The sequence below is a fragment of the Hyperoodon ampullatus genome, assembly GCF_949752795.1.
Source record: "Hyperoodon ampullatus genome assembly, chromosome: 1".
NCBI lineage: Eukaryota > Metazoa > Chordata > Mammalia > Artiodactyla > Ziphiidae > Hyperoodon > Hyperoodon ampullatus.
In genome coordinates this window covers 81,517,329-81,589,417 of record NC_136914.1, presented here as the reverse complement: position 1 = coordinate 81,589,417, position 72,089 = coordinate 81,517,329, and the positions used below count along the sequence as shown (strand labels likewise).

At 40.8% G+C, this 72,089-nt stretch overlaps 1 protein-coding gene across 1 annotated transcript; it reads right to left on the bottom strand.

The window, feature by feature from the left end:
• Nucleotides 1-12,860: 12,860 nt before the first annotated feature.
• Nucleotides 12,861-41,271, bottom strand: PGM2 (phosphoglucomutase 2). The gene is made up of 13 exons (XM_079699933.1): nucleotides 41,170-41,271; nucleotides 36,794-36,900; nucleotides 33,156-33,240; nucleotides 31,404-31,487; nucleotides 31,090-31,283; nucleotides 28,248-28,437; nucleotides 26,700-26,797; nucleotides 25,065-25,245; nucleotides 24,881-24,974; nucleotides 23,264-23,393; nucleotides 22,338-22,527; nucleotides 18,556-18,689; nucleotides 12,861-13,274 (listed from the first exon to the last, which is right to left on the bottom strand). Exons 1-13 carry the CDS (start codon nucleotides 41,254-41,256, stop codon nucleotides 13,172-13,174), a joined length of 1,677 nt encoding a protein of 558 aa, XP_079556059.1. The 5' UTR covers nucleotides 41,257-41,271; the 3' UTR covers nucleotides 12,861-13,171.
• Nucleotides 41,272-72,089: the final 30,818 nt, after the last annotated feature.

The following is a 72,089-nucleotide window of genomic DNA, read 5'->3' as shown; positions in this document are numbered from 1 at the left end:
TTACTTACCTGACTTCTGTTGGTTCTCAGTGTCTCCAACCATGAGATGGGGATAAAAGTAACCGTAATTACCTTACAATGTTGTCAGTAGAATTAATGAGTTAGTAAAGGTAAAATACTTAAAATCTGGCATGTAGTAGAGCTGTCATTATTGCTATATTTCAGTGTTGCAATTTGCCTCCTTTTCCTTCTTCTCTGGATCTTAACAACTTTCTCCCCTATTCCATCTCTTTGCAGGGAGAACAGGATACTAACCTAAAGGCTATTTCAAATAACTCCAATCTTTTTGGAAACTAAGACTCCAGGAATTCAGCATTTATTCTGCTTCAGAAGCAGTGTAATGATTGCTGTAAAGAAAAAGTCAGACATTTTTCTTTTTTCTTTTTTTTTTTTTTTTTTTCTGTGGTACATGGGCCTCTCACTGTTTTGGCCTCTCCCGTTGCAGAGCACAGGCTCAGTGGCCATGGCTCACGGGCCCAGCCGCTCCGCAGCATGTGGGATCTTCCTGGACTGGGGCACGAACCCATGTCCCCTGAATCGGCAGGTGGACTCTCAACCACTGCACCACCAGGGAAGCCCCATTTTTCTCTTTTAAATGGTCAAGGTTTTTCCAGCAAGGACAGGAAAGCTTCTTCAAAGCCAGTAACATTTTTCAAGTTAAAATTTAACAACTTGGAAGTCTTTCAAAATTCCTTCAAGCCCTGTTCTTCCAAAATGAGATTTTTCTGGGAACTAGGGGGGTGTGCAGGAAAGCAGTCAGCACTGGGCCAATTCTGGAAGCATGTAGACTGTGCAGGTGCGGAGGAGGCTTACAATTCACATGGACATTAGTGCTAGGTAAAACAGAACAAAATGTTTTTAAATTGACAGTTGAACTCCAAAGAAAAGAAAATTTCCTAAGTGTTAAAAAAGTTTTTTCCTCGGTAAATTGAGAAGAACAGAAAGCAGCTGCTGGAACCCCCATGGCCTCAGGAAGGTATGAGACCAAGTGTGGGTCTCAAGGACTGGGGTTTAACATCTCTCTCTCTCTCTCTCTCCCTCTCTCTCTCTCTCTCTCACACACACACACACCATGCGTGGGCACCTGGAAATATGGCCCCAGGCTGACAGGAGGCAGGGAGTTGGAACTGACTCACTTGTCTTGGTTTTTTATTTTTTCTCTCCTAAAATTTCTATTGGATTCTTTTTTCAAGTCTCTTGTTCTTATTTATGGTGTCCTATCTTAATTCCTTAGTGTCCAAGACACCTGAAAAGGACTGTGCCTCTGTGAGAAGGGAACTAGAAAAAAATGTACTTGCTGGTCCAGGATCTGGGAAGCTTGTAGTTTGTTTGAGACAATGGATGGGGATAGGGGGTGGGCTGGGGGTCAGAGGTGGGCAGAGTGAGTTCATGATCAGATATCAGAACTCCAAACCTGTGTCACATGAGTGTATGAAGTGTGGATTTATGCTTACAAGTTGGTGTAGGATTCAAAGCTAATAAAAGTAACATAAAAATTCATCACCAGAACTTCCCTAGTGGCCCAGTGGCTAAGACTCCACACTCCCAATGCAGGAGACCCAGGTTAGATCCCTGGTCAGGGAGCTTGATCCCACATGCTGCAACTAAGAGTTCACATGCAGCAGCTAAGAATTCGTATGCTGCAACTAAAGATCCCACATGCTGCAGTGAAGATTGAAGATCCCGCCTGCATGTCACAACTAAGACCCGACACAGGCAAAACAAAAAACAATAAACAAAAAACAAAACAAAAAAACTCATCACCAACTTTGTTAGAAGAGTTACAAATATCTTCTCCCAGATTGTAGATGGTCTTTTAATTCTATTTATAATGGCTTTTATTATACAAATGTGGTCAACTCTTTTGCTTTATGGTTTGGGCTTTTGGTGTCTCTTTTAAGAAATCCTTCTCTACCATGATACCATAGAGACAATCTCCTACAATTGATTTCTTCTAAAATTCTTTTTTAAGTCTGCAACAGAAAGTTTTAAAAGTATTATTATTTTTTTTTGTGGTACGCGGGCCTCTCACTGTTGTGGCCTCTCCCGTTGCGGAGCACAGGCTCCGGACGCACAGGCTCAGCGGCCATGGCTCATGCGCCTAGCCGTTCGGCGGCATGTGGGATCATCCCGGACCAGGGCATGAACCTGTGTCCCCTGCATCGGCAGGCGGACTCTCAACCACTTGTGCCACCAGGGAAACCCAGTATTTTTTAAATTGAAGTATAGTTGATTTACAATCCTGTGAATTTCTTCTAAAAATTTCAAAGTGTTGTTCACATTTAGATCTTGAATCCAACTTCAGTTTACTTTTCCATATGGTTTTGGATATGGTTTGAGGTAGGGATCTAATTTTAGTTTTTCCATCTAGACAGCTAAATGTTCCAGAATTTTTTACTCAGTAGTTCTTTCCTTACAGACGTATGATGCCATGTTGGCCATATGCCAACCAATTTCTTCTATATACATTTGCTTATTTGTTATTTCCTTCCACTGGTTTATTTGTTCATCTCTCTGCCAAATTTATTTACTGTATCTTTATAATGAATCCTAATAAATCCTAATGAGAGCATAATTTCCCTCTTCTTACTGTTATAAACTGTGAAGAGTCTGAGAATTTATCTATTTGCAAGCTAAGAAGTTAGCCTGTCACTGATTCATGGATACAAGTAGAAGACATGAGAGGCTGGTGAGTCAGAGGCAAAGGACTTTATTGCTCACAGCACAGCTGGCAGCATAAGCTTTACGTTCACCTCAGTTGCCCTTGTCGCCAAGTTCCACGTGTGACATGGAAGAGCTGAGATGAATGCTGCTCATGTCACCATGAGGAACCTGAGGTTAGGAAATCCCAAACTTTAAAGACGGATGCTAGCAAACCTGCCTGTCCTTTTCCCCAGAGGGAGACACTTCCTAAATATCCTGGACATCAAACAAATCTTCCCCCTGCCCTGGAGAGAGACGCCATCTCTGTCTTCCAAAGATGTTTGCTGTATAAACATCTTTGAAAAGATAGTCCAGAAAAAAATGTCAGTGTGTCTGCTCAGGAGACGTGCAGAAATTCAAGAGACCAATAGAGCGTTGTCTCCCAACATTACTTCTTCGGTATTATTTTGTTTACTGTGGCTCTTTGTAATAGGGAAGAAAAAAATCTGACCTCATATAAGGTCTGTTTCTTTTACTTTAACCTTTGTACTCTACTGCTTTTGCAACAGGTTAAGAATGTTGTCTATAGCCTGAAGTATACAGAATAGCCCATTCTCAAGGCTCTGACCTTTAAAAGTATAACACTTTTCCATTCATATAGAGGTAACAAGTTGCAGAACAGAGAATAACATTTGTCTTGTTGGAGGTTTACAGGAACATCCTGACCTGACCTATCCATGTGGACAGCTGCAAGAACAAAGGACCCCAACACTGAAAAGCTGTGCAACAACCAACCACAGCCTTTTAGTAAAAGAAGCCTGAATTCTAACTTGGGTAAGATGGTTCTTTGGGACACTTAGTCCACCATTTCCTTGGTCTGCTGTCTTTCCGAATAAAGTAGCCATTCCTTGCCCCAACAACTCATCTCTTGTTGCCTGTTGTGCGGTGAGCAGTACCAGCTTGTACTCGGTAATACCTTTACTCTTCCATATGAGTTTTAAAATTAATTTGTATAGTTGTTTTGGGTAGCACTATGTTACTAGATATAAATTTATACAAATCTTTTTGAAATGCATTCTTTACAACCATGTATAAATAGTATACTATAATTAATAACTGTAATTATAGGCATGCAAAGCAATGAACAGTTTAAAGAAAGATCACAGAACAAACAAAACAATAGTTTAAAAAACCCAATGACAGGAACAGAACAGTGAAACCCCTGGGACCTTGCAGAAGTAAATATAAAATTGCCTTGTAATAACATTTTTACAACATAGGGCACAAGGAACTCTCCCAAATTAAAAGAAACAAAAACAGAGGGGAAAAAAAAAAAAAAAAACCTCTGCTGAAAATAAAACAAGCAAATTCACGAACACTAGGAAACAATCCATTGTGTGGGACAGTCAGTACATACAACAAACTGAAGAAAGAGCATCTTAAGAACTTTATAGAGCAAGGTGAAAGAGAGACTAAAGCAAGCATATTAAAAATTATTCATAAACAAAAACCAAAAATGGGAACCAAGATGGAATGGGACATTAATAATAAACAGAAGGAAGATTTGAAAAAGGATCAAATAGAACTTTTAGAAATTTTTTAAAAAGCAACAACATTGAAATTTGAAATTCCAAAGAAGAACTGAACAGCAGATTAGGAAAAGCTAATGAGACATTAGTGAACTGGAAGGCAGTTCCAGATGAGAAGGCAATGCAGAGATAAAGAAGTAGAAAACAATGAATATAGTAACCTAATATAATAATGAAATGGAAAAATATCAAAGAGCAAGAAAAAAATGTCTTAAAAGCATTCAAGTATTGAGCAAAAGATACAACTGTACTTACATGAAGCTCAGGAATGGGAAAAATGAATCCATGGTATTAGCTGTTAAATAGTGGTCATCTCTGGGGGGTTGAGGGAAGGGTTCCAACTGAAAAGGGCATGAGGGTACCCTTTGATACCCTTTGAGATAACGGACATGTTTTATATCTTTACATCCATAGTTTCATGGATATTTAAAATCTAAAAAGTCACTGAGCTGTACATTTAAGCTTTTGTGCACTTTATTGTATGTACTTTACACCTTAATAAAAACATGACTTAAAAAAGCAATCAGAAAGAAGAAGAAGAAAAAAAAACTATCTACAAAGGGATGACAGCTAGAGTAATAGCACACTTTCGGTCAGAAACAAAAAAGACTAGAATATAATTCAACAGTGACTTCAAAGTGCCAGGGGAAATAAACATCAAATTAGAGCCCTTTACCTGGTAGAACCATTACCAATGAATGAGGGTGACTAATGAGATCTTCATGCCAAGACTAAAACAACCTCTAAAATATGCACTTCATCAAGAAGGGTTAGGATGGTTGAATCAAAACAGCAAAGCGCTGGGTGAATCTACATAAGCATTAACTTTCACAAATAATGATTTTGATGAGATGATGGATGTTCACCAAACTTGTGGTAATCATTTCATGATGTATGTAAATCAAACCACCATGCTGTACACCTTAAACATATACAGTACTGTATGTCAATTATATTTCAATAAAATGGGAAAAATTATTTAAAATAATTCTTAAGGGTTTTATTTTAATTTTTTGGCCGTGCTGTGTGGTATGCAGGATCTTAGTTCCCCGACCAGGGATTGAACCCGTGCTACCTGCAGTGGAGCACAGAGTCTTAACCACTGGACTGCCAGGGAATGAAAGGTTTTAAAAATTAGGTGGATTATCTTGCAGACACACGCTCATGTGAAATGATCTGTGACAAGGTTATTCACTGCTGCATTGTTTGAAACAGAATTAGAAACAACCTCAATATCCATTAATAGGGGAAATAATTAAATAGATTGCATTACATCCGTACATTGGACTGTACATTCAGCCATTGAATTATATTTCTGAGTGTGACATAGAGTAAATGTATTTCTATATGAGTCAGATTTCTCTTCATTAACAACTACAACACGTCAGTGGGTTATAACAATGAACATGAATTTCTCATATGCTCCATCTAAGGAGAAGAAGACAGTGAATAATTGCAAACATTAAAACACTCTTTCACAATTGGTAAGTGAAAAAAGCAGAGTGCGGAACAGGGTTCACAGTGTCCTACCATTTGGATAAAATAAATCAAAACAAAAGAATCCATTACATAATTGTTTTATATACAAGCTCTCTGGAAGAATGCACTTGAAATTGGCAAAGATGATGCATACGAACTGAGTGGCAGTGAATAGTGGTAGGCTAGAGACATTTCACTCTATATATACCTTTGGTACATTTTGAAATTTCTACCATTTGAATGTACTGTCTAAGCAAAAATTAAGTTTTCTGTATTGTTTGGGTGGAGGCTAGAGATATTAACTTTAGACCTGATTAAAAAATACACATGCAGGACTTCCCTGGTGGTGCAGTGGTTGAGAATCCACCTGCCAATGCAGGAGACACGGGTTCGATCCCTGGTTTGGGAAGATCCCACATACTGCGGAGGAACTAAGCCCGTGTGCCACAACTACTGAGGCTGCATGCCACAACTACTGAAGCCCGTGCACCTAGAGCTGGTCCACAACAAGAGAAGCCACCGCAATAATGAGAAGCCCGTGCACTGCAACGAAGAGTATCCCCCGCTTGCCGCAACTAGAGAAAGCCCACCTGCAGCAACGAAGACCTTGGGCTTCCCTGGTGGCACAGTGGTTGAGAGTCCACCTGCCGATGCAGGGGATGCGGGTTCGTGCCCCGGTCCGGGAAGATCCCACATGCAGCGGAGTGGCTGGGCCCGTGAGCCATGGACGCTGAGCCTGCGCGTCCGGAGCCTGTGCTCCACAACGGGAGAGGCCACAGCAGTGAGAGGCCCGCGTACCGCAAAAAAGCAAAAAACAAACAAACAAAACATATACCTTGGCCACAAACTCGGGGTCTGTTTCATCCATAAGGTCAGTCCATTCAACTGTGACTACATGTTCTCTATTAGTTTAGGTTTCCACTCATCAGCCAGCTTCTGGCTTGTGCTGCTAACCGGTGATTCTCAAAGCAGCAGAACCCTCAAATCTTCTTTTTGTTATTGATGATCGAGAATAAATGACAGAGAACAACATTGACTGAACTCTGGGTGACTTCCCAGGCTTCTTTCAGAATCTTTTTTTTTGTCTCACTTTGTGAAATTAGTTTTTGTTCCTTGCCACAGAAATGCATACTCCAGGGCAAATGTCATGGCATCACACAATTTAACAGTTTCTTGTCCAGCCGAATGTATACTCTCTGAACAAACAGAGGATGTAGATCTCAAATGAGCCCATCTTTCTCAAGCAGCAGCACAAACTCAACCTTATTTAAATCTCTTGAGATCTTATCAGCAAAGATCTTGGTGGGGGAATTCCCTGGCGGTCCAGAGATTAGGACTCCGCACTTTCCTGCCGAAGCCCCAGGTTTGATCCCTGGTCGGGGAACTAAGATCTCACAAGTCACTTGGCATGGCCAAAAAAATTAAAAAATAATTATATTCTTTAACACAAAACAAACAAAGATCTTGGTTACCATTCTGGGGTTGCACACCAGAGCACATGCCTTCTAAAGGAAGATGGTCTTATTTCCTCTGCTTTGTGGTTACACCCACCATGCAGCTGGTTCACTCAAGCAAATCCTTCAACAGCTCTCTCCGTGGATTCTTGTACTTGGCTCATATTTCTCACTTTGTTTGTTGGTCTTCATAACTCAACACAAAAATGTAATTTTGTTCCAGAACAGGCACATTAATTAAAAGAAATCACTGACTTTGTCCCTTCGACATATATACACTACCAAATGTAAAATAGCTAGCTAGTGGGAAGCAGCTGCATAGCACAGGGAGATCAGCTAGGTGCTTTGCGACCACCTAGAGGGGTGGGATAAGGAGGGTGGGAGGGAGATGCAAGAGGGCGGGGATATGGGGATATACGTATGCATATAGCTGATTCACTGTTATACAGCAGAAACTAACACAACGTTGTAAAGCAATTATACTCCAATAAAGATGTTAAAAAAAAAAAAAAGGAATCACTGAGAACCTAAAGGTGTGACAAACCCCTTTCTTTGAACTACTGGAGCCCAAGAGAGCTCTCTGAGAGCAAGTACGCTTTCATCAAGGTTGACACCTGAGCTATGCGTTCTGTCTGAAATAGCTCATCAGGTCCTCTTGCCTCCCTTCTGTGGGAGGCCTGCGCGACAATGGATACATCCATTCATGTCTCTTTTTAATGGAACCCCATTGCCTTTACCTGATTCCCCTTTTATTGTACAGGGCAAAGCAGGAGTGGGCAAACTGACTGGTGATGACCAGCACATGGCACTTGGAAAACAACTAGACGCTCTGGGAGTGCCACCCCTCCCCCACTCCTATCAAGTATCGCCAAAAAATCAAACCCGAATGAGATCATTCTTCTCCATCTTCCATGTCACTTTACAGGAAACGTAAGGCACAGAAAAACATGTTAAACACATAATGAAGAGGCAATCAGCAAGATTCAAAATGTGGGAAACCCTACAGGGCAAATGATTTGGTCGTTTGGAATAAATTAAAAAAGGAAGAAGAAAAGAAAAAAGAGATGAAGACTTTATAGATTAAAAGAGATTTTAAGAGACCTATCAACCAAATGCAGTAAGTGGATACTATTTGAATCCTGATTCGAGCAAAGAGTGAACAACATGTATGAGACAAATGGGGAGATGTGCACACTGACTAGATAATTGATGATGTTAAGGAATTGTAAACATTTTAAAATGTGTGACAATAGTAGTATGGTTGTGTGTGTGTGTGTGTGTGTGTAAGAGAGAGAGAGAATATGTCCTTATCTTTTACAGATACATACTGAAATATTTACAGATACAATGACAGGTCTGGGATTTGCTTCAGAATTGTCCTGTAGAAGGATGGGGATTGTGGAAGATTTAGATGTAACGGGATTGGACATGAATGGGGGATTTGCTATAGCTGGGTGATGGGTACTTTGAGGCCCATTGTACAATTCTTTGTGTAAGTTTGAAATTTTCCATACGTTTAAAAAGGAAAAGGTGCAAGTCAGATATCGAAATCACCGAAGGTTCTGAGCAGATGTTTTTAAGCGGTGGTGTAGAATAAATTGGAGGAAGGGCAGCTGGGGAACTAACTGAATAAAAAAACTGATTTGGGGCTGGGTTACACTGAACGCAAGTTGAGGACATCTGAGTAGGAAAGTCCAAGGAGTCAGGTGGTAATATAGGGTCGGAACTTGGGAGAGAAGTCTGTAGTCCTACACTTAGGACAATTACAGCCTTGAGCATAAAGACACTTTCAGAGGGTAGAGAATCGATGATTCCACCTCGGGGAATGAAACGACTTAGGGTTCAGAAGGAAAATATAAGGAAGCCTGCTGAACCAGCAAAGGAGGTAGTTAGCTCAAGCCTCCACCTAAAATTTACTTTTGATTTAGGAACCTTTATCAGATATGGAGCTACATTTCACTGTTGCCACCTAGAGATCTGTAAAAAAATAGTTAAGGTGAAATAGTTCACAACAATGTATTTTAAGAACACAATTAGGCCTCATCATCTCTGTAAACTGCAACCCTAACTTCCCTTTGGAAGTTGCACAGTGCTATTTTGAAATGGTTTCAAATGCTTATTTGACCTGGAGCTGGCTCTTTGGTCTGTGTGCCCAGCTCCATTCTGGACTAGGTTTGCACCAAACACCAAAGTGGCTTTCACTGGATGCGAACGGGAAGTGGCCACTAGCTGTTCCGAAAATTTTAATTTCAGGGCCTTACACAAGGAAGCCAGGGCAACAGAAACCAGATTCCCCAAAAGTGCTCTCCACCCTGCTCACCCTGCGCTTATGTCCGAGGATCTCATCTCTCCAGGCAGCTGTCTCTCCTCCAGTGAGTCTAAATTACTGCACTGTGCTTACATGGAGAAGTCTATCAAAGTGGCGTTATTTTAAACTTTGCTTCCCGTCTGCCTAAGAGTGTGACATCTTGCTTTCATAGTTGGGTTACTCTACACAAAGTATGCTGGTAGCAAGAACAGGACAGAGGGATGATGCAGGAAAATGGCATTCAAACAGCCTCCCAGAGTCAAATTGTTTTGAACAAAAATGTTAGGAGTTTGAACTTGATGTTCTTGAAAAAGACAAGTCCAAAAGGGGACATTACAGAGTGGTTTGCCCATAGTTCATATACTTTACTATTGCAATGTAGCAATCTTCTGTGTACATGTGATTTCCTCTGCTAGGAGAAGTCTGAGATCACAAATCCTGTTTATTATCAGTATCCAGAAAAGTGCCTGACTCATAGCAAAATTCAAGCATGACTCAGTCACTGGACATATGAACGAATGCACAAATAAGTCTCAGGATGTAGTCTTTTAGGAAGTAGAAATTATAAATATGATTCAGATGCCATTCTTTCAAAATCCCTTAAAAGGAGGGCATGTTCACTTTTTCCGTCACTTAAAGCATTTATTTTTTTATTTTTTTATTTTTTCCTATACGCGGGCCTCTCACTGCTGTGGCCTCTCCCGTTGTGGAGCACAGGCTCCGGACGCGCAGGCTCAGTGGCCATGGCTCACGGGCCCAGCCGCTCCACGGCATGTGGGATCTTCCCGGACCGCGGCACGAACCCGTGTCCCCAGCATCGGCAGGCGGACTCTCAACCACTGCGCCACCAGGGAAGCCCAAAAGCATTTATTTTTAAAATCATATTTCCAGGGACTTCCCTGGTGGCGCAGTGGTTAAGAATCCGCCTGCCAATGCAGGGGACATGGGTTTGATCCCTGGTCTGAGAAGATCCCGCATGCCAAGGAGCAAATGCGCCCGTATGCCACAACTACTGAGCCAGCGCTCTAGAGCCCGTGCACCGCAACGAAGAGTAGCCCCCGCTCGCCACAACTAAGAGAAAGCCTGCGTGCAGCAATGAAGACCCAACACGGCCAAAAATAAACAAATTAATTAAAAAAAATTAAAACCATGTTTCTAATGTCAAGAAATAACAATACCGTCCCTTAATAGCATGATGATTGAGTCAAACCGATGAGCTAAATTAATGACAGCTACTGCCAATATTTCTTAGAGGAAAGAATAAAGGTGTTTATTTCAGAGACACCATGAGGAAAAAGAAATAAAACAGTTGGCCTGCATTTCCTCCTGCAAATCAGTCTCTCAGACTTAATTTGGAATTTGTTCTTTCTAGGCACCAAGAGAAAATGGGCTGCCACCTCTACACTCAAACTGGACGGTCTTCCCCAAGCAGTTTAGCTACGAGAAGGCAGAGGGGGCTTCTACACAGCGCTCCGTCCCCATCACTGACTTCCTCCCCTGGAGAACATTTCCTGGCGTCTGCATGCCACGTGGTTCTGCCTTACTCGTCCCTAATTTCAGCACCCCTCCCTTCCGGCTGCAAGGTAAGGCAGGATAGGAATACACGGCTGCCTGTCTCTTTGGTAAAAAGTGTTTTTCCCCCATCTCAGATGTTAGGTCTTGTAAGAAGGCTAGTTAAGCATTCCGCCAAAGAGAACTGCCAATGATTTATGATTGCTGATGGTGCCCTTAATGGATTTTATATAATTTAAAGACCTGCAGCATGATATGACCTCAGAGACCATTTAGTAAAATCTCTTTATTTTAAAAATGACAAAATTATCACCCAAAGTCCACAGTTTACATTAGTATTCACTCTTGGTGTTGTATATTCTATGGATTAGGACAAATGTATAATGACATGTATTCACTATTACAGTATCATAGAGAACATTTTTTTTACTGCCATAAAGATCCTCTGTGCTCTGCCTATTCATCTCTCCTTCCCCCTTGACCCCCGGCAATTCACTGACCTTTTTCTTGTTTCCACAGTTTGGATGATAATGATGTGTTAACATAGGTCCATCAATAGTAACAAATGCACCACTCTGGTGGGGTGTCGATAATGGGGGAGGCTGTGCATGGGGTGGGGGCAGGGCGGGTACGGGATATCTTTGTACCTTCCTTCAATTTTGCTGTGAACCTAGCACTGCCCTAAAAAAAAACCAAAGTCTTAAAAAATAACAAAATGGAGACTTTGACAGGCTAAGTGACCTAAGGTCACAGAGCTGGCTCCCCGTGGATCAAGACTAGAATGCAGGGTCCTTATGGTGCAAGCTTTATGCACCACACGTTGCTACCCTGCATCCCGCAATAACAAGAAAAAGTCAAGAAATACTTACTGGAGGATCTCCTCTAGGTCCAACTGAATCACCCGCTCACATGAGGGAAGTGGGGCAGGTCCTGAAGTTTACATCTGGGTTCTGTTTTCACCATCTCCCCACCTCCGTCCAGGACCGCACACACACACACCCCAGTGCCTCCAGGCTTTTGCTAATGCTGTGCTCTGTGCCTGGAAGACTTCCTCCTCCATCTCCAGCTGCTATTTGCCCCTGAAGGTGAAGCTTCCTCTGGGCAGAATGAATCCCACTCTCACAATCCTCAACTCTGGGTACTTTACAGATAACTCAATTATAGAACGTGTTAAGTACTGTAGTTACTTATTAGCCCTCCAATTAGACCCTGAGCTCCATCAAGCAGGACTGGATCTTAATTACATTCGCATTTCCAGAAACAAACTCTGTGATGGGGTACAATTTATGTGCTCACAAAAATGTAGAGAGGACACAAATCTAAAGTTTCTCTTTTCCAGAGTACACTTTAAGGCTAGAAAACAAACAAAATAAATATAGCTTCTACAATGAAGCAGCTGATAGAATATATTGAATATTGTACATTTAAGAGATCTGGTAAGGGACAAACTATGTATCACTAGGATATACAAATATTCTTTCCTTTACGTTAAAAACATGATTGTCAATGGCACTGTAATTTTTCATTGTTCTGAAACTGTTAATAACCATTTAAGTTAATAATAATATAGGCAATCATTTGCTTTAAAAATAAAAAATCACACAAAATATATAAAGTATATAAAGAACAGTTTGGTCCTCAGTCATGGGTACTCAATGGGAGTCATTTGGGAAGGTTATAAGGCCATCAATTATGAGGAGGCATAGATTAAATAATGAACCTGGAAAAGTCTAGATTTAGATTGTGATCACATAAGAACAAGGCAAAAAAAAATCAAGGTCAGGTAGTCACTGTTTAGAGTCCTTGCTGCTTTAGGACCGTATAGGCTTTCTGGCTGTTTTACTTACACATAAAATGAATTTTAGAGAATAAACATATTTGGTATTTATTCTAATGAAAGCATATTAATTACAATATATTTTTGAAGGTTAGTTATTTTTAAAATCTTCATTTTTTACATTCAGATGATGCTCAACCTTTTAACAGGAATGTTGGTTTGTTAGATTTGGCCATCTTTCTTTATTACCCTTAAAGTTCAAACATAAAACAAGGAGGAATGTAGGTCTATTAAAAAATATGAATACTTGTAGCAATAGTTTAAATTATTTGGCCCACAAAAATATTGCTTAAGAAATCAAGTTCAGCTTAATTGTAGGGAAATGTAATTATGCCCAAGGCTGGGATAGTTTACTCTCCTTTTGGTTGCAGGTTATACTTTTGTGGCTGGAAAAAATGTTCTTCAATAGCACTGACTAGTTCATTTAGTTCTTTCTTCAGCTGGTCGGGATCACTGCAAAATAAAGGGGAAAAAATTCCAGGTCAGTGGATTATTCCAAAGCATATTTTAAAGACTCCTCACATAGATCAGTTAACATCGATATTTACCCTTAAGCAGAGGGCTAAATCAGACAAAACAGAACTCCAGTTACTTAAGCATGGGAACACATCTGTGATGTAGACAAAAAACTCATGTGACAATATTCATATTTTCCGCAAAGGCCTTCCTGAGGTCTCTACTATGAACAAAAGCACCCATTTGCACTTCTCATAAGAATTTTTAAGAAACACAATTTGTAGCCTAGCATCCCTAAAAGCTCTGTCTGTACCTAACAGTGCAGAGAAAACTTTCATGACTTCAGCTGTCATTAAATCCTGCTGAACTTTTACAAATGACATGGCTGGCAAGTCTTTGGTCTCCCAGGATATGAATGTTCTTGATCCTGTTTGTCTTCAAACTATTGGGAGCTCGGCTACAGCCTCCTGTGTAAGGTCTTCCCAGGATGGAAGAGATGGGGAGCCTCCTAGTGGACCTGCTGGTCACTCACCCGGAACTCAGACCCCAAGACCCCCTGTTTATTATTATTTTTTTAACATCTTTACTGGAGTGTAATTGCTTTACAACAGTGTGTTAGTTTCTGCTGTATAACAAAGTGAATCAGCTATATGTATACATATGTCCCCATATCTCCTCCCTCTTGTGTCTCCCTTCCCCCCTCCCTACCCCACCCCTCTAGGTGCTCACAAAGCACCCAGCTGATCTCCCTGTGCTATGCGGCTGCTTTTTATTCTACTTTGGGAACAAAAGGGTCACAACTAAAGTATAAACAAAAATCCTGGGAACTAGATCCCTTTAAGGAAACCAAGTTTTCAAGCATGTGGAAAACACTCATTTATGTGCAAACAATTGGAAGGTTGATAACAGATAAAACAGACTTGTAATTAGACAGGTGTCTAATTTATGTGGCAGCCTTACATATCAGGTTACTAGTATGAGGTGAGTTACTATAGGTACTTAAAACCAAAAAGCTCAATAGAAAAACAAAAGTCCTTCAATTCAAACTTTTAATACTTCATACCTGACCACCTTTAATGTATGCAAACTTAATTTTAATGGAAAGGGCAATCTTTGTAATTAGTTAATATCATTTTTGCATTGTAAGAGTTAACCAGTACAACTAAAGCAATCCATTTTATTACAGACATTAATTCTGGCTGTACTACTTACTAGCTGTGTGCCCTTGGGCAAGTGACTTAACCTTTCAAAGGCCCAGATTCCTCATCTGTAAAACTGAGATAAAGACTATTTTCTCAAGAGAGTTGTATAGATTGAGATAAATTATAGAAAGCAATTAGCACAGAACCTGGCCCCAAAACCTCAATAAATGTAGCTATCATTATAATTATTTTTACCCCCCCCATTGGTAACAAATATAGTAATTATGCTTCATAAATATATATGAATTACACAAGTCTTTTTCCTTCTCCATAAATGTGCTTTGAAGAAAATAACAGTTCTCAGGAAGGCACACTGACTAATAATTACTGTTTTTTTTTAAATATAAATGTCTTTCTTTCTTTCTTTCTTTTTGGCTGAGTTGGGTCTTTGATGCTGCACGCGGGTTTTCTCTAGTTGTGGCGAGAGGGGGCTACTCTTCATTGTGGTGCACGGGCCTTTCATTGTGGTGGCTTCTCTTTTTGCGGAGCACGGGCTCTAGGTGTGCGGGCTTCAGTAGTTGTGGCTCGTGGGCTCTAGAGCGCAGGCTCAGTAGTTGTGGTGCACGGGCTTAGTTGCTCTGCAGCATGTGGGATCTTTCCGGACCAGGGCTCGAACCCATGTCCCCTGCATTGGCAGGCGGATTCTTAACCACTACGCCACCAGGGAAGCCCTTAATGGTTTTCTTAAAACAATATACATAAAACAAAACTCATCAATGAATTTACTATATATCTCCTGCTGGTTTTGTTTCTGTTAGAACCCTGCTTGAGATTATTACCTAAATCTTGAGATAGTAAGAGAGTGTCATTGTTCTTAGGAGTTGAGTATTGAAGTCTGCGACTTATTTTCAAATGGCTGAGAAAACAAATAAACCAACCCAAATATATAATATTGATATGTATGGTGAGAGCAAATATTGAAAAATGTTAGCAACTGCTGAAACAAGGTTAGGGTAGGCAAACTATGGCTTGCAGCCTGTTTGTGTAAATAAAGTTTTATTGGAACACAGCCACACCTATTCTTTTATGTCTGTGGCAGCTTTCCGGCTACAACAGCAGAGCTGAGTGGTTATAACAAGGGCTGTATGGTCTGCAATCCCTAAAATAGTTACTATTTGGCTATTTACAGAAAAAGTTTGTCAACCCCTAGTCTATGTGAGGAGTATGTGGGTATTCACTACATTATTTCTACATTTCTATAGGTTTGAAATTTTTCACAATAAAAAGTTGGACAAAACTAAAGACATCAAGGGGATTCCCTGGCAGTCCAGTGGTTAGGACTCTGTGCTTTCACTGCCGAGGGCGCAAGTTTGATCCCTGGTTGGGGAACTAAGATCCTACAAGCTGTGCGACACAGCCAAAAAAAAACCCCAAAACAAAAAACAACAACTAAAGACATCAACCCCAACAAAAATATTTTTTAAAAGCAGGACTTATATTTGAAAAAGATTTTCTATTCAAAAGGGTTAGTGGGTTGTGGAATTCTATGAATGAATGAAATTCATGATATAAAATATATTAATAATATTTAACATTATCAGAAAGTAAGGAAACCTTAGCCATGGCTTTATTGCTGTTGTGTGTTAGTTATGCTCATTCCTTGCTTGAGCCCTGACAGCATATCTATGGGCTGACCTAGTGCCTAATGTTTCATTTAATAAATGGGAGCAACATTTCAATGACTATAATAAAAGGACAAATTTTCAAAGTATTTTCAGCAATTTAGAAACTAATATTGAATTTAAGTCCAGTCAATAAGCCATGTGAAAAATGTAAATACCATAGATCCTTAAACAGTAAGTTGTATTGATTTTATAGAAGAAAGTTTTCTAAAATATTACACATATTTTCACAGGATAATGAAAAGGAAAAAATATATAGAGAAAACAGATCTTTAAATTGGACTTATGTCCATTTGTTTTCAAAAGAATGAGATACAGAAATATGAAAACACTAAGTGAGAATGAGAATTATTCAGAAGAAGATTCAGGGCTGATTTGGATGTGGCTTGCTATTTCCTTTATGATAAAGTCCCCAACAGGTGACTATTCTGAGTTCTTGTATCCATGTTTTATAATTTTGTTTTCTTTTAATATTTCTTGCGTTGCTATCAGCCCTCACTTCTTCATGCCTAAGGAAAGTCCAACTGTAACAAATCTTCCCTGCCCCTCTAATCTGCTACATATAATCCGCTATTAGCTCACTGATTTAAGATGCTCAGAAAATTTCCTCTGCTCTTATTTCCACATAATGTAAATTTGGTTCACAAGCCAGAAAAACGCTATGGACAAAGCTTTGGAGCGTATGTGCCATTACTACTTAGGCCTGTGTCGTCTACTACAGTAGCCACTAGCCACACATGGCTACAGTGCAATTGAAATGTGGTTAGTTCAACAGAGGAACTGAATTTTTCATTTCATTTAAGTTAATTAATTGAAATTCAAATTTGAAAACTAGCATTTGATTCAGTTATTGGAAAACTTAAGTATGTTTCCAACAACTTGGGTGTCAAAATCTACTTTTTCAACTGTAAATTTTAGGAACTCTAAATATAGATTAAGGGGACCTCTCTGGTGGTCCAGTGGCTAAGACTCTGTGCTCCCAATGCAAGGGGCCTGAGTTTGATCCCTGGTCGGGGAACTAGAGCCCACATACCGCAACAAAAGATCCTGCATGCCACAATGAAGATCTCGCAAGCCGCAACTAAGACTCAGCACAGCCAAATAAATAAATAAATAAATATTTTAAAAAAACACAAAAGACATTTTAAGTATTTCCAAAAAAATATAGCATTCGAATTTGAGATGTGTGGTAAGTGTAAAAAATTGTACGGATCTTGAAGACTTAGTGTGAAAAAATTTTTTTAAATATCTAATTAATAATTTTATAGTGATTACATGTTGCAATGTTAATATTTAAAATTCTTAAATAAATATAGTATCTGTTTCTTTTCACTATTTAAAAGTGTGTCTAGGAGAAAATTTCAAGTTGCATATGTGGCTCACATTTTATTCCTGTTGGACAGCACTGACTTAATTCACTTTTTAAAAAAATTTCCTGATTTTTTAAAAATTATTTTTGTTTTTTGGCTGTGCTGGGTCTTCGTTGCTGCACACGGGCTTTCTCTAGTTGTGGCGAGCGGGGGCTACTCTTCATTGCGGTACACGGGCTTCTCATTGCGGTGGCTTCTCTTGCTGTGGAGCATGGGCTCTAGGCACACAGGCTTCAGTAGTTGTGGCACGTGGGCTCAGTAGTTGTGGCTTGCGGGCTCTAGAGCGCAGGCTCAGTAGTTGTGGCGCACAGGATTAGTTGCTCCGCAGCATGTGGGATCCTCCCCGACCAGGGCTCGAACTCCTGTCCCCTGCATTGGCAGGAGGATTCTTAACCACTGTGCCACCAGGGAAGTCCCAAATTTCCTGATTTTGAACGGTATTCTGAGTAGAGGAATGATAGCTAAGTGACTGTTAAATAGGTGTGTAATATGACATTTACACGTGCTAGCTACATGTACCATGGCTGATAAAGTTCAAAATGTTACAGGTGTTGGAAAGTGACCAACTCAAACCCTTTACCAAGGTCACAAAACACGACCCTGAAGCTACCAGACCATCGGCTCTTTGGCGGTAAGGACTCTTTCTGCTGTGGCTCTTCATCTGCCCCAAGACCCAGCATGACTTACACACAATAGGTGCTCAAAGATATCTGTTGAATGGATGTGTAATGCATTTTAATTTATTGTATCAGAGACACGGAGAAAAAGAGAAAAAGTCATTGGTGTCAGCCTCAAATATAGAGTACTAGAAAAAGGAAATTTAATTATTATTACTGAAATTAGGAATGCAATTTTCCCATCCAGGGACAAATTTGGGGTAGAAGGAAATAACCAAGTAGGAAGTGAGCACTCTTGTCCCTAGACGCTTCAAGGGGCTGTTAATGTCACAATAGTGCTGCAGGTTCTGAGACAACATTCCTAATTAAACTACATATTGGAAAGATAAAATATTTTACTTAGCGTCTGAATAGAATTTAGGAAGTTTAGGGAATAAAAATCACAGCAGCTGCCATCCACAGCATACCTATTTCCAGGGGGGGCACACAGTTCCGAATAGTACTTGATTTTGGGCTCTGTCCCACTGGTCCGCATGGTGGCCACACCTCCATTAGCAAAGGTAAAGGTGATCATTTGGCTGCTTTTACTAGTAGGGAGAACCTAGGAATTAATTTACACGTTATAAATTTAAGTAGTAACATAAGCTGTTCTTACCTAACTAACATTTTCCCCTGAATAAGCAAGAAAGTATATGCAAAACAAAGAAGAAAAGAACATTTTTGAGGAAATCAGAAAATGTACTCTGTATAAATGAAATAAATAATAATAATAAGGCAATCTGTGAAAATTAACTTTATATATTACTTTTTGCCTCCATGGTTCTATTAAAGCTACTAAAGTTTTACTAAAATGGAAACACATCATTTCACAAGAAATTGCTTTAAACCGATTAATAATGCATTACCCAAACCCCACAAAACACTAGGCTTATTTCACTTTCAAGGGCCTCTGGTAGATGTATTCTTAGTTGATTGCTCTCCAAACTCCACTAAAATGACTGAAGCATTAAAATCAAAAAACACACAAGGGCAAAGAGGCAGCAGCAGTTGAGGGGGTTGCCAACCAATCGTGGTAGTCAGAAACCAGGTGGAGGGGCAGAGGTGACCTGATGGAACACAGAAGAATGCCCTCGGAGCCCCTGTAGCAGGCAGATAAGAACTGAGTCAGCATGTTCTGCAGGGCCCTGGTAAAGCTCACTACCTTGGGCACCTGGTACTGCAAAGGGCAGGCGTGAGACAAAGAAACTATTAGATCCTCCCAAATCCCCACCTTCTGCCCACGTGGTCAACCAACCACCTCCTCAGGAGATGGTTTAAATCTCTGGTGTAATTGAACCAGAAGGGCTCAGAAGCTGGGGATGCTGGGCACCATGGAGGGCAGGGCATGGAGAAAACTTAGAGTAAGTCAGAGTCTGCACATTGAATGCTCAAACCCTTCCTCCCAGGTCCGCAGCACCTCTCCACCACTTCTGGGGCCTCAGCATCCCAGCTTATTACCCTCAGGCAGGAGATAGGGTGAGAGTGAGGCGTCCCCAGGAGACCTTGAGGGAAATAAAGACAATACAAAGGAAATAAGATCTACCTTTTAAAAAAGCTATAATTAATATCCTTAAGAGAGGTAAGATATAATACACATGAAACAAGAATAAGATGTTACTTTCTTTTTTTTTTTTTTTCTTTTTTTTTTTTTGCGGTACGCGGGCCTTTCACTGTTGTGGCCTCTCCCGTTGCGGAGCACAGGGTCCGGACGCGCAGGCTCAGCGGCCATGGCTCACGGGCCCATCCGCTCCGCGGCATGTGGGATCTTCCCGGACAGGGGCACGAACCCGTGTCCCCTGCATCGGCAGGTGGACTCTCAACCACTGCGCCACCAGGGAAGCCCTAAGATGTTACTTTCAATAAATTACAGAAAAAGAGCTGAAATGTTCAAAGAAGCATTGAAAGTTAATGTTGAGGTAATCCCCCCAAAAGTAGGAAAGAAGGATATAGATGGACAGTGGGAAAAAAGAAACACGGAAAGTAGAACATCACTCCAGGAGAGTCAGCATCTAAGAACCTGTCAAGAAGGACTTGTCAAGAAGGTGAGAACAGAAAATGCAAGGGAAGAGGTTACTTGAAAAACAACCATCCAGCGTCCTTCTTTGACAAAAATCAAGAGAATTTCTCAGAACTGAAAGAAATGACTCCATAGATCAACAAAGACCAACCAAGTATCCAGAAAAATGAATGAAAAGAGACCCATACTAAAAGCATATCATTGAAATTTTAGAACCCCAAGTTTAGCGGAAAGTTCCTAATGTCTTCCCATGGAGAAAAAACAGATGGCACAGAAAGGACTGAATGAGTATGGTGTTCTCATCCCTGAATGCAGCACACAGCAGGTCCCAACTATTTCCTGAGTGAATGAATGATGGATGCTCAACGGCTTTACAAATACAGAGCAATGCTTTCCAAACTGTGAGTCAATAAAGCATAAGGGTAGAGTAAGACATTTTCAGACCTAAACACCTCCAAAAATTTACTTCTCATTCATTTCTTCTTAGGAAGCTACTAGAGGATGTGATTTAGGAAGATAAATATAAAAAGAGGAAATCATGGGGTCCAGGAGCAAGGGACCCACCCCCAGAGAGTGGTGAAAGGGCATTCCCAGGATGACAGCTGGGCGTTCAACCCAGAGAGCAGAAGCCTCTCCCCAGAGGAAGGGACCAGGAGGGAGGCCATTGGAAACAAGATGGAACCAACAGCCCAGGTCGAAAACCCTACTGAGAGGTATTTGAAGGATGTGGGAAGAACTGGTGAGGGTTACATAGAAATCCACGCAAATGAAAGAACAAAGCAGCTATCAATTACAGGAAAAGTAATTCTTTATACAAATTAAGGAGAACCTAATCATAGTACACTACTTAACTAAGCAAAAAACAATAGTTACCAGTCATAATAATACAAGCATGGAATCTGATGTCACCAAGAGTTGTGGTATAAATGTACTGTGAGGACAGGGGAGAAGAGTCGTGAATGCTGGAAGTGTAAGAACTAAATCCCTATCTCCATAATAGAAAATTAATAAAGTCTAACACTGATAAGTCATAGTATTACCACACGAGCACATTGTTTAGAAATCTGGTGGTAAATACCAGGAGAAACAACTAAGAGGGAAGGTGGTTGTCCTGGCACATGGAAATGAGATGGCAGGAGTTGGAACTGCCATGTTTAATTATAACCCTTTTAATACTATTTGCCTTTAAAAACATACTGTGTGCAGATGTAAATTAAAAAATATAAAAAGGTGAATATCAAAGCAAATGTCCATGTGATGAATTGGGAGATTGGGATTGACATATATACACTTATATGTATAAAAGGTATAACTAATAAGAACCTGCTGTATAAAAAAAATAAATAAAATTCAAAAATTCAAAAAAAAAAGAGGCAAATGTCCAGTATCTCATAACGATATTCTTACTGTCCTTCCTCTACCCCCCTGCCATAGTTAGCAATACTCTTCTGCCACATTTGAGCCTTCTTTTGACTCCAGTGGGGGAATCTACATGGTAGGAAGAATGCAAACTCATGCTTCACAGCTAACAACTCCTATATATTCAGAGAACAGGGTAAAACTAAGGAGGAAGCAAGCAGTGGTTCTCAAAGTTGGACCAGTAGCATTAGCATCAGCAGGGAACTTATTAGAAAGGCAAATAAGGGGTGGGCTGCAGGACTCAGTGTTTTAACCTGGCCACCAGGTGATTCTGATGCTTTTTCAAGTTCAACTGCTGAAAGAGAGGAAAAGCTGGGTTTGCAATCAGAAGACCCAGATTCTATCCCGAGCATCACCAATTAGCTGTGTGACCACAGGCAGGTCTTACACTTCTGAGTACAGTCGTCCCTCGGTACCCGTGGAGGATTGGTTCCAGGAGCGCCCCACAGATACCAAAATTCATGGATGCTCAAGTCCATTAGATAAAATAGTGTAGTACAATCGACCCTCAGTATCCACAGATGTGAAACCCTCGTATGATGAGGGTCGACTGTGTCGATTTCCTGCTGTATTAAATGACAGCATTGGCTTACATGACTAGTGAGAACCCTGTTAGTTTCAGCTCATGATTTTTAACTATCTATATATTTTGATAGCTTATCTATAATAATGCCTAAAAGCAGCTTCAATTAATTATATGATTAAGTTGAGCTATTCAAAGTGTAGTCAAAAAGTAAATAGAGACGAGTTTAATTGATAAAAGACATTACTTACAGCTTTTTTATCAGGTTGGCTATCATCATAGCCAGTTGTAAGGTCCCTAATGCCAGAAATTTCAAATTTGCCACAAGTTTTTGGATAATTATTCTTCCCATCATAGTTTCTAAGGTTTTCAAATAATTTTTTAATAGTGCCTTGATCGTGGCAGATAAAATACGAAGCTTTGGTGATATGGTAGCCATACCTATCAATACAAACACAATTACATGCAAAATGAGGAACAAATAATTCTGCACAGTGTACACTGAACATGTATCAACCAGTATATTCTAAAACAAATAACCGTGACTAATTTCAAAGGAATAATTCAGCATTAAAAAAGAGATCCAATTTTATAAAAGAGGTCCAACAATCTTCTCCAGGGATCGCTGAACTGCTCTGTGGCCCTCAGCCTGTATTTCTAAGTAAAAGTTTCTCTATTGGAACGTAGCCATGCCATGACCATTACCTTATGTATTGTGTCTGGCTGCTTTTGCACTACAAAGGCAGTGGTGAATAATTGTTTTAAAGACTAAACAGATGTTTTGTGAATACATTTAAGTCTTTTTTGACACTGGACACTTAAAAATCACATTCTTCCCTTAGCCATTTCTGCAACTAATGTTCTCATTTGTTAAGAATCAATGTCATCATGAATGGTAATTACTATTAAGTAGTTAAATATCAAAAGGAAAAGGTGATCCCTTATTTAGTTTTTATAGGCAATAGAATTCATAACCAAAGTAAGGACATCAGAAAGAATATTAGTATCTCATGCATAAGAACAGAGTAAAACATTAAAAAATATTATTACATGTGGGGATAACATGTAAACTGTATTTATGGCGATCATTTCACAATATAGATATACATTGAATCATTGTGTTGCACACTGAAATGAAAAAAAAATTACTTCAATTTAACAGTCAATAGAAACTTACTCAACATAGATGGCCTTTAGCTGCTGAGACAAAGACAAATTCTTGGTTGCTAGAAAGCTGGCCAACTCTGCACTTATGACGGCGGCACTGACTCCATCTTTGTCCAGAACGAAAGGGCAGCACATATATCCTGCAGAAACACGTGTCATACACACACTCTGAGGAGTAGGTCCTTTTACACACTGTGTGTGCACACATCTATATGCTCCCTGCCTACTGCATAAGAGGTTGTCAGTATGTAAATGCTTCTCATTCATCACCATTACATTTAAGAATCTAGGCCAGCGCCTAGCACATAGCAGGCCTTCAAGAAGTATTTGCTGAGGTACAAACTACTATATATAAAATAACTAAGATACAAGGATATATTGTACAACACAGGGAGTGTAGCCGATACTTTATAATAACTATAACTGGAGTATAATTTATAGAAACATTGAATCACTATGTTGTACACATGAAATTAATATAATATTGTAATTCAACTATGCTTTAATTTTAAAAAAGAAAAGAAAAAAAGAGAAAGTATTTGTTGAATAACCTGTAAGGAGAGTCTCCCTCCTAGACAAATTGTACTCATTTTCCAGGTGTAGACCAAAGCTCTCTAGCTCACACAAAACTGTTTCCAATTGTTATAGTCAATGCTTATTCTGTCTTCTCCAAATCCCCATATTTCTTACGAGTTATATGATTCATCTTGACACCTAGCCTATACTCTTTTGTGTGGTTTCTAACTAGATCTATACAAACTGCTGTAGGCTAAGGTCAGTGTCATCCATTTCTTTCAGAGTCGGTGTGCAACTGATATGCAATAAATATTTGATAAACAAATATAAGAAAATCTTTTTTTTTTAAATAAAAAGCTATAGGAAGGCCAGGATTGCAGTTCTGAGAGCAAAAGAGCAAAAGTTGAGCTCTTACACTTCATTCAACGAATTAGTTCAATGATGAGCCTGTGTCTATGTTGCAGGGAATGTATGAATTAGAAGAGCATGTATTATATAATAAGCATGATGTACAATAACTTTTATTAAACAAAGAGCTAAGACATCCCCAGCCCAAACATTTGCATTTCACGTTTCTATTGCTAGCTCTCCTTTTTTGCTCATTGATAGTGATCATTTAAGACAAGTGTTTTTCCATCATCCTGGCTGGTTCTTTCAGGTGACAGTCACTCTGATGAAAGTCCCACAACCAAGCCTTCTCCTTTCTTCTGGACAGATCTCTGCGGAGCACTCTATGAGGGGAGTGAACTATATTTGGCCTGGATATCAATACCATGGTGAGGAAATATCGTAACTCCCCAAATAGGAGGATTCTGAAGCTACTACAGCCGCGTACAGAACATCACTGTTCACAATTATCTGGGCAAAGGATTCACCTCCTGACATGAATGGCTTGGTTATTTGTGAGATATTCTTTTCAGCTAAAAAAATCTGTGATGCCAACTTTGGGGTAGGACACTTCAGCATTTGCTGAGCATCACAGAAGAAAAACAAACTGTGTGTTCCTGTTTCACAGTTAATCTTTTGAACCCAAATCCAAACCCACATCTTTGCCCATTTATTTGCATTCTATAAATTAACTGATCCCAGGATTATCATGATCAACTCTTACCAATAGCTTCTTCAAAAGCAAATAAGACATTTTTCCCCTGGTCTATTAGCTGTTTGGCTCGGTTTCCCATCCACTTAAAGCCAGTCAATGTTTCCTAAAAGGATAATCCAAGAGAGAAAGAAATGCCTTAGACCTTCTACAGAGCAAAAGAAAGGGAAAAGAGGAAGTCTCACAAACACCTTACCTCGAAGTGAAAGCCCTCCTTTAAGGCCATGGCCTGCAGGATTTTGGAGGAGACGGTGCTGGACAACATATATGTGTCTTTGAGGGCGCTGTGATCTTGGTTCTTTTCTTTCCAAGAAGTAAAGAGCCACCAGCCCAAGAGGGCCCCCAACTCGTTGCCTGAAAACACTCTCCATTCACCACTGAAAGAAAAAACAACCTATGTACAGCAGTGATCTCAAGAGAGATCACTTAATTGTAAGTAACAATTAAGGACAGAACAATTAAGCCAAACAAGGCTCAAAGTAGCCTCTGCAGGACTGTTCTTGTTATTTTTGTTTAAATAATAGGCCAGAAGCGTGACTGCCATTCCACAAACATACGAGCAGCTACCGTGTCTCAGCCTGTTCGCCTAGACAAACACTCTGTCTTTGAAGAGCGTATAAAATAAGTACATCAGCGATGACACACAAATGCTTTTATCTCAGTCTTCGGCAAAGGCTTTGGTTTTAAACATAACAGAAACATGCTGGCAAGATGCCCCCCAAGGACTTCCCTGGTGTTGCAGTGGTTAAGAAACCACCTGCCAATGCAGGGGACAGGGGTTCGAGCCCTGGTCTGGGAAGATCCCACATGCCGCGGAGCAACTAAGCCTGTGCGCCACAACTACTGAGCCTGTGCTCCACAACAAGAAAGCCACTGCAATGAGAAGACCACGCACTGCAACAAAGAGTAGCCCCTGCTCTCAGCAACTAGAGAAAGGCCCACGCACAGCAACGAAGACCCAATGCAGCCAAAAATAAATAAATAAATTTATATATATAAAAAAAAGATGCCCCCCAAGTATAATAGTTTGTATATCTCAATTTTCCGCTCAGCTTTGCTGATTCTGAGAGAGAGACTGCTTAGCATTCCTTAAGATCCAGCGCACTATTCACACAGTCAGGACACCACAGAACAGGCTTGCAGCTTATGTTCTTGTCTGTAGGTGGCTACAAGTACACCTCACATTTCAGCATGTAGCACCTTAGCTTAAATTTCTAAAACCTGATATAGAATTGAATCTCTTTTGTTATAATCGAAAATCCTAACCCTTTGACAGCACCCCACCATCTCCCAAACATCACATAGGCTGTTTGACACCCAAAACTGCTTTCACTTTCCCCCCTTTACCTACCACTGCTCTATACAAACTCTATAGTTGCACTTGTCTTAAGCATCGTCAGTGCCCCACAGGCATCTTCCCTGGTCTGTTCAACCTGAATTCAACATTGCTTTGAAGCTCCAGTTCCTCATCAAACCTTTTACCAAATGCTGAATTGTAAAGCCAGCAACAAAGTACTTTGCCCTCATTAGGCACTGAGTCATTAATTATAATAAAAGCAATGATAAAATGGGGGACGATAACAAATAGTAATTTCAATTCCAAATACATACTGGCTGGTTTACTCTGCAATGTGCTTGCTGATCGTGTGGCCCCCGGATCAGTACTTGCTCTATGTTAAAGGATCTTACTGAGGTTAAGTGAGATGATCATTTGCAAAATAAATGGGAAATATTTCCAAATAGGTCTGGTCTCTCCAGAAACATTTTACTGCCAAAGATGTCACCTTTTATATTTTCCATTATGTAGGTAAGTAATCACAATTAATTGTACCTGTCTTGCTTTTCTGCCACAGCAAGTCTGTCAGCATCTGGGTCGTTTGCTAAAACGATTTTGGCTGTGCTTTTGTCAGCCAAAGCAAAAGACAAAGTCTGAAAAAGAATAAGAGAAAAGATCATTCCAATCAAGAATTGAGCACAGGGCTTCTCTGGTGGTGCAGTGGTTAAGAATCCACCTGCCAATACAGGGGACAGGGGTTCAAGCCCTGGTCCGGGAAGATCCCACATGCCGCGGTGCAACTAAGCCTGTGCGCCACAACCACTGAGCCTGCGCTCTAGAGCCCGCGAGCCACAACTACTGAGCCTGCGTGCCACAACTACTGAAGCCCATGTTCCTAGAGCCTGTGCTCTGCAACAAGAAAAGCCACCACAATGAGAAGCCCACGTACCACAACCAAGAGTAGCCCCCGCTCACCACAACTAGAGAAAGCCCACGCGTAGCAACCAAGACCCAATGCAGCCAAGTAAATAAATAAATTAAATAAAATTTTTAAAAATGTTTTAAAAAAATTGAGCACATTTCAGTCTTTAAAAATGTTCAGTTCTTTAAGAACTAAAAGAGGTCTTTCCCCAAACCGAGGCTGAATTTTATTTCTGGAGCTGGTCTTGGCTGGTCACATATTACTTTTTGAGTCAAAGGTCAGATAATGAGAGCATCAACACATGACCCACGTGTGCCCATGGGATTCACCCCACATCTGATAGTGTGTGTGGCTGGACTGGTATTTCCAGGCCTGGGCCTGTGGTCAACCTAACAGACAAACCAAAATAAACCGACTCTCTGGATATCATTGTTACCCAAACCTTTAAAAAGACTAAAAGGAACCATAATTTAAATGACACTTCTTTGTATCAGAAAAATATCAATTGAGGAATAAAAATCATGCGATAAATCTCCATTCTATTACTGTTTCTTTTTGGCATTAAGAAGAACAGTAAATTACCTTAAAATTAAAATGATTAAATTGAATGTAAAGTATTAAGTTTGTGAGCAATTTCAGCTCTCACATCCTGATGCTAAGACATCTGATTTGAAAGTTCCTTTAAGAAATGGATGACTGGGCTTTCCTGGTGGCGCAGTGGTTAAGAACCCACCTGCCAATGCAGGGGACATGGGTTCGAGCCCTGATCTGGCAAGATCCCACATGCCGTGGAGCAACAAAGCCCGTGCACCACAACTACTGAGCCTGTGCTCTAGAGCCCATGAGCCACAACTACTGAGCCCGTGTGCCCAGAGCCTGTGCTCTGCAACACGAGAAGCCACCGCAATGAGAAGCCCGTGCACCGCAATGAAGAGTAGCCCCCGCTCGCTGCAACTAGAGAAAGCCCGCACGCAGCAATGAAAACCCACTGCAGCCAAAAATAAAATTAAAAAAAAAAAAAGAATTTAAGAAATGGATGACTAATAAATATAAATATTTCCAATGATGAAATTACTTTTTTGTTCAGCACAATGAAAATGCATAAAAAGATTTTACTCAAGAGTAATAGTTTTGAATTATATTCAAGATAAATTTTAAAATTAAAAAAAAAATCAGGTTACCAAGACACCTTCACCCTCTTCAGGATTTGGGTATCTCACTGTTGGGAACTCAGGATCGGGATCCTTCTGTTCGGGAACAGCCTCAGGAGGAACAAAGTCAAAAGCCTTGAAAGCCGACTGCACGAAGCTGTGACCCACACCATGAACGGAGGTGTGCACAAACTTCACCTTGGTCTCCCTGTTCACAGCCCTTGAATCAGACACATGGAGAATGATAAAATATGCAAATATGGCTCTCAAAACTGGAAGGACTGCAAAATATCAAGGAACCAGATTCCTAAGAATGTAAGGTATCAAAGTAATAAGAATGTATAAGACAACTGAGTATCTTTCCAATTCCATTAAAAAAAGAGAACTTATTCACTTTCTTTCAAACACACACCCTCCCCCAACACATTCAAGTTTTAAATTTTACTCTGTAGTTATTTTCCACAAATCTGCTTCCTTTTGGATTTTATTTCATGCTACAGCTTTCACAGCTGGCCCAGTGGCAGTACCCACCCATAGCAGTGCCAGTAAATACTCTTTACTAGCTTCACACGTTTCAAAGTGTCCCTTTTAACACAATGTGATGGAACATCCCATACATGGATGCATAAAAAATAAAACATTTTCTTTGTCAAGTAACAATCCTGTCTGGCAAAGTACCCTGATCTAGGGACTTAATGTAGAATAAAAATGTACATCAAGGGCTTCTCTGGTGGCGCAGTGGTTGAGAGTCCGCCTGCCGATGCAGGGGACACGGGTTCGTGCCCCGGTCTGGGAGGATCCCACATGCCGTGGAGCGGCTGGGCCCGTGAGCCACAGCCGCTGAGCCTGCGCGTCCGGAGCCTGTGCTCCGCAACGGGAGAGGCCACAGCGGTGGGAGGCCCGCGTACCACAAAAAAAAAAAATGTACATCAAAATTAACAGATTTCTCTCCAGACCCCAAGCTTGGGGAGAATCCTTAAGAAAGCATCTCTTGTGATCCAGGCTGTGGGGAAGTGAACACCCACCACCATGGGAGGGACACAAAACTCCACCCAGATGTTTCTCCCCCATCACCCCTATAGGACAAAAGCCTTAATCTGTAGGGGAAAGGGCAGCAACACCATAGCCATAGGAGGTGTTGGATAAGGATGCATGATTTATAACCAATTTGAAGATGAATAAAATATTAATATACCTTAAAAAAAAAGAAAAAAAATTAACAGCAGAAGTTATAGAAAGGTAAGCACAAGATGTTAAAAAATTCCAGTGATCTGACTGCTAGATTCTTAGGTTACTGTCCACTTATTTTGGCAATGAATAAATGAACAAGGTCTTCCTTAAGACAGTAGTAGTTTAAAACAAACATACCCTTGAAAATAAAATGCATCTAGAAAAATAAATATGCAAGATTAGTGAGAACAAATCTGGAAAAAATCTCTTAGATATTAAAGTGAATTATAAAGTTATCACGATTAGAACAGTTTAGGCCTACATATATAAAGGCAGATTAAAGGAACAGAATAGAGTCCAGAAGTTGATCCAATTTGAAAATGGGAAATATATATGAGAAGCAGTAAGGCTTAGTGGTTAACATGATTTAGAGACAGATTCTAAACTTAAATCTTGGAGCTCTGCCACTTATAAGCTGTGTGACTATTGGTTATTTTCTTAACCTCTCTGTGTCACAGTTTTCTCATCTGTGAGATGGCAATACACCAGAACCTACCCTCAGCATTACCGTGATGATTAAAATGAGATTAAATTAATTAGTACAAGTCAAGGGACTGTAGCAGTTATCTGATACATAATAAGCACTCATATATCATGTTAGAAATTGTTAGATTAAAGGTGATATTTCCAGTCAAAGAAAAAGAGATTCTTTAGTTTAATATGTTGTTACAATTGCAACTTTTTAGAAACAACCTAATCTGCTTTCCTACTTTATGCTTCATACAAAATTAAAAATCACCAACAACTCAAAAGATTTAAACATTGCAAAATGTAAACATGAAAGCCAAAGCAAAACAAGAGTTGTGCTTTTTTAAAAAAATAATCTTGGTATAGTGAAATCTATCTGTAGTGACACAAAACCCAGGAATCAGAAATTAAAAGTTTCAATGAAAAAGTCCAAAGGTAACAACAGAAGGGAAAACAATATTTGAAATAAATGAAGTCTAGTTTTCTGTACAAGCAAAGAGGTTTTACAGATGCAAAAGAGGAACAAATACATAGAAAAATATAGGTTAAATAAATACTTAAAATATTCATAATTAAAGAATGCAAATAAAGTTAGGTATTACTTTCATGCAGCAAATTGGGAAAGAGGAGAAATTTAATACTTAGTATAGGTAAGAATGTGTGGATCATATATTATTATCATATACTGTTGGTGGGTATCTCAGCTAGTGTAACATTTCTGGAGAGCAATTTGTTAACCGTTATCAACTTTGTAAATGCATATATAATTCTGATGCCTGCAATGTATCTTATGAATACACTTGTGCGCACACACACACACACACACACACAAATATATGCATATATATGAATATACACATATACATATACATGAATCTACAACAGAGTAGCAGCCGTGGCCTGTGGGCCAGCCACCTACTTTTGTAAATAACATTTTCTGGAACACAGCTATGTTTGCATGCATTCATTTCTGTATGATCTATGGCTGCTTTCCTACAACAGCAGAGTTGGGTAGTTGTAACACAGTGGCTCACAAAGCACAAAATATTCGCTGTCTTTCTAAGAAAAGCTGCCAGCCCCTCATCTATAGCCTCTAAAGTCAGATGCAGCTACAGTATATATACCAACTGAGGAGAAAACTTAACGAAAACAGAATTTGGCTAAATCCATTTACCTGTGAAAACAGTATTTTTTAAGGTCTTCAAAGTAGTCCTTATTGATGGAAGCACTTGGGTCATGAAAGAGTGGACAGCCATTGATCACAGAATCGTCCCAAGCTTGAGGCCATGGCTCTAGATTTTCTTCAATAGCCTGGGAAATCCCTTTATCATGAGGAGAGATGATCTGAGCCCCGTTATCCCAGTAGACCTGGAGAATGCAAGAACATATCTAGATGGTTTACAGTTCATCCATTCCCTATGCTCCCAAACCATAAAGGCATAGGATTCATATAGAAGGACATAAGTGTGGAGAGAAAAATAAAAATACCTTGTAACCATTATCCTGCTTTGGATTGTGAGAGGCAGTTATCATGATTCCAGCACAAAGTTTCAAATGTGATACTGTGTAGGGCTGTAATACAGTAGGAAAGGAGAACAGTTTTAAATAAAAAATTAGATATACTTAAAAGGTCTATCATATATTGTACCGTGTTCCCTTTTAATAAACATCATATATAAACATCATATTGTGTCATACAATATTTTTGTGCCACATCCAAGCAGTACACTCTGACTACCTTTAGAACTAATTCACTGCTCAAAATTCAAATAAGAAAGGTGAATATTTTCCTAGGTGTCTTCTTATTCTGTCTTCTCCTTGGTAGAGCTAGAAAACTCACCAAACAATATGATGGTCTGATTCTCCACTGCACATTCTTTTAAGCCTTCTGCTTGGGACAGCAGCTTATGGATTCAGTTTATTCCCTCCAACTGCTTCCTCTGCTCTTCTTCCCCTGATTTGCTTTTAAGGAAAAGGTTGAGGAAAATGTGGGAGAAATGCAGAGAGCTCTCACAGCTTGTCATTTATCTCCCACTCCAGGTCTGATTATCCCTCTCTTGCATCTCTACTTAGCTCCCATCTTTACAAGACTACTTCCCCAAATGGGGAGAGGTAGGCTTATGCGCCCCGTGGCTACACATGAGATTTACTCTACACAGGCGTCCTGAGATTCTACCTGCCTGTCCGCTTCCACCCTCCCACCAAGAATCACTGTGGTCACTTGTCCCCCCAGGAGTTATCTCATATTCCCCAGGTTTCCTGGAGCAAAGAAAAAGGGAGAATCACTCCACTAGGTGGGCAAATGACCATGAGACACTCATTTAATTCATGTCTGATATAAAAGTAATAGCTATCAACACTTACGTAGTACAGAAGACCAATGATGCTTGAACACATTGCAATTTTTCCATCAAACAATAAAACTTGAACCCCATCTGGATGTGACATTGAGTGCCTACTGGGATATTTACAATCTAGGAGGCGCTGCACCTACCTGTCAGTGCACTAGAGACAGTAAACACAAAGCTAGTGGAGCTCACTTTTTTATTTACACACTCTCATTTCTACTTGATGGAACTAACTGCATTCAAACCATGTTTTTGGTTTAGTGTCTAAAAACATTTATGCTTAGCATCTGGCTCCACTCTTAACAGTTCTATCTACTTAAAAGCAACAGCTGTCACAGTCCCTATTGTCCTTTTCTTTAGATTCTGCTACAGTAAGAATTTGATAAAAATCTTCCTAAAACATGCCAAGTATGCTTCTTATACTGGCCATGAATAGGATTTAGAATGAAACATTTATATAAAAAGTTGGTGCACCAACTTGTCAAAAATTTTCATGGTAAGACACGGTTTGAGTTGCATTCAGATTTAGACCCAAGAAGTTTCCTAATTGTGATAGCTGGGAAAAAAGAATACAAACCAAATTAAAAAGCAAACAGACAGACAAACAAACAAAAGACATTTTGCTAACTAGCTAAAATATCCTTCGAATGCAAGTAAAAGAAAAATTGCATTAAAAAAATCAATTTGGATGAATCAGAAGTTGAATACCAGAGAATATTACTAGGATGTGGGAGGAACATTCCTGGAGAGGAGGGAGAATTCCTGATAAAAGGCAAGGGGCCCTTCTATCTTTCAAACACCTGAATCCCAAGAGCACTGAAGACTGTAAAACTCGGCCATGTCCCATCTCTGATTCCATGATAGGAAATTACAAGAGGAAAGAGTTACTTACCACAAAGGGGGTTGGAGTTATATCAGAAAAGAGGTACACAGGAATCCCCTGGCTGATAAACGTAGTTGCAGCAAGTCGGGCGAATCTGGAAATGCAGAGTGATGGGGGAGAAAAGGAAAGTAGAGCCATCAGGACCGTGGGTGACAATAAAGAAGGAAATGAAGGTCCAACCATTTCTTTAGACTGAGAACGGCAGCCAGGTCAAAGAAAACGTTTATTTTACTTCTGCTGGCAGAGAATATTAAGGCTGGAGGAACCTTAGGAGTCATCTCACTCCACCCCTTTGTTTTACAGAAATGGGACTAAAGCCAAGAAAGGACATATGACCTGTCCCATGTCCACGAGCCACTTAGCGGCTGACCCAGGCCTGCACCCAAGTCTCTCAGCTCTCTTCCATCCAGGGGGTCTCAGTGGAGGGCGATGCTGCCCCCATGGGACATTTGAATCGCCTGGAGACATTTTTGGTTGTCATCAGGGTAGAGCGCTAGTGGCAGCTAGTGGACGGAGGCCAGGGATGCTGTTAATCATCCCACAATGCACAGGGCAGTGCCCACAACAAAGAGTTATCTGGTCCAGTACCAAGTCACTTGGCAACAGTGCAGGGATGGAGAAACCCGAGTCTAAAGCTGTCACTATCCAGTATATGCCATGAAGACTCGTATTTGATTCGACGTTGTCCTCTACAAAACATACGGCACACTGGCATGTGTATGTGATATATGTGTAACACATATACGCATATGACATGTATATGACATATATACATCTTGGCTCCATTCAGCCCTTAGAAGAAGACTTAAATCTTTGACACTTTGACATATTTCTCAATTTCCACAGCACCTGGCTTAGGGCAGGACATAGAACATGGCACTGGGTCTTTCTTCATGCATGGAGTAAAGTACTTCATCACAATAATTGAGCAATTTACTTCCAATGAACACCACCACACTATTACAGGATTAAACAAACAAAATATTTGATCATTCTCCCAAATAGTTCTTGAGCACTAACTTCATGGAACACTATTTCGGGAGCTGGCTGGGGCAAAAAGAGATCTTTAACAACTCAAGCGTCAAAATTCCTAGGATCAATAGTAATACGAAAATGATTTTGACAATTAAAAAAAATACGTCTACATAGGGGAAAGTCATAAAAATAACAAAATTTAGCAAAAACAACTTAACTAAAAATCTGAATTAAATCCACACTGTATTCACTAGAAGGTACTGAGTCACTTTTACCCTCATGAAATGTGTAGCATGTGTTCAGGCTGACTTTAAAGGTGCTTTCTTAAAGCTGTCAAAGGAGACACTCAACATACCTACGATATATACATGATATATGTGAATTAAGTTACAAATGTGCATGAAAAAAGATTCAGTGTGTTCTTTGCATATACTTAACAGTTATTGCTTAAGTTTCCCACCAGATATTTAAAACTGTAAGATTAAAGAACTAATCAACATTTCCTTAGGTAAAATTCTGAGACTGCAATAGTTTCCGACTCTTTAAGAAAATGTCGGGCTTCCCTGGTGACGCAGTGGTTAAGAATCCGCCTGCTAATGCAGGGGACACGGGTTCGAGCCCTGGTCTGGGAAGATCCCACATGTCACAGAGCAACTAAGCCCGTGCGCCACAACTACTGAGCCTGTGCTCTAGAGCCTGTGAGCCACAACTACTGAGCCTGTGCTCCAGAGCCCGTGAGCCACAACTACGGAAGCCCACGTGCCTAGAGCCCATGCTCTGCAACAAGAGAAGCCACTGCAACTAGAAGCCCGCGCACCGCAACGAAGAGTAGCCCCTGCTCACCACAACTAAAGAAAGTGCGTGCAGCAACGAAGACCCACTGCAGCCAAAAATAAATAAAATAAATAAGTAAATTTAAAAAAAAAAAGAAAATGCCCATTTCCTCATCATGAGTGTTTTACCATACACTGGTTAGTAATTGTTACAACCTCTAAATATCTTGCTTGCTGTAGATGACAGACAGCGACCCTGAGCTCCACTCCATCCCATTCTATCAAACTCTGAGACCTGAACCATAAACAAATAGAATCAGTAACATCGGTCACTTTAAGGAACTGATATGGCCCCAAGGCCAGAGCAAGAAACAGCTGCACCTTAATTGACAATGTTAACATATATGAAAGATGTGTCAACCTGAAGCAGGGTAGTCAGCCTAAGGAGAAGAAATTTGAGAAGCTAAACAGGCAGTTAGCCACATATATGCACTGTGCATGCTTTGACCGGAGGGTCTGACCTGCTCGTAAAGCATGCTTATGATGTAATTCTCATTGTAAATTCACTAACTAAAATTGACAAACTGATATTCTGAGGTTTATACTACATTACTCTCTTGTGAATGTAGTTCATAAGCATCAGTCCTTGAGAGATACAGCTTCTCTCTTGCTTTATTGACAAAAATCACATTTTTGAGCCTGCAGCTGAAGACCCAATGTTTTATATCACCCTGAGTTCAACCTAGGAGCTGATGTCATCTGGTATTTTGCCCTGGCCATGCTCCCTTCCTCACAGCCACACATTTGTTCCCATTAATGTTTCTCTCTTAGACTAGAAGCTACTGAGAAGCAAAGATTAGGACTCTATGAATTCATCCAGCACTGTAAAGTTATAAGACTTTTCATTAATATTAAACATTGTTATGTTCTTCCAATCTAAGAAACTACTAATACTTATACTCTGGAAAGATTTTTAAAATTCAACATAATAGAGGATGTTCAATTAAAAAAGAGGGTCATATAATGTGATTAAGAGCAGTGACTGGCAAACTCCAGCCCATTTTGTAAATAAAGTTCTACTGGAACACTGCCATGCCCATTCAGTCATGAATTGTTCATGGCTGCTTTTATGCTACATGGCAGACTTGTGACAGAGACTGTGCAGCCCACAGTGTATAAGATATTTACTATTTGCCCTTTAGAGAAACAGTTTGCTAACCCCTGGTGTCAGCCTCTTTATGTTTAAATTGTGTTGCCTTCTCTCACTTTATGATATTAGAGCAGAGATAAAAGTACATACTTCACAAGTTTGGTGAGGGCTAAATGAGTGAATACCTAGGTGCCTAACTCACATTCAGCACTCAAATGATTCTATCACCATCACCACCACCATCACTACCTCCTCCACCACCACCACCACCACCTCCTCCACCACCACCGTCACCACCACCTCCTCCACCACCTCCTCTACCACCACCACCACCACCATCACCATCATCATCTGCTTACAGCTACATAAGACAGTCTCATTGGTTTGGGAATGTTACAAGAATGCAGCTTGCAATGGGCATTTAAGAATGGGAAGGAGCTCATGAGGCTTATAAATAGTGGAAGAAAAAAATTTACATAAAAGGAAGAAAGTGAGAGGGAGAAATAATATTGTCAGTTAAAAAAATTACCTTAGATAGGTAATAATTTCTACGTTGTCTAAATGATTTTATCTTCTTAACCCAAACATAAAACCAGAATTCTTAAAAGTTGCAAAAGAATCTACCCATCAGTTTTATAGTTAAGCAATGTAGCTGACAAACATATTTAAAGTCAACATATTGAAATGGTGATTACACCTAAAACTACAAAATACACTACAAAAAAAGTTTCTGAAATATCTTTACATACCTTTTGCTGCTGCCTCCACTTGCTGGATGGGCTCGAGCATCATAGCTGATCACAACACCTCTTTGCTTAAGGTCACTGAATTGTTTTTCCAGGTATCTACAAAATCCCTAAAAAATACCCCACGGATTCAAAGAGTATACTATATGTTCTAACACACACACTATATATATATTATATATATACTGAACAATAGGAAAATAACAGCTGTATTTATTTTCTATCTGTATGTATCAGGTAATGTGTTGGACATTTAGTATTTATTATCACTAATCCCAGATCAACTTGGCCAAGAAACCTCATTTTACAGATGGAAAAGCTAGAACTCAAGAGAGGCTCAGTGACTTGCCCAGTTTCAGATACACGAATAGCAGAGCCTAGATTTGTGCCTGGGTCTGGTTAGAGGTGGTTCAGTGCTGGGTTAAAAGCACACAGACTCTGTGGGCTTGTACTCTACCCCCACCTACGAGCAAATGACAAGTTCCTTAATCTCTCAGTGCCTCAGTTTCCTCTTCTGTAAAATGGGAATAACAATAGTACCTACTTCAAAGGGCTGTATGAGGGCTAAATGAGTTAAAACATGCCAAGTGCTGAGAATCTGACACCAAGGAAGCACTATGTGTTTGCTGTTATGAGCATTATTTTTACTGTCATTTTTCTTCAAAGCCTGTATTCATTTTACACTAGCCTAAAATGTCTGAGGACAGGGAGGTGTTTCAGACATTTCCACCTGCCCTGTACATCAGTAGGTAAAAGAAATTCGACAGTTAAGATTTCGACAGTTAACTGATCTAAACTTGTTCTGTTTGTGATATTGTTTTCAAGCAGGTAGGTCTTAAGGAGGCTCTATCAGTCCACCATTATACAAATTAAAATTGTGCAGAGTTTGGGCTATTCCCACCTGCCTAGAGATGGTGGAACACACAATTCCTGCATCTTAGTGGGTGCAATAACATCACATCAGTCTGAAATATGGAAGATTAGAAAACAGTGAACTTTGAATACAAGAGGTTTAGATTACTGGACAAAATAGGTTTTATTACAGAACAAAAAGAACTCTGGTTGACTAGGTTATAATGATGGTTCATACCACTTATTTCACTTTGATTGAAGGAAGTCTTATAAAAAGTAATTGTAACTCTTATTTTTGGTAGGGCAATACTTCACAGCTTTGTTGCCAGAGTGATACCAATTTAGAAAGCATTCAGTTTTTCTTGTGCAAAAATATTGCATTGGGCATATCTTCTGAGGTTGAGGGATATGAGGTAATAAAAACATGTGTACTGGTTTTGTGGGGTCCCCTGACAGTACGCAGATGCTCACACTCTAAGGCTTACAACAGTGACAGTGCTCTCTCCCTGGCCCAGGTTGACCCCTGTGTGTGGCCCCAGTGTTCAAGGGGGGCAAAAAAACATTCAGCCTTAGTCTAAAATCCCTATCATCTCCAAATTGCTCTAAAAAACTCTGGGGCCTGCTGAGGCTGAGGACCTGAGAGCATGGCTAAGGGAAGGGGGCATGCTTTTTCCTGAGAAGAGACTAACTGAGGGATGGAAATATTATCATAGAGCGTAAGAAACAAACTTTATATACCTTCAAAAGGTCAAACTATGACCAATATGTAAAAGCTACAGAAAGATAGATTTGTCTCAAAATAAAGAAACCATTCTTTAATGAGAACGATCCAAAGACAGAATGGCTAATTCAGAAGACAATGAGTTTTCTATCACTGATGTGTAATGGCTCAGTTAAGTAACCTAAAAGGAAACTGTAACCTCTGTCAATGAGGCAAACAATACAAAAATTTCCCTCTAGTCTCTATCCTGTTTCCTAGTGGGTTGTTCTTGACTCACATGCATCTACTTCTTAAATACAACCAGATGAATTTGGGGGCACCAACAGGACAAGAGTTCGCACCAGAGACCAGCAAGCAACGGAGTTTTCAGATGACTCCAGGCTCCAAGCTGGCCCACGTGATGCCAAATGCAGCAGAGGTGAGCTGTCCTCACTGAGCTCCACCCACATTACAGATCTGTGAGCAAACTAAATGTTGTTGTTTAAGACTACTGTGTTTTGCGTGATTTGTTGTATGCCCTAGTGACCAGAGCAGAGGGCAACCTTATCCATCAACATGATCCCATGTTATCCATAAACTAGAACAGGATTCCCAGGCTCACTTTATTCTAAGCCTTCCCTCCAAAAAGATCTAGGGAGCCCTACTGCTTAACAGTAATGTGTTCCCATGGCAACTCTGTACCCTTATGCAAGAGTTCCTTCTTAGGGTTTTGCCAGAACATGCCCAACTCTGCCTTTATGTTGGGAGGTACAAATAAAGTACACGTCATCACCAGTAGTCAATTTTCCCAACGTCTTCTTTCCTGGAATTAAAGTGACCTTCAATTTTAACAAGTCTAAGCAGTTGAAGAAACAGAACAATCTGTTCCACTTCATTTCCCTCATAAACAGAACTCTCGACACTCAGCATCAGCTGTTTTATCAAAGGCTTCATCTTTATTCCTAAAAGTTGGGTCTGGACTCTAAGAGTAAAATTCACAAATGAAGGCAAGGGAACTCAGCAATAATTTCCACCTATGCTGTAAATTAAAACGAAATAGAACTAATAACTCTTGGTTATTCTGGCAGTTAGAAAAGCTTTTCAATGCTTGCATCTGTACAACCATAACAAACATTATAAGAACAAAGGAGTTGGTCAGCTTAGTTGGTGGATTGGCACTGGAATGAAAGCTCCATGAGGAAATCTGTCTGTTTCAGTCATTATTATATCCCTGATGTCTGGCACCCAATAAATCTCTGTTGAATGAATAAATGAATGAATGAATGAACTGCTACCTGAGTTTGAAAAGGTACTGCTTCAGCTGACTGTGCAAGCCTAACTTTATGGAGTAAATGTGTGATTCCCTGTGCCTAGGCAAACCCACAAGACTCATCCATAATTAAAACAAATCAGGTCTGTCAAATACAAAAGGAGCCTGGAGTTAAATTAATTAAACAAGGAGGCCATTGGACTGAGATGGCTTTAATGCCTTAGGAGCCTACTAAGCAAGCCAAAACCTAACCCTGTAAAAACCTCAAGGTTAAGAAATCGCAACTTAAGGACAGCCAATCACAAACAGCCAGCAAGGCTTTCCCAAATATGGCACCCACTTGAGCTGTAGCCAATCTGTTAATTTCCTTGCTTTGCTTCCGCCTCTTCTCTATAAGTCTTTCCCCTAGTTCTTGTTAGTGGAGTGCTCTGAGGGGGAGCAGAATACGTGACCCCAAAACATGTCACTCTGGCATGTGGATCATTTTGAAATGAAGGCAATCAAGACCCAGCAGACTGAAGAAAAACTTTCACCTCTTCCTTAACTACCTAGAAGAATTTAGATATGGAGCCTGACCCAGAAAGGGAACTTTTTTCTTTTTTAATTTTATTTTTATTTTTGGCTGTGTTGGGTCTTCGTTGCTGCGCATGGGCTTTCTCTAGTTGTGGCGAGCAGGGGCTACTCTCTGCAGCGGTGTGCGGGCTTCTCATTGTGGTGGCTCCTCTTGTTGCAGAGCACAGGCTCTAGGCACGTGGGCTTCAGTAGTTGCAGCACGCAGGCTCAGTAGTTGTGGCACATGGGCCCTAGAGCACACAAGCTTCAGTAGTTGCAGCCCAAGGGCTCAGTAGTTGCGGCGTGCAGGCTCTAAGGCATGTGGGCTTCAGTAGTTGTGACTCACGGGCTCTAGAGTACAGGCTCAGTAGTTGCGGTGCATGGGCCTGGTTGCTCTGCAGCATGTGGGATCTTCCCAGGCCAGGGATTGAACCTGTGTCCCCTGCATTGGCAGGCTGATTCTTAACCACTGGGCTACCAGGGAAGTCCGAAAGATTAACTATTATCAGAGATAACTTTTAATCTGAAAGAGCTATCTGTATGGCAGGCAAACATTAACTAGCAAACATCTGCTTTTCTACTGCCCTGTGAAAAATATAGCTATAAAAACATATATATACACACACATATATGCCTATATGTCTGTATATATAAATATACATATATATTTGAAAAGTCCTTCTATTGTTATTCTCCACTTTGAAGCCTCAACTGCTAAACCTGCCCTTGGGTCTCATTCTCTTTATGAGGCTCCCATACGTATGTAATTAAATTTGTTTTCTCCTGTTAATCTGTCTTACGCCACTTTAATTAATAGACCAGCCAAAGAATCTGTCAGCGTAGAGGAAAAACTTTTTCTCCCCAGCAGCTCCTAACCAGTTTGGAATTGCCTGATTCAAATAGATTTTTGCTCAAATAAACTCTTAAACTTTTTAATATGCTTCAGTTTATCTTTTAGCACTGGGACTATGTTAAGAATAACTAAGAAATATAAAAATGTGGCACCTGTGTAGTCTGGATGATGGTCAAGTCATTCATATGAGAAATTCCTGCTCCCATAGCACCTCGGAGGCCAGCTGTCCCAAACTCCATTCGAGCCCCAAAACATTTTTGCAGCTCTTCTTTATTACCTTCTGCAATTAGTTGTTTCACTGACTCCAAAGTTAAAGGATTCTGCAAAACAGAAATGTACATACCAGGTGAATAACATAATGAAAAATCAGAAATATAAGAAAAACCTCACAATAACTCTAACCTACAGGAGAAAAAAATATATATATATTATAATATATGTATATGTATGTATTTGAAAAGCATATATACATGCATACATATACACGTACAGGCTTTTCAATTTTCTGATGCTTTTAAAATTTCAAATATGAAGTTGGTCTTTTAAAAATTATAATGCATGATATTGTGATATAATAAGTTTTTATTTAGTTTTTGTTCCTAGTTCCTGGCAAAGAGGTCATAAAACCCTTGAAATTTCCTGAACGATTAGGATGAAAGGAGCATCTTTTGTTATTTATAACAAACCCGTTTCGTCCATACCTGAGTTTATTCTACTGAGGTGACTCTTGGGAACCACCCAAGTGATTAGATGGTTGGAACTTTCAGCCCCACCCCCTGACTTCCAAGAAGGGGAGGTGCTGGAGATTAAGTTTAATCACCAGTCATTTAATCAGTCATGCCTATGTAGGGACACTGAAGCTCTGCACTCCTTCCCACCATACTTTGCCCTATGGATCTCTTCCAACTGGCTGTTCTTGAGTTGTGTCCTTCATAATAAAATAGGTAATAGTAAGTACAGTGCCTTCCTGAGTTCTGTGAGCTGTCCTCCAATTACCAAACCCAAGAAGGGGGTCACGAGACCCCTGGTTTATCACTGGTTGGTCAGAAGTAGAGGTGACAACCTGGGACTTTTGCAGGTATCTGAAGTGGGGACAATATTGTGGGACTAAGCCCTGAAGCTGGAGGGTCTGTGCTAACTCTGTACTGAGTTAAATTGTTGGACACCCAGTTGGTGCCCACAGAGAAATGGAAACTCACACATTTGGTGTCATAAACGGAAAAACTCACACATTTGGTGTCAGAAGTATTGTGAGTAAAAGGAAATAGTTTTTCCTTTATAATGTAAGTATTACTTTCTTTCCTACAAAGGTAAGCACTTTTGGAGAAATGGAATGAACATACAGGTTTTGGGATCTAACACTCAGAATGGAATCCCAGCAACACCACCACTCACCAACTCTATACTGTTGGGCAGATTATTTAGCTTCTTGAATTCTCAGTTTCCTCATCTCTAAAATGGGAACAATCTATAACCTTCCTTACAAGGTGGTTTTGAGGTGGTTTACATTAAATTAATGTAAAACACCTTTTTCTATCTGGCACCTAGTAATAATCAAATGTTCATTTTCTTCCCTAATGTCTTCAAATTTTCCCAGAGTGATAGCATATATAATTTAAATCAACACCTTACTTTGGTAGTGTTTTATAAGTTGTACAATACTTTCACATACCTGGTCAAATTTGAATCTTTCAATGACTATAAGAGGCAGGCAAATAACAAAAACCCCATTTTATAGATGGGGAAGCCTCAGAGATTAAGTGTCCTGCTTAAACTGTACGTGTAAGCATTAACTCAGTACCTTTCATATTACATTAACTGCTTCAAACAGACACTCACATGAATCATTTAAGTTCATTTTAAATTGCCCTTTTTTTGTGCAATAGTTGCAGAAAATGTTAAGCATGGAGAAAAATGACAATTACATTAATTCCATATCAAACTTTTAAGTTAAGGATTCAGGGTAACAAAGAGTAAGTACTTTATATTCTATCTTACAGTAATCACCTCAGTGGATGACCATGCAGGCAAAACATGGCCACCTAATTAAACTTTGAAATGCTACTGCAATAAAATGCTGCCTTTTGGAATTAAGCCCACATTTTCAGATTGTTCCAGATTCAAGGGGAAACAAGTAAAAGCCCACCTTTTTGCTTAAAAGCAATAGCCACTGACCACAGAGCACAATCTGACCTATCAGACTGTTAGGTGCCTGCAAGTTAGGGCTCAGATCTGCAATGTAAAAGAGGTTCAATAAATACTTGCTGAGTGAATGAGAAAACAGAGACTTCAAGGTCACACCCAATATTCGGTGATTCTTTCATGCACAGTGTAGATGTGGAAAATCCTAACTGGCCTTTGATATCTATAAAAGACCGAATAGCTTGAGAGAAACCAAAGGAGGCAGAAAGATAAGAATAAAAAAATCAAGAGGTCAGCAGAGATCAGAGTCATACATGGCAGTGACACATTTGTCAGCATCCAGAGGAACAGGGATGGAGGCACAATGGAAATGCTCAGAGGGTACCTGCTGGTGCCCCGCCACCCTTGGGGCAATCAAGACTACAGGGCTGCAATGCTTTTAGCTGGCGGGAAGTTCCCTCTGGGTGCCTGTTTCAAGCCAAAGGAAAAATTGAGAGAGGAAAGAACAAGAGGAGTGGTAGCAAAAAGATGAAAAGGACAACACCCCCTCACCTCTATCCAGTGAGGTACTCTCTCTGTATACAAAGATACAACATTTTGTGGAAATTGGGTTTTTATTTCTTCAAAGGGGAAGTTTTATGAAACTAATTCATTACCAACTATGGCTTCAAAAGATTTCTACACACTGCCAGTTAGTGAGTTATCAGAAATGGAGACCTTTTCTCCGCTAAAGAATTCACAATTACAAAGAAAAACCACCCAAGGAGTTGCCAATAGCATCAGAAACAGGATGTGCTGGCATTTCATGTGAAGTGGGGGGCCCGAGGGTGAAGAGGAAAGCCTGGCCCCTGCAGAAAGGGCTTGTAATCTTCCTCACTGACTCAAATATTTCAGGTCTCTACTATTTCAGTGCACAGTAGTGGACTGTGCAGGACTACGGACCATGGAAGTTCGTGAATGAGTGAGCAGCACCGGCTATATGATTTGCTGGGGCGCAGTAACAAATAAACCCACAAGCAAGTGTTTTTGTTTTTGGCCAATCGCTAAGAGCTATGAGGAAAAAGAACAGTCTGTTTAGGGAGAGTATTAGAGAGAAATAATTTACCCTTGGATGCCAGGGAAGCCCTCTCTACATAAGCCACATTTAAGTTCAGACCTGAAACATAAGTAACGACATGAGAAACAAGTTCAGCAGAAGAGAGCTGAGAGGAACTTTCCAGGAATACAAACAGCGTGCACGACGTAACAAGTAGGAAACGAGAGACTCAGGTTAGAAAGGAGACAGGGAGTGATGTCGGGAGCTTGGTCCCTGCTTCTCTGTTTGCTCCAACACCTAAGAGAGTGAAAAGCTAGGGTGCTGTGTCCAAGGGGTTCCCCATTCTTCTTCTCAGCAAAGTCTGAGACCTGAGAAAAGCGCCTGAAGCCAAGCGGGTCCAACCGAAAGGATCCACGTTTGCAACCCAGCGCCTGGGAATGCTGCTCTGCCAACTACCCGAGAGTCTGAGGAACAGGCGGGAACAAATAGGGGTCGGTGGGGGATGCACGGCGGACTGCAGCGGACGAGCCCGCGGGTCTCAGTGGCAGGAACGCGCGCTCGCCTCAATTAGACAAGACCCCTGAGCCCCGCCGCATTCAGACCAACCCCGCTCGCTGCCCCGCTCCCGAACTTGCAGTCCCCGCCCGCCGGATGGCTGATTTTGCCCCGGAACAACCTTTCCTGGACAAACTTCAAATGTGCCACAAACCAGCCACACCGACGAGGCCTGGCCGCCGCCGCGTCCTCCTCCTCGGTCTTCTGGCGGGACCAGCGCGGCCCCGCGGGGCGGAAGGGAGGGAAGGAAGGAAGCACCTGCACCGGCACTCGCCGCAGGAAAGGCGGCGCGGCGCCCGGAGAGCTGGCAGGGGGTCCTGCACCTCCTCCGGGCGCTCCCGGCCCCCCGGCGCCCTTCACCTTGTCCCATCGCAGCCACCGGGCCGTCTCCTGGTCCAACCGGGCGTCCATGCCAGGGCCGCCGCCTCCCGGAGCCCCCGTCCCCGCCGCCATCCCTGCGCCGCCACCATCAAGTTCAAGAGGTGGCGAGATCGTCCTTCCGGCGGGGCGGGGCGGGGCGGGGCGGGGGCGGGGGCGGGGCGGAGAGAACCGGCTCGGGAGCCGCCCGTATCCGGATGGAAAATGACGTGCTCCGGCGGGGAGCAGCCTCCTTGCAGTGTACAGTTGCGCCTCTGGGGGCAGCGGGATAGAGGTGTGGGGTGGAAGTGGGCGTGCTGAAAGATCCCGAGGTCACCCCCATTCATACAACAGCTATTCATTCAGTTCCTACTGTGCGCCAGGCACCGGGTCAGGAGCTGGTATCCAAGCACGGGTAAGCCCAGAAAGGAGCCTAAAAGTTATGTAGAAATTCTGAGAGTCAAGAATAACCGAGAAAAATCTTGCAAAAGAAGAAAAAGTGGGAGGATTAAGACAAATAGATGGTGAAACAGAATGGAGAGTCCAGAAACAAATCTACACGTGTATGTACAGTTCATTTATTTCAGAGGTGGCGCCGCAGAGCGAGGGGAAAGGACTTACTTTCAATTAATGGTGCTAGGTCAACTGGATATCTATGTAAGAAGAAGAAAAAAGAAACTTGAGCCCCTACCTCACATCACACCTCATATAAATATGCATTCCAGGCTAATTGTAGATAAGTGTGAAAGGTGCAATGAAACTTCTAGAAACTAAGGAGTTCATCTTCGTGACCTTAGGACCACTAAGCCATAAAGGAGGTGCGTGCAGTGAGCATGAAAAGGTATGCGTAAGAATGTCTCTAGCAGCATGATTTGTAATAGCCCCAAACTGAAAACAACCCAAATGTACATCAACAATACAGTGGGTAAATACATTATATTATATTCATACAATGATGTGGAAAAATTGTGGTGTATTCATACAGCTGTGAAAATGAACTATTGTACACATCATAGGTGAGCCTCACAAACATTATGTTGAATGAGTGACATATTGGCTTATTCCATATATCTGAAATTCTAGAATAGGTAAAAATATAGGGAAAGAAAGCTGATCAATGGTTTCTAAGAACTGTGGGTGGGGAGAAGGGTTGCCTACAAAGGGCACAAGGGAATTTGGGGAATGATGGAACTGTTCTGTGTCTTAGCTGAGGTTATGATAAACACAATACACATTTATCAAGCCTCATAGAACCGTACATGCCAAAGGGTAAATTTAAAATTATTTTTGAAGTCTTAAAACTTTTAAAGGAGGCAAAACTAATCTATGAACATCAGGAGAATGGTTACTTTGGGCAGGAAGAGAGTGCCTTCTGGGATGCTGGGCCCGTCCTATTTCTTGACCCAGGCAGTAGTTGCTCAGGTGTGTTCATTTTGTAATAATTCACTGGGCTGTGAATTGTGCATTTTCTTTGTATTCTATTTCTTTCTTTTTCATATTCATTTATTTATTCTCTTTCAGTTTTAAGAAGAAACCAATATATATCCAGGATATATGAGAGCTAAGTCTAATGAGAGGCATATCATATAATATGATCATATAATCACATGAGTTAATATGTAATCATTTCAGTTAATATGTAATTACAAACTGATAAGAATGCTGGAAGGAAAGCAAGGAGATTCCATGAGGGTGCATGTTAGTGGGCTGTCCTGGTGGCGGAAGCTTCCCTCAGCACTTGAAGCTTGTGAGGAGACAGGAGGGAAGGATGCAGTTAATGCTGGGGGGAGGCAGCCTGGAAAATGCTTTCCAGATAGAGACCCTCTAAATGTGGTGCTTCTCCCAAATGAAAGCCACAAGAAACCAGAGCACAGGGAAGTAGAAGAGAAGAAGGATAGGCAGCCTCAGTCTCCCCATCTCTCAGCTTGTTGTAGGTCTGCCACACTTGGGCTGTCTCCTTTCTCTGCACCAGACCAACCTTCTTTTCAACATCCTAGGACAGAAACTGTGGACACAAAGAGTCTGAGACCAGACAGGTGTCGACTGAAGAAAAATGCACAACCTAAAGTTGTGAGTTAAGTTTTATTCAGGGACCTTACTGAGGACTGTAGCCCGGGAGACAGCCTCTCAGAGAGCTCTGAGGAACTGCTCCGACTAGATGATGGGGGGGAACCAGGATATGTAGGAGTTTGCTGGAAAAAAAACATGTAGTTGAACGTCAAAAGATTACTGCTAATCACAAAAAACAGACATCTCAAGGTAATGATTTTAACGCTTGTGTGGGAAGATGCAAAAGTCTGAGCTCATTGAAATTATTCCTTAGATATGCATCTTAACTATCTAGGGCCAGTATTCAAAGCACAGAGGGTTTCCAGGTTTTCTCCATTCTGCATGCCCCTCAGGGTGCACTTTGTGGGGGGGATTGGGGGGAGACAATGGCTAACGGCTTGATGGTGGGCAACATTCGTTGTTTACTGGAATGGCAGGCAACATTCCCTTTCCACACAGGTCTCACTTGCACTTGCTTCCCTCCCAAATACCAGAGCTCTCCCAGGTGGGGCTGTGCAGCTTCCAGCCTTCTGCCACGGTAGGGGGGGGGTGGGGGAGGGAGGGAGGGGGGGTCCTGGGCCTCAGAGCTCCAATCACGCCCTCCATGATGGGGGTGGTTGCAGCTGAGTCTCTGCTGCAGTTACAGAGGTGTGGGGAATGGGGAGGCCAGAGGATTTTCTGACACTTTTCATTACATTCCTCAGCACAGAGATTATGGGCCCATGGAGACATCCTGTCAGGACTATTTAACTTCCTTTTGGGACACTAAGGGGCAGGTTTCCTCAGTGCTCAATATTCAAGGAAAGAAAGCAGGTAGGTTTTTTTTTTGGCTGCATTGGGTCTTCGTTGCTGCACGCGGGCTTTCTCTAGTTGCGGCGAGCAGGGGCTACTCTTCATTGCGGTGGCTTCTCTTGTTGCAGAGCATGGGCTCTAGGCTCACGACTGCAGTAGTTGTGGCACGTGGGCTCTAGAACACAGGCTCAGTAGTTGTGGCGCACGGGCTTAGTTGCTCCACGGCATGTGGTATCTTCCTGGACCAGGGCTCGAACACTTGTCCCCTGCATTGGCAGGTGGATTCTTAACCACTGCGCCACCAGGGAAGCCCAGCAGGTAGGATTTTTCAAGCCTAGAAGAACTTTTCACAAGGAAGTTGCGAAGTTGTAAGTAAATCCTCCTCCCTTAACTTATGAAGGTTGCCAAGAGCTCGGGTACTGTGCTAAAAACAATGCACAATGGCCTTACTCTGTTACTCCCTTCTGCTTCCCATGGGAAGCAGAAAAAGTCCTCTGAGGTTGTGTCACGGGGTCTCTATGTCCAGGAGACTTTCCCAGGGTCTCCTGTAACTAAGATGCCTGAACTGGAGGTCTTTTGGGTTCTGACAATGATGCTTCAGTGACCTGAATCAGTTGCTTCTCACACATGATCCCCAAATTAACATTTCATGTCTGAAGAAGCCCATGTAGAATAATAGAATGTTGGAGCAGAAAGAGTTCTTGGGGAACAATTTGGATCTCGTTGTATACATGAGGGAACAGAGACAGAAAATTTCCAAGCCCCTCTTCGAGACACACAGCTGGTCACGGGCAGAGCCAGGATTCTTGTGCCTGGTCTCCTGATTTTCTAATCCAGTGTTCAATCTCCAGCTCCACTCAGCCCATTTCTACACATTTCTATAGAAGGTGACCTCTGGGAAACTGTTTCCATTTGACAGCGGCTGGGTCTTGATGAAAAACAAATATTAACCATTTCTGGTATTGATAACATTAGCTGATGCTTAAAATAATTTAATTTGTTTGTGCATGCTCTTCTGCTGCCTGAGAACTGTTTCACACATGGATGCCCCATTTTTCCTTGGAAACCTTCCCAACTTCCCCAGACACCTTGTCAGCAATTCTACCACTTCTCTTGTATCCAGCCCAGGATAAAAGAAAGTTCTAAAACTTTCTTTTAAATATTTACTAAAATTGATCCCCATGTAAATATCACCCAGGTCAACTATGATCATCCATGCCCATCTTGTTTCGTGTACCCACTTCTCTCTCCTGTATATTTTGAGGAAGATTCCAGACATCATATAATTTCAACTGTACATGTTTTAGTGTATGTCTCTAGAAGATAAGGACACATTAAAAATAACCACAAAATCATTATCTCACCTAAAAATTTTAAAGTTAAAGTGAATTCCTTAATACAACTAAATATCCATTTAGTGTTCAAATTTTCAACCATCTAGTGTCTTAATTTTTTTTAATAGTTTGCTTGAATCAGGAGCCGAATAATCTTGCTATTGGTTAATAAGTCTTGTAGATCTCCTTTAATCTATAGGTTCTGACTAAATTTCCTTGTAATTTATTTGTTGAAGAAACTGGATTGTTTGTCCCATAGGGTTTCCCAACAGTCTGGATTTTACCGATTGTGTTTCTGTGGTGTCTGCTAACATGTTCCTCTGTCTCTTGTATTGCTTGTAAGTTCATCACATTATAATTTTCTCTTCATAGTCTCACGCTCACTAGTCTCCTTGAGGACAGGAATGGTATTTTGTTTATCTTTGCCTACACAGAGCCTAGCACTGTACGTGCCCAGTAAATGGGTGAAGAAATGACTGAGGCCAGGAGGCTGTTTATTCTTCCCTCATGAAGGAAAAGGGAAGGGTCTAGAGTCAGGACTGGATCTTGGCTCTACCCTTTGTTCTCTGGGGGTCCTGGGCAAGTCACTTAACCTCTCTTGGCCTCAGTCTCCTTATTTCTAAAATGGAAGCAATCACAGTGTCCAGCTCATAGGGGTGATGTGGGGCTTACATGAGGAACTACATGTAAAATGCTTAGCCTAGTGTCTGGCATGAAGTAAGCACTCAATAAACATTAGCTGTTATCATGAAAATTTTACTAGCTTGACAATCTGCATTAGTCAGGATAGCCTAGGCTAAACTGAAGTAATAAATTAATCCCTAAATCTCAGGACTTAGTGAAACAAAGCTTTTTGTTTCTTGCTGATGCTCATGTTCAGGGTGAGTCAGGGGATGCTCTACCCCACATAGTCACTGAGGGATCAGAATGTCTCCATCCTGTGGCTCCTCCATCCCAAGAAGTGGCCTCCACAGTCACCATGGAATAGTGTGGGAGTCACTCGTGGCTCTTAAATGCTTCTGCCTGGGAGTGGTATGTATCACTCCTACTCATATTTTATTAGCTAGAACTCATCATATGTACCCACTGAACTGCCAGAGTACTGGGAAGTGTAGACTATCTACACTTTCCCAGAAAGGAGAAGAAAGTTGGATAGGGAGGAATGCTCATGGGCACTACCACACATTCAGTGTTATGTGTGATTAAATGTTGGGATGGTTGCAAATATCAATGATTCTGATGTATTTCTAACAAGCAAGGAGTGATTCTTAGCTATTCCTCAGTTGAAATTTAGAACCACCACGTGCTAAAACAGTCTGTTCTTCTCCATACAGTAGTTTTCTTCGTAATAGTAATCAGATTACATCCCTTTCCTGTTTTCAATCCTCCCATAGCTTCATAATGTACTTAGAATTAAAACTGTATCTTTTACCAGGGGCTTCAAAGTTCTACGTAATCTATCCCCCTGCCTTGATTTCCTGCCACTTTTCTCACTCACTTCAATCAGCCATACGTGTCAAACAACAGCTGACCTGGAGCCTATGCCTGCACTGCTTTCCCCCAGATACCCCAATGACAAATATCCACATTTCATTCGGGTTTCTGCTCAATTATCACCTCATTAGAAACTCTCTTCTGTAAAGTGCTGGTAAATGTTTAACAACTAGCTTTCCGGGATAAAAAGCCCTGGTTTGTAGTATCTGCCAATTTCTGTGGTGTAATTACGCTCACCATGGCTGTTTCCAAGCTACCAACATGATGTCACTGAACAAAGAGTTGAGAGGAGATGCGGAGTTGCACATCATTATGTAATGTTTCCAATGCACAGATAGAATAGACGTAAATAACTTAAAGAGCATAGATAGTAGTAACAAGTAGTAAAGTGAATAGAAAATGGTGAGTTTGGAGTATTTATTACGTTCTTTTAATTATAATGTATTTACTTGGAAGTTTATAAAATTTAAATTTTAACAATGGCTGTGTTTAACATCTGGCTAGCAAAATTCCTAAAAATTTGCTAGTCAGCTCTGATGAACCAGTATAAGCTGTCAAAGACATACCTTTCTTCTCCTAAAATGAGATCTGCACCCCCTCTCATCTTACTTTATTATTCTTCAAAGTGTTTATCACTACCTGCCATGATATTATAAATTTGATTTTTAACAGTGTCTGTCGACCGTGTTATAATGTAAATTCTTTTTTTCCGACTGAGTCCCCAGCACCTAGAACATCATAAAAGATGTTCAGTGTTTGTTGAAGAATAAATCACTGGGTCTCCCTACACTTATGAAGAAAAAGGAAAGATGGGTATAGTAATATTATAAGATACAGATATAGCACCTATACAAACTTTTTCTCTAAAACAAACTAACATTTCTGAATTTAACCAAGAAAAGTGAACTGCTTGCCACTGTTCTCTAGCACCCCGATTTCAAGGCTGATGAGAAAACAAGCAGGCGTGTGTCAATAGACTTTATCAGTATACTCATTACTGGCCATAAACCCAAAGTACACCAACAGCAAACATTTCTGCAGACCAGATGGAGTTTGTCTTTCTCAGTGAAAAAATGCAAATATCTCTTATATATGCCTATTTTCATTAAATAAATTCCTGAAATTGGCTAGTTTCCTCCCATGACTCATTTTAATAATCCTTTGCACTTGAACTCCCACTAGGCCTTCTGATCATTAAACATTTAACGCCAGGGCTGGTTAGTGTTCCCTAAGTGAGGAAGCCCAGCTTCCTCTTTCCACTTCTCTTTTTCCTCTTCATGGTGCCCAGTTGTCTAGCACATCTTGCACACCCCTGACTTGTCACAACCAGATCTCCGGGGACAGTCATTATTCTCATTAGATGGTTGGTGACTAGTTCAGCATCACTGTGTCCTTCTGCCTCAGGTGTTTGGATAGTTGACCAGGCACTAATGAGCTGGTGAACTTAGGAAAGCACCGTCATCGAAGTGCTATGTGCCTTGGTTTCTGCCTCAGTCGGAGAAGGAGACACCTGACCACATCATCAGAGTGTGTGAGGATAAATCCTCCTAAGAGATTCTTGTTTGAAAACGTCATTCTCCTCTAAACTGTTACTATACTCATTCCGCTTAGGACCAAGCCTTATACTAAAAACTGCATCTCTTGGAAGTGTTGAATTTAAGAGACTCAGGAGGGAGGGAAAGTTTTTTTTCTCCTGAGCATCCTGTAATTCCTGATGTTTCTGAAACACCACTGTTTTGGCAACTGAATTATTCAGTCTTTTTAAGTCAGAACCCAGAGGATCCACAGTTTCTGTTTGGGTAGCCACTAGGTAAGTTACTGTGCTCCAGAGGAAGCTGCCGATACACTGCATTTTTCTTTTTCATCAAGATTATTTTTATCTACTGCCTTCTCACCTCAGTCATTTCTAATTCTCCCTGACTTAATATGGAATTTAGTTTGTACTTCTTGAAGCAAACAATATTAGAAAGGAGACCAAGAGGATATTGCTAAAAGAAGTACTTTCTTGGGGCTTCCCTGGTGGTGCAGTGGTTAAGAATCCGCCTGCCAATGCAGGGTACAGGGGTTCGAGCCCTGGTCTGGGAAGATTCCACATGCCGCGGAGCAACTAAGCCAGTGCACCACAACTACTGAGCCTGCGTGCCACAGCTACAGAGCCCACGTGCCACAACCACTGCAGCCGTGTGCCTAGAGCCTGTGCTCTGTAACAAGAGAAGCCACCGCAATGAGAAGCCTGCTCACCTCAACGAAGAGTAGCCCTCGCTAACCTTTCTCTGCAACTAGAGAAAGCCCCTGCACAGCAACGAAAACCCAACACAGCCAAAAATAAATAAAATAAAATAAATTAATTTTTTTAAAAAGTACTTGCCCCCAGTAAAATTATATTGCAGAGATAACACATAAATCATAGTTTAAGGTGGACAATCCAGCCTTAAATTCCTTAAAGTACTATTGTGTTTAACTCCAGAACAAAAAAGATTTTAAATTTGTAAACTTTCCCATTCTAATCACTGTTCAGTTTTGATCTAATCCCATTTTCTTTCTTCAGTGATTTTAGCCCCCCTCCTTTTCTACCTGTAGAGATTAGATTATCGTTTTCGATGACTCATGCCTCCCCTTCCTTATAGGAAGATCATACATCCACTCTTTACTTTGCAACCTGCAGGGACTTCCTGTTTGAGGAATAATCAATGTGGGGTGTGGCCATGTGACCTGCTTTGTGAGGAGTTGAGACATAGGTAGCATTTGAACAAAAATTTGAATAGGCACCGTATCTTTCAGACAGCTCTCTATCCCTCTGCCACTGAACAGATGTCCCAAGTGGTGCTGCTCCTTCGGTTTGCATCTGGGGATGAGAAGCCACAAGCAGCGAGTTGCAGAACCTGTCCTATCACCTGCCACGTGATGTGGTCAAGACAGAAATATTTGCAAACCACTGGGATTTGAGGGGTCATTTGCTACTGCAGCAAAGCTGACTAATCCACCCTGGAGTGGATTTACCTGCTTTGAGGATGGTTGGGATAAAAGAATGTTTGGATTTTAAAAGTTAGCCCTTCTAATTTTTCCCATACCATATGATGATAAAAGTATTCAGAGAAAGTTCCCTAATCAATTTGACATTTCCCCCAAGTCACCAGCTTGATGAGGGACAGTCAGGGTTTTTAGCCTCCTCTTACTGGTAAACAAAACAAAACAAAACCAAACAAAACCACAATGTTTCTCAACAAACTCCAGGCACTATGTACCCTGAATAATTGAAACATTTTGACTATTAAAATTTTCATGTTTTGCTTTTCAAATGCCCTCAGACTAGCAGAAAGATAAAAATACTTCTGCAAAAAGCACAAAGGAAAAAAATTTCCACAGTTCTTGAATACTGGTAATTATCACATTCTGAAAAACATTGTGTCATAGTCTGACTTGACGAAATCATTAAAATGTGGCTTGACAACTATAATTTTCCCTAGACAGGCTCCTTTTCAAATTAAAGGCTAGATAATTATATAGCTGGACATCTAAATAATTAAAGGTTTTCAGTGAATGTTATCATTTCTGTATATCAAATGTCCCATTGCTTGGTTTTATGTCTTAATGTTCATTTACATTTCTGTGTATGTATGTATGTGTGTATTAGTTTTTGACTTTAGTAATGGAGAAAAAATTTCCATGCTCCATAAAATTACCTTTTAAAATGTTGCTGTTTTTCACAAGAAGTGCTAAAGAAGTGAAAATTGATGAAATATGTCTAATACACGGAAGGCTAGATGCTGGGGATGTTATAATGAAAAAGAAAAATAAAATAAAGAAGGCTCAGAAAGGTAACTAAACAACTTCAGAGCACAGACTCAACCTGACAGATAAACATTAAAACATTAGTTTTGTTAATGGTAAGACCTAGATTGAGGCTTTGCACCAAGAATAGCAGGTTGGCCACATACTTTTCTTTCACCCCTTCTAAAACCACAGTAAGGTAGAAATAAAGGGACACTTTAGGAGGATATAAATCTACCAGGACAAAGAGAATCAAGAGGGGTGGGAAACAGCAACACATGTCGGATGCTGGAAAGCAGGTAGAAGAATATGGCTGATATAGCAGCCTGGAGGGACAGGAGTCCTAAACCAGTGTAGAAAGCCAGGAATAATCCAGTTCATGCGCAGAACCCTAAAGACTTGGGAATTGGTAGACCCAGATAATTCTATAGGTAAAAATAAACATGGGGCTAAAACCAGAGAAGATTGGCTGAAAATCTGTTTAAGAAGAAGTTAGGGGCTTCCCTGGTGGCACAGTGGTTGAGGGTCTGCCTGCCAATGCAGGGGACACGGGTTCGTGCCCCAGTCTGGGAGGATCCCACATGCCGCAGAGCAGCTGGGGCCGTGAGCCATGGCCGCTGTGCCTGTGCGTCCGGAGCCTGTGCTCTGCAACGGGAGAGACCACAATGGTGAGAGGCCCATGTACCGCAAAAAAAAAAAAAAAAAAAAAAAAAAGAAGAAGTAGTTAGATCTCTACACTTCTTGCCCTCCATGCCAATGACAGTTGCCCCTTTGCCACATATACTAGCAGAGGGCTGAAGGTTTATTTTCTGGTGTTTAAAGTCTCTTGACTGAGGAACCCAGATACGGCTTAAGATCAAGATACCAATGTGAAGGTAGGATGAACAGTAAAAAGTTACTTACTGGACAGCCTCATGTAAATCAATGAAATTAGAACATTTCCTCATACCATATACAAAAATAAACTCAAAATGGTTTAAAGACATAAACATAAGACATGACACCATAAAACTCCTAGAAGAGAACATAGGCAAAACATCCTCTGACATAAATTGTAGCAATATTTTCTTAGATCAGTCTCCCAAGGAAAAAGAAATAAAAGCAAAACTAAACAAATGGAACCTAGTCAAACTTAAAAGCTTTTGCACAGCAAAGGAAACCAGCAACAAAATGAAAAGACAACCTACAGACTGGGAGAAAATATTTGCAAACAATGAGACCGACAAGTGGTTAATTTCCAAAATATACAAACAGTTCATGTAACTCAGTGTCAAAAAACAAAAAACCCAATCAATAAATAGGCAGAAGACCTAAATAGACATTGCTCGAAAGAAGACTTACAGATGAGCAACAGGCACATGACAGGATGCTCAACATTACTAATTATTAGAGAAATGCAAATCAAAACTACAATGAGGTATCACCTCACACTGGTCAGAATGGCCATCACCAAAAAGTCTACAAATAATAAATGCTGGAGAGGGTGTGGAGAAAAGTGAACACTACTACACTGTTGGTGGGAATGTAAATTGGTGCAGCCACTATGCAAAACAGTATGGAGGTTCCTTAAACAACTAAAAATAGAGCTACCATATGATCCAGCAATCCCACGCCTGGCCATATATCTAGAAAAGACTAAAATTCTAATTCTGTTACCAAAAATTGGGGTCTGGCTGCTCACCGCTCTAAAGCCAATAAAGAGGCAAGGTTGGTGGAAAGGAAAGTTTGCTTTAATTCAGAGGCCGGCAATCGTGGGGGAGGGTGGACTCATGTCCAAAGGCCAGCTCCCCACCACTGACAATCAGTGGGCAAGAGCTTTTATAGGCAGAGGGAAGGGGCTACATGCAGAAACAGTATAGTCAACAGTATAGTCCAACATGGATGGACCTAGACAATATCATGCTAAATGAAGTCAGACAGAGAAAGACATATATATATTATATGATATCACCTATATGTGGAATCTAAAAAAATTACACAAATGAATTTATTTACAAAACAGAAACAGACTCACAGCCATAGAAAACAAACTTATGGTTACCAAAGTGGAAAGAGGAGGGGGAGGAATAAATTAGGAGTATGGGATTAACAGATGCACTCTACTATATATAAAATAGATAAACAACAAGAATTTACTGTATAGCACAGGGAACTATATTCAGTATCTTTGCTGTACACATGAAAGTAACACACTGTTGTAAATCAACTATACCTCAACTTAAAAAATTATTTACTGAATATTGATATTGACCCAGGCATCTTGCCAATCTGTCTTTCCAGAATGGTGAGAGTCTTATTGGAGAATACAACCAGCCCAAGAAGAAATAATAAGAGCTAGTGATATTGAGAGTTTCCCCCAATGAAATCGGTAGCTAAGTGGCATTATGATGAAGCTCATGCAGCACATAGAATGTCCAGTTAGTTATTTGTGCCCTACTCTTAAATATAAGAAGTCAGCCCAGAATCACCAGATTTTGAGCAATCCTCCAATATGAAAGACAAAGGCCAAAATAAACAAGAAAAAGTAAAAAACAAAACAAAAAGACTATACAAAACAGAGATTAATATCTTGATAAAAATAAGGAAAAATGCATTTATGAAGTAATAACAGGATTATTAAGAAAAAGAGATTTACAGACCAGAAAATATGGAAATTAAAAACATAATAGGAGAAAAAATATCCTAAAGTATGGTTGGAAGAAAAACTTAAGAAAATTTCCCAAAAAGTAGAAAAAAAACCAACAGAAGGAAAAAACATTAAGTGAGAAATTAAAGAGTATTTTAGTGATTCCAGGAAAGGAGAGAAAAGAAAATGGAGGGAAAGAAATCATTGAAGAAATAATTTAAGAAAATTTTCCAGACATGAATTTCCAAATTGAAAGGGCCCACTGAGTTCCTAATAAAATACATCTGAAAAGACCCACATTTCACATCATAGTGAAATTTTAGCATGTTCTCTCCAAATGAGGGTGTGAATCCATTTAGAAGAAGACATGGGATCCAAGAAGCAGGTGACCCATAAGAGAAAGATGAAAGTTATCTCTAGGATGACACCGAGGGAGCCATCTGAATGCCCTCTGTGCAGCTGGCCCAGGTATTAATCCATCCAGACCAGAGCAAGTCAGAAGGCACCAGGAGAGACGGCTTCAAAAAGTTGAAAGTGATAAAATTTCTGATGTATTGTAGTGAAAGGAGACTTACTCAACTGGAGGAAAAGTTGGGAATAAATTAGTGACAAATTCTTAGAAATGTAAGCAAATTTAAAGAAAGGTAATTATAAGCTCTAGGAAAATAAATTGTACAGGAAAAAAATTAATACTACATAAATTGGCTGTCAACAGGGTGTACGTTCTACGTGGCCATAAATGGAAACTCTAAATATTGATCTCACCAAACTTACAACATATTGGGAGGGTGGGATATTGAGAGGAATGTGTGTGTGTGTGTGTGTGTGTGTGTGTGTGTGTGTGTGTCTGCCTGTGGGTTAAAAAAATGTAAAACCATCATCTTCTATGGTGAGAAATCAATAACTTATGTTTAAAAGTAAAAAAAAATCAAGGTGTATCTATATAAGCATGTTATTTGGAACTATAGAGGGAAAGACAAAACCAGTTAAAAGAGTTAAATGAAGTTGCATTATTGTGAAACAGTGGTGGTTACAGAGGCTGCTGTTTTTTGGGTTTTTTTTTTGCGGTACGCAGGCCTCTCACTGCTGTGGCCTCTCCCGTTGTGGAGCACAGGCTCCGGACGCGCAGGCTCAGCGGCCATGGCTCACGGGCCCAGCCGCTCTGCGGCATGTGGGATTTTCCCGGACCGGGGCATGAACCCGTGTCCCCTGCATCGACAGGCGGACTCTCAACCACTGCGCCACCAGGGAAGCCCGAGGCTGCTGTGTTTCATAACGAGCTTTGTAGAATTATGTAACTCTTTAAACTATAGACATGTATAACTTTGATAGATATAAAATAAATTAAACAAAAAAAATCTGTATGGAAAAAGAGGCTTTGAGGTGAAGCCAAACAGCTGAGCATAAATTGGGCTGACCCGGTTTCTTTTCGAGGACTGAGCTCTGGGGCACCCCAATCTTCAGGGACACCTGAGAAGGCACAGCCAGAACTGTTGCAGGAGACCCAGGGCATGGGAGGTCCTCGAGGCCAGTGAGGCAAGTGTTTCAAGGAGGAATGGTCAGCTTTCTCAAATGCTGCTGAGAAGAAAGCTCAGAAATGATCACTGGAATAAAGATTACACAAATGCCAGGTATTTGCTTGAGATTTCCAGCCTGCAGAAAGAAGCCATTAACCTCCTAGTTTAGTGATTCCCAAATCAAAATTACCTGGAGCCCTTAAAACAAAGCTCTGTCATTCACATACATAGACCTTCACACACATGCACACACACACCGGCTCAAAACTGAGCTAGAGTTAGATCATTGGGTTTTATGGGGCGGGACCTGGAATTTGCATCTCAAGACATTGAAGTTCTGATTCTGATGGTCAGCAAGAGTTGGGGAATGCTAGGCTGGCTAGACTTTATCCAAAACAGGAGCTGATAGCTGGACATTGTCCACGCCTACGATTCCTGCCCCTTCTCAAACTTCACATATTTTGTCCTCAACAATAATTCACATATTGAAGCTTGCATTCATATTGGCTTCATATCTAGCAAGGTTTTGAGCATTGTTTTAATATATTCATTTTGCCTTAAAGGAAGTAAATGGACTATGCCTCGATTGTGATTTTTCTACTAGAGTTTCACATTATTACAAGTAATGTCTATTCTTATGTGTTATCCCACTTGTCATTCAGACACTGAAGACTGTTTCTTCTTAATAACAGCATTAGATGGGTATTGAGACAAGCAAGCAAAACTTCTCTTTCAATGGCTTTTGAAAAGAACAACTTAGCGAACAATAAAATTTCTGATTCAGTTATTAATCCTGCAGCCATCTTTTAATCCATAATGACTTCCTGAAACAGTAAAAATAAGTAATAATTTTTCTTGCATTAATGGTTATTTATTTCTGTTAGGCAACCTGGTAATACTACTCTCTTCTCTGAAAGTAAAAATAACTATTTAAAAACAGCTTCTTTTTATTGTGGTAAAATATATACAACATTATTTTCCACCTTAATGATTTTCAAGTGCACAGTTCTGTGGTGTTAAGTACATTCACATTGTTGGGCTACCAGTACACCATCTCCAGAACTAAAACAGCTCTTTTTAAATGGCTGAAGATAGTTTTACATGCTTAATATCTACTAAAATATTAAGTGTTGGCCAAGCTAATAAAATTAATATAAATATTAAGAGAATGTTAATAAAATAACTTATGAGTATCTTGAAATATCACATTTTCTTCTTTTTTCTACTGTATTCGTTTTCTATTGCTGGATAACAAATTACCTGAGTTGAGCAGCTAAAAACAACACATATTTTACATTCTTTTTATCATAATAAGTCTTTGAAATCTGATGGGTCTAGTACACTGACATTACATCTCAATTCGGACTAGCCTCATTCCAAGTGCTCAGCGACCACCTGTTAACATCCTTGCTACATGAAGACACACCTCAGAAGCAGAAGGCTGCAGGATTAAACCCAGGAGCATGTGGCAGTTATGTCAATTGCATGCAGTTCACATTGTCCCATCCTGGCTTTGTAGGAGGCCCATGAATGGTCTTAACCAGATGAACTCCCTCTAGGTGGAGGAGCTGGGAACTCCAGGGCATGGTCTTGGTCATGGTCCTCCCACCATGGGAGGATGTGGTCTAGATTTATTTTAGAAAATATCAATGGTCCAAGACCTTGTCTACTGACAAGCTTAAACCTGGGGAAGGTTATATAAGGTGCAGACGAAATTAGTATTGTTGGCTTATCACAATTGTAGCAAAAGTGTTGCAAATTACCACCACAACTTACATGTACCCACAAAGGTAGATTTTGTAGTTCTATAGTCCCTCTTAGGTATATAAGATTGAGCTGGAGTCTGTAAAATTTTTCTGTAAAGGGCCAGATAGTAAATACTTGGGGTTTTGTGGGCCAGAAGATCTTTGGCACAGCTCCTCAGCTTTGCTGCTGTGCTTGGAAAGCAGCCATAGGCAACATGGAACTGAACGGGTGTGTTTATGTTCCAATAACACTTTATTTGTAGACACTGAAATTTGAATTTCATATAATATTCTCATGTGACAGATATTCTTTTTCTTTTCTTCAACCATTTCAGATATACAAATCATTCCCAGTGGGCCATACAAAAACAAGCAGCAGATTGCCCTAGAGGAACTGTTGCACACCAGCAGTGTAACTTTTAATTGCAACAAAATAAAAAGTCTAATGCCAAAGCATAGACAATAAGCAATAGTTTGTGATATACTCATAGGGTGGAACACTGCACAGCACAGAAGATGCATGAGCTACAGTTACATGTATCAGTGTGAATGGGTTCCAAACACTTAATATTGATCAAAAAAGCGAGTCACAGAATTCATACAGTATGAATTCATAACAGTTATATTAAAGGTTAAAAAAAAGCAGAATTAAACAGTACGGAGGTGATAAAACTATAAAGGCAAGGAAATTATAAACATGTAATCCAAGAAAATGTTTCCCTTAGGAATGAGAAGAGATGGAGATACATTGGGAGAAGCATAAAGGGGCTTCCAAGTTACTGGAATTTTCCCATTTCCTAAATTTCCAGGCTGGGCATGTAGGAGTGCCTTTTCTTCTCATGCTTTAAGGTGTATATACAAATAATATACACCTATAAATGTATATTTTACTAATTTTTAAAAAGGATCGTTACTGAAAATTTGAAGTTGGTATAGTGCTTTATTTCACAGATTTGTTTATATATTAGGGATTTAGCAAATGAATCTTAGTTTTATAGGAAAGGGCGCCCTCTTCAGGCAATATGTTCAAAGTTGTTAAAGATTTTGAATAGAAAATATGGACTTAAAAAAAAAATAACCAGAAACTCATAGAATCACAGGACTAAGAGGCACTTTGCGAGGTGTTTTATGTCTAATCTTAACCAGTACAAAGTATTTTATTTTTGGAAGTCTCCAGGGAAGCATTTTTGCTATTTTAATTGAATAATATGACTTATCTTAGTTAAAAAAAATTCTGTTTCTTTCCTAATTTCTATTTATTACCAATATATAAAATCCCTTTGACTCCTTCCTTGGAAGGTTTAAGGTACTACTACAGAAATGCTTATCGTGGGATGCCTCCCTTGGCCTGTGTTAACACCTATAGGTGGGAAATGCTGAGTTTCTTGTCATTGGCAATAACTTACATATTCTTGCAAGTATTTCAGAATTCTATTTCTATTCAAAGCGAAAAACTCTATCCAGATCTAAGATCTTGTGGTTTACACAAATATTCAACATAAGCCTTCATTTAATGCCTGCTGATGCAGGGGACACGGGTTCGTGCCCCGGTCCGAGAAGATCCCACATGCCGCGGAGCGGCTGGGCCCGTGAGCCATGGCCGCTGAGCCTGCGCGTCCGGAGCCTGTGCTCCACAACGGGAGAGGCCACAGCAGTGAGAGGCCCGCGTACCGCAAAACAAACAAACAAACAAACAAAACCCAATCTATTAAATAAAAAAATCCTTGGAAAAATGAAATGCCAAATTTAATCCAGCTGTGGAGGAGAAATACATTTTTGAATCTTGAGTAGTGTAGGCAAGACCAGAGATGCAATGTGTATGATCAAATCTGTGAGGTCAAACTAAAATTTGTGTACACACAATGTATCAAAATAAATATTGAAAGAAACTAGTAGAATAGAGGAAACAAATGTAAAGATGACATCTGGTAAAAGCTTTACTATTCAAATATAGCAAGCATATGACTATAATTAAAAGTCAACAGGTAGAATTCCTTTAGTAGCCATTAAAGCTCATCCAGTACAAGAGATAGTGCATTGTCTCATGGAAAGAGTCTATGGGCCAACAGAAAGAAGGAATATAAAATAAGGTAGCAAAAATTATTAAAAATTATAATGCCCAATGGAGTCAGGGTTACATGGTCATCATGGGAAAACAGAATGTGCTTTCTCACTGCAGAAGGGACATTTTTCTGGAGAATAATTTTCCAATATATAGCAAGCTCTATAAAAACTTCATACCCTTTAACCCACTAACTCTATTTTGGAAGTATACCCTAAGGAAATAAACTAAAAGGAAACAACATCAGTTGTAGAAGCACAAATATAGCTGCTCCATTTATACTACAAAATAAAAAAAATAGAAAGGGAAAGAGTTTATTCCAACAAAAAAATATTGATACATACACACATATACATATATGTGTGTATGTATATATGTGTATGTGTGTGTGTATATAAACACACACAATACACACACATTGACATATTCTCTGGGCAGAAAATGTTTATGTGGTCTGTGTAAATACTTGGAATTTTTTTGAAAATAATCTTAAGGTAAAAAAGAGAAGCACAAGATAGTAATTATGTACTGATTGCAGCTGTAACCATTTATGAAATGATTGTTTGTTCAGCTGAGTTTACATCTCATGGCCCCTCTTTCCTCTGTGCAGCAGATGACTGAATTGTTTGTTGAAAGTACTTGGGAATGAGGAGGGCAAGAGATGATGGAGGGCAAACTTGGGAAGAATCTCTAAGAACTGAAGTAGCTGCTTTGGGGAATGAGATCAGGAGCCAAGTGTTCTTAGAAAGACTATGGCTGAGGTTACAGATCATGAATTTGTTCCAGTCTAAATAGTGATTTTTTTTTTTTCTTCTGGCACTAATACAAAGTCAGAATGTAGGAGAAAAAAAAAGGGGGGATTGAATCAGTAAACTAATGTTAGAATTTGTGGAGAGGTGAAAAGAATGACAAAGGAACAAGTGAGTTGACGTACGGTAAATATATCAGTCCTTTGGTTGAATGTAATGGAAATGAACGGTTAACTTCAGTAAATAATGAATAGCTCATAGATCAAAGGGAAGGTTAGTTTAAACAAGTTTAAAACAACAGATGAGAACCACAGGAGATCAGACAGCCAACACAGAAATGAATGACCAGGATACCCCGCTAGAGTGGCTGCCACTGTTGCCAAGGGACCCCACTCCCAGTGGGGCTCCTCCCCCTGCTTCTACACCTGCCATACATAGACTCTGCAGCCATGAAAACATACTAAACTATCCATTTGTCCCTAGCGGTCAAGAGTTGAGGTCTCAGGCAGGAGCATCCGATTGGCTAACCCTTGGTCATGTGTCCAACCTCTACTTCCAGGAAGATGGGATAAGTATCTGGCTCCTTCTCCCAGCTTCCAAACTGGGAATGAGTCTTTACCTCCCAGAAGGAATCTTTACCTTAGGGATTCCTCCCAATTGGAAATGCGGGTTTAGACACTGAATAGGAAAACAAACAACAAACCCTACTATTCACTGTAGTAAGAGAGAGTGGTTGAGTGTTGGACCATTGGTTCTGGGATTATAGGAGAAGTTGTGGGAAAAGATTAGTTGAAAAATTTGGGGAAAAGAGAGGGATAATGGTACTGGAGGTTTTGATGCATCTTTAAATGTCAAGAATGAGAATGCTGGAAAGATAGGAGAGTGTCAGAGAGTAGAACATTAGAGTTGAAGATTTCAAAGGTGGAGCACAAGAGATTTCTAGGCATGGATACAGTTGTAGTTATGCATCAGAGACAACCAGGAGAAAATATGGAATGACAGGAATGGGAAAGAGGTACTATTCTATGTCTTAGACCTACCCCGGCCCATAGCGGAGAGCCTGGCACTTAATAAATACATGAATGAATGTTGAATGGGTTCTTTCCTTCCATAGAGTTTTCTATATTTCTGATTTATAAAAAAGGCAGAAAGTTATATTTAATACTTGCCCTGATAATAACTTAATCTGATTTTCTGCATGACTTTGAGGTATGACACAACAGAGCCATCAGAACTAAAAAACCCAGCCTTATTGGCAGTTTGCTTTAACTAGGTCTTCATATTCCCTTATTTGTATAGATAAAGATAAACAAATTTAGTACATCTCTCTGCTATTAGGTTTAAAGGGTAAGTTGGAGGGAGTTAGATGTTATTGTTGATCACTTGCCTGTTTGCCGTTAGATTCATTCTCTGCCCTCTCCCTGCTCTGCTTTGTATTGTAGGGGCCTACATTTCTCAGGCTCGTTTGTTGACTGGTTTCTTGATAAGTTCAGCTAAAGGGAGGCAAGAAAGGAAGGTTTGAGGTAAGGAGGAGGAGAGAAGCCAGAACATTTCTCTCTGCATGGTGGGTATCCCTCCTTCCTTCTTTTCCTCCCACCTTACCTCCCTCCATGTCTCTCTCTCTCCATCTCTCTCACTCTCTGTCCCTGGTGGAGTCTCCAGCGACAGTTGTGTCTCTGCCTCCTGCCCATCAGCCCCACTCTCCTCCGGCCTTGTCCCACTGGAAAGCCCCAGCTTCAGTGCTCTGATAACACCATCTCTTCCTATTGACCTCCTCCTCCTGAGGATGGTGGCAACTTCCTATACCTCTAATCTCTGGGTAGTCTCACTGCCCCCTATTTGGCTTCTCAAATCCTTTTATAAACTCATTGTATTAAACTCTCATTGTTTGAAGGACCTAATGTGTTTTCTGTTCTCCTGACAGGATCCTGACGGATTCAACATTCATAGCGAAAACTAAATATTGTGGAATTCCCTTGATCTTCAGCTGAATTCTAAAGTCATCTGATTCAGACAGAGCTTCCTGTTACCTAAGAACACTTCTATTCAGATGGGTAGTTATGATCTGAAGCAAAGTGTGCCTAGCCATCCATCAAATCCTTTCTCTTGGGCTTGCCTGGTGGCGCAGTTGAGAGTCCGCCTGCAGATGCAGGGGACACGGGTTCGTGCCCCGGTCTGGGAAGATCCCACATGCTGCGGAGCGGCTGGGCCCGTGAGCCATGGCCGCTGAGCCTGCGCGTCGAGAGCCTGTGCTCCGCAACGGGAGAGGCCACAGCAGTGAGAAGCCCGCGTACCGCAAAAAAAAACCCAAAAAACCAAAAACAAAATAAAACCGCTTTCCTTGCTCTACGTGTATCTCACATAACCTTAGATGCATCAATATAAGTTATACAAAGTACCATTTTTATTTATTTATTTATTTATTTTTTTGCGGTACGCGGGCCTCTCACTGCTGTGGCCTCTCCCATTGTGGAGCACAGGCTCCGGACGCGCAGGCTCAGCGGCCATGGCTCACGGGCCCAGCCACTCCGCGGCATGTGGGATCCTCCCGGACCGGGGCACGAACCCGTGTCCCCTGCATCGGCAGGTGGACTCCCATCCACTGCGCCACGAGGGAAGCCCAAAGTACCATTTTTAGATAAATGGAACTTCATTATAGAGTCAGTCACATGGCCATGGAACTTTCTTCCCAGTGTTATCATTAGGTTTTGCCACTGCAGTTGCTGGAAAAAAATGTGGCTGCTTCCATCTTCCTAGGGAAACTTCAGTGTGCAATTGCAAGGGTAAATAGGAATAGGACTTTATAAACCACAGCCTCATCGGACCTCCTCAGGTATGACTGATGACTCCTTCCTGTGACCGTACCTTTGACTTCACTGTACATTCCTCCTTCACTGTACATTTGACTCTATGACATTTACTTGCTTTCCCCTCTGCATCAGCATACAGGAAATAAATGAAAGAAAGTTGAATGAAGGGCCAAGCAGAACCAAGAGGGGGGTAATAAAGCACTCCCAGGCTACAAGTGTGGGAGCCACTCTTGGCCCTGGGCCTGAGGGACCAATGAGAAGGAATGGCTACTGGAACCTGGCTTGACCTGTGGCTCTGGGAGATGGCTGCTTCTCTGTGGCAGTGGCCATAGGGAATGCAGCCATCAGCCTCAGCAGGGCAGGGAGGGAGCCAATAACAAGCTTTATCATTGTCTCCTCTAGTCCTTTACCTCCATCGACTGATCCCAATCTGAAGCTGGAGGGCAAGGGAGCCTAGTCACTGCTGTCCATAAAAGTCAGCCTCCAGGGGCACTGGGCAAGGTGGAGAAAGGTGGAGTGTGGATCGAGAGGGCGGAGGAGAATATCCAGTATGCTGCCTCCATGGAACTGTGAGCTTCTTATGAGTAGTGGATTCTTTGTCTTGTTGTTTTTGTATCCTCCATTCTTTGCAAAGGACCCTTAATGGATATTAGATGAACAAATGAATATGGAAAACAAAGATGCTTGCATTTAAATTTGAAGAAATTTTAACATTTAAATATTGTTCCTCTATCCTTAATTTGCCCTGGGGATGAAGAAACTCTCTCCTGGAAATGAGAGCTCTAACTAAACCAGGGCAATCAGTGCTTCCTGAGCCCACGGCATCCCAGTCCTTGACATCCATCCTTCATCGTGCATAGGCAATTGCTCTTCTCCCCTCAGGTCACTCCTGGCCTGTGGCCGCTGTGTCCTCCAGGGTAGGTCAGCCTTCCCAGGCTGCAGTGCTGTTTCTGAAGCCCTTTACAAAGTCAAAGGGCTTCCATCAATGCCCAGTTGCCTGTGACTTCTCATCCTAGATTTCCCTGACCTTTTCCATGCTAGCTCTTGTGCTCACTAAAATCTGCATTTTAACATTCAGGTTGATATTCTTCCTTTTACTGAAGGTCCAGCACTGTCAATTGCTCATTTTGTCAGCCAGTGGTTAAAAACTGTTAGCCAGTAATGGCAACAGAGAAGGCACATCAGAGGAGGGGTACTTATTTTAGAACATCTCAACTCAGGTCAGGACAATGGCTTTCACTGGTTGCAATAGGGGTGGGCTGTAGGGTCTGTTACATTTTCCTTAATGGTGTACTGTTCCATATGATGCTTTTTTCATTTTTGGCTCAGAAAAATATTGTAAAGAGAAATAGTGTGTAATAAATCAACACTACTCCAGGGCTGCAGTAAATAGGATATGCATTTACTGGCAAAGAGAAATTTTTAAGAAAGTTACAAAAACTTTTAAAAATAATAGACATAGCTTTGTTATGAAAAGTCATAGGAATGAAGTTTCTGTATGTTGTAAATCAATTTACTTTGGGACAAGTCTTTTGTCCGAGGATCGAGGATGTGTCTAAAAGGAAAGCAGACCATAGGTATATGGAAAACCTGTTTCCTGTCATTTTTCTGGTTGGTTTCATTGCTTTATTTGCTCTGAAGACTGTTAGAAGGAAAATATTAGAAACAGAAATTTAGTCAGAAGGGTATCACCTATTACCTCCAGATATGTGCAGCTTTAGTATTCACATAAATAGAGTTTTTAAAGCCTTAATTTTTAACAGCCATCACTAATCATTAAGCTCATTCAAATTTTCTACATTGAGCATGTCACTGAAGGCCTCAGATCAAGTTTCTTTTTGGTCACGACTCAGTCATGTGAACTTTGGCCAACTTCCCTTTGACTTTTATTGTAGGAAAGATTTTCTCAGGGAGACAAGACATTTTTCCTTCAGTTCATGATGGCCAAATTAAGAGTCTGAAGACATAAAATGGTACGTCCTTGTAGTCTTAAACATATCTGTTCATGATCTATATTTTATTCATGAATTCACTGTTTATTGGATGGCTTTTTGTTTAGGCCCTATACTTGGTCCTCTAGGGATTTAATGAAAAGTGAGGCATGGTCCCTGCCCCAAAAGAGCTTCTCTAGTTGGAGAGAAAATAAATGTTTAATTTAATAACTAGGCAGATGGAAATGTGAGAGTCATCACAAGATATATTTAATTAAGCACCATTTGAGTGGAAGAGAGAATATACATCTAGAGTTCTGAAAAGAGAGAGCTGATTGAAGACAATTCAGAGAAATTTCTAAAAAGAAAAAGGAGATGAGATTGGTGGAATCTGAAATAACAAGAGTTGGTGGAGGAAATGAGGTGAGCAAAGGTTCCCAGAGATTTGTTATTTACCCCCTTGAACTTGATTTCTCTGTCAAACATGGAATCAGTAAATGTGTAAACCCCGATGAAACAGTTTAATTGTAGCAGCACGGTGCTGGGCTCTCTGACTGTGGTGGGCCAGAGAGTCGTGTGCACCAATGAGCATGTCTGTAATCTTTCCTAGGAAAATGCTCAGACTGTGATGGAGGAAAAAAAAAAACTGGAAAAATGACTCCACTTTAGAAAGGGTGTTAAGGGAATTTTCTGGCGGTCCAGTGGTTAGCACTCAGTGCTTTCACTGCTAAGGGATTGCTTCCCTTCAAGACTAAAAAAAAAAAACTAGTACAAAAGAAGGTAAGTGAGAAAAACAATATTGGCAAGTGATTCTAGATATCCAGTTACTGTCAATGGGTTATAAAAATATATTTATTATATTAGGATACAATAGGTGTAACCAAAGGCACTGACAACCAATGGCAAAGCAAATAAATTAAAAATATATCAGTACAGGGTCTTTCTGGTGGTGCAGTGGTTAAGAATCCGCCTGCCAATGCAGGGGACATGGGCTCGAGCCCTGGTCCGGGAAGATCCCACATGCCGTGGAGCAACTAAGCCCGTGCACCACAACTACTGAGCCTGTGCTCCTGAATCCGCGAGCCACAACTACTGAAGCCCGTGCACTTAGAGCCCATGCTCTGCAACAAGATAAGCCTGCGCACCACAAGGAAGAGTAGCCCCGCTCCCCGCAACTAGAGAAAGCCCACATGCAGCAACAAAGACCCAATGCAGCCAAAAATAAATAAATAATTAATTTTAAAAAAAAAGATATCGGTACATCTAAGAATAAAACACAACTCTAAGAAGGTTCAAAGTTCACACTTTCCCTCCTTATTTTTACTGGTCTTTGAATTTGATTGGGGTTTCCAGCACTATTGACATTTTGGGCAGGATAATTCTTTGATGTTTGGGGCTCTCCTGCGCATTGTTGAATGCTTATCGGCATCTTTATCCTCCATTTGCTGGATGCCAGTAGCATCCTCCCCCCTGTCACCTGCCAGCTGTGACAACCAAGAATGTCAGTGGTAATTGCCAGATGTCCCCTGGGGGTCCAAAATCACTCCCATTGAGAACCATTGGTTTAGACAAATGAACGAATTTTTTTTTTTTTTGGTACGCGGGCCTCTCACTGTTGTGGCCTTTCCTGTTGCGGAGCACAGGCTCTGGACGCGCAGGCTCAGTGGCCATGGCTCACGGGCCTAGCTGCTCCGTGGCATGTGGGATCTTCCTGGACCGGGGCATGAGCCCGTGTCCCCTGCATCGGCAGGCGGACTCAACCACTGCACCATCAAGGAAGCCTGAACGAATTTTTTTTAAAAAAGTAAGTCCTGCATAGGTTTAACAAAGGACCACATATGTGGGAATAGGTTGTGATGTAGCACAGAGAAAGGGGGAAAAAAGACATTTGGCAACATTTTTGTAAGGAAGTACACTTTCATTTATTCCCCTTAGTCTCAATTATTTCTGGTAGAACACACACAAAATAATATTTCTGAAAAAGCCACCAGCTATCTTGAGCTCTCCAAGCCCAGGCTTGGGCAGCTGACCTCTGCTGGCTGAGTGCAGGACCTTTCTGAGCCCCGTCTGGTGCAGACTCTCATGTTTTTATCTGGTGAGCATTCTGTGACTGATCAAGCTCAGGGCAGGGTCTTGAGTGAAACTGATGGAGGCAGATGGCCTTTCCCCGGAATTTAGAATGTCAAAGTGGATGTACTAGATATGGGGAGCATACTCAGTTGACCAAGTCCCACAGAAATGACCTTCCCTGTCTGGAGAGAGCAAGCTGAATTGCTCAGCCTTTGCTGGGCAGTGCTCTCCAGGCAGATGGAGCCAACACTGGGATCGAGTCTCATTGCTATGCAGAATTACCTCATCAATACTGGCAATGTTCTCAATCTCTAGGGCTGTAAGTGTTGGTATCCTTTTAAGAAATGCATTATCTTTTATGTATGAAAGTAGAGGATAGTTTTATCTGAACATCTGGAGCAGAATTCCTTTTAGGGAGAGAGCTGACTTTATTAGAAAAAAATATTTGGTGAATACTTGGAATGGAGGAAGAGAAGTCTAAGTTATATTTTTATGAGACAGGTTATTATGGTTACAAGTACTTCGTGGGAAACAAAGGGATAGAGAAGAGAGAAAAGAGAAGAGAGAAAGAGAGAGGATGAGGGCAGGAGGTGGTGTAATCTTTACCTGCCCTAGGACTCCCAGAATATCACACCAAAATCTTCTTTATCTGTTAGGGGCATAGTAGGCTGCAAGTAATAGAATACCAGACACCTGGTGGCTAAAATAAATGGGAGTTTATTTAAGATCAGAGATACGTAGCTGTTGGCATGGATTCAGCTTATCAGTGTTGCCATCAAAGACCTAGTTATTTTCTTTTATTTATTTATGGCTGCATTGGGTCTTCATTGCTGCATGCAGGCTTTCTCTAGTTGTGGCGAGCGGGGGCTACTCTTCATTGCAGTGCGCAGGCTTCTCATTGCAGTGGTTTCTCTTGTTGTGGAGCACGGGCTGTAGGCAGGCGGGCTTCGGTAGTTGTGGCTTGCGGGCTCAGTCGTTGTGGCTCGCAGGCTCTAGAGCACAGGATCAGTAGTTGTGGTGCACAGGCTTAGTTGCTCTGCAGGATGTGGGATCTTCCTGGACCAGGGCTCGAATCCATGTCCCCTGCATTGGCAGGCAGATTCTTAACCACTGTGCCACCAGGGAAGTCCCAAGGACCTAGTTACTTTCTATATTTCCACTTTGCCATTCTTATTCTGTTGGCTTTTGTGCTCATGCTTGCCACATTATGGTCTCAGGGAGCTGCCATGGACTCACATTTTAAATATATATTCAAAGCAGGAAGAAAGGAAAAAAGGGAAAGACTACTAATCATGGGCATGTTCTTTTTTAAAGAAAGTAAAATCTTTCACAGAAACACCCCCAGCAAGTTTCTACTTAACGTCATATGCCCTCCCTAAACTCAAGGGGTGAAAGGAAATAATTAACTTTTATATCCTCTTTAACAGAGGCAGGCAAGGGAGAAGGCCTATGCTGGGTCAGCCAACCTATACGATCTGCTACATCTACTGTACTCATGAATGTTGGCTGTGTGCGAGTTTGTTTGGGAAATGAAAGAGGGTGATGAGTTTCATATTGGAAATTGATCTGGTGTAAGCAGAAGAGTTCATGGGAAAGTCGGAGGGCATAAAGCTGAGGAGGCTGGAAGGATGCAGCCCTCCAGAATGAGCAGAAATGGTGGTGAGAGCTTTGGGCCTCCACAGGCTGTGGATTTGAGGGGTGGAGCAATCACAACCATTGGATCTCATGGCCGATGTCTGGGTTATATTAACCTCTACTTAATCCCCAATTCCTATTAATTATTCTTCTCTACGGTCATCAAATTTGCCATTTTCACACATTCCATTCTTCTTTAACTTTACTGCTAATGTCTTCCATGCCATTCCATCACTGCCTTGTTTCTCTGCCTTCAGTTTTCCTCCATCTAGTTCAGCCTCATGTAGCCTGTTTGTGTCTAGCTGTTGCCCTGTATATACCTAGAAACTGCAAAATTGCTTTCAGGGAGAAATAGCATAATAAATAAATGACTAAAAAATGGAATGTGTTGGATGGT

Excerpts from the sequence above, each read along its gene's own strand:
- PGM2 (XM_079699933.1), bottom strand. The coding sequence starts at position 41,256 with ATGGAGTTTGGGACAGCTGGCCTCCGAGGTGCTATGGGAGCAGGAATT. Across the intron at positions 36,901-41,169 it reads CCATCATCCAGACTACACAG|GGATTTTGTAGATACCTGGA; the intron begins GTGCCACATTTT and ends GGTATTTTTTAG. Across the intron at positions 13,275-18,555 it reads TGTGCCCCCCCTGGAAATAG|TGATCCCGACCAGCTGAAGA; the intron begins GTATGCTGTGGA and ends TTTATTTTGCAG.